General features: G+C 39.3%; 1 pseudogene; it reads left to right on the plus strand.

Moving 5' to 3' along the window:
* Positions 1-11061: 11061 nt before the first annotated feature.
* On the plus strand, positions 11062-37628 carry LOC101142685 (neuroblastoma breakpoint family member 6-like; annotated as a pseudogene).
* Positions 37629-72089: the final 34461 nt, after the last annotated feature.

A 72089-nucleotide genomic window follows, 5' to 3' on the forward strand; every position in this document is an offset into this window, starting at 1 on the left:
GTGTGTGTGTGTGTGTGTGTGTGTGTGTGTCTGTGTGTGTGTGTGTGTGTGTGTCTGTGTGTGTGTGTGTGTCTGTGTGTGTGTCCAGGATGAGGTTAGTGGAGTTCCAGAGAGACAGGGTTGCCTTCTGGAGCTGAGAATACAGATTCCTTGGTATTCAGGCTCTGGTCCTCTTCCTCTCCTGGTCCTACTCATCCTGCCTCCCACTCCTCCCTTCCTCCTCATTCTGTCCTTCAGCCTTTTTGTCACCACTCCTCCTTCCTCTTTCTGCTCCCACTCCCCCATGTCCTGTCACCTCCTTTTCCTTTCACACACAGAGGATGCAGGTCAACACTGGAAAGGGTTGCTGCAGTCTGAGAAGCTGAAGGAATGTTTTACACCAGCAGGAGAAGCTATACAGCTATGGAAATAAAGATCATGTGTATTGTTGAAAAAAATAGAACATATATCAATGGAAGAGAAGAGAGAATTCAGAAATAGATCCTTACATATATGTTTAACTAACGATTCTTAGACATGAATATAGTTATATGTATATATATAATCACCTTTTTGATGATTATCTATCTTTACCTCCAAAATAGGGAACATTAAGAGAACTTAAAAAGAAGCCACAATATAGAAAATACTATATTTATATCCAAAAAAAGGATTTTTTAACAGTATGTATATAATGCAGTCTGATAATATAAACAGCACAATGAAACGATTTGGCAAAAGACTTGAATAGATACTTCAGAAAAGAAGATACGTGAATGGTCAATTAGCACATGCAAAGATGCTCAACTCTTTAGTCATCTGGGAGATCAGTCAATACAATGATGAGATACCATTACATATCCATGAGAACAATAAAGTTAAAAAGGCTGAAAATACCACATGTTGGTAAGGATATAAAGCACTTGGAAGTCTTACACTTGTGGGAATGAAAAATGGTCCGACTTCTTTGAAAATCTGGATAACAGTTTCTTCTAAGTTTAAACACATACAAATCAGATGGGCAGTCTTTCTGTTATGGGGGGCGGGGCGGGGCAGGGAGTGGGGGGGGGGGGGGTCCTTGCTCCCAGAGCTCCCAAGATGGTGGTGGGCCGCTTCCAAGACGGTGGCAAGCCTTGTGTTCTCTGACCTGGGGTTCTTGGCCTCATGGATTCCAAGGAATGGAATCTTGGGCCATGCAGTGAGTGTTATAGCTCTATTAGAAGCTGTGGGTCATGGAAGAGAACCATGGAACCCAGTGACTAGTGTTCAGCTCGATTAGGATGAACCCAGGCACTTAGCCATGCAGGAACAATGGCAAGCCTTTAGCCCATTAGGGAGTGGCAATGGGTGCCTCGCTGGATCAGGAGCAAAGCAGACTCCCTGCCGGATCCGGAGGGATGGAAGTCAGCAGTGGGTCTGCGATGGTGGCAAACATCAGTGGTGGACAGTGAGTGAAAGCTCAGCTTGAGCTGTAACAAACACGGACTAGAAGAGTGTGCAGTTGCAAGATTTAATAGAGTGAAAACAGAGCTCCCTACAAAGGGAGGGGATCCAAAGAGGGTAGCTGTTGCTGGCTCGAATGCCTGGGTTTATATCCCGATCATTGTCCCACCCACTGTGCTCTCAGACAATAGATGATTGCTTATTTCTTTACCTCCTGTTTTTGCCTAATTAGCATTTTAGTGAGCTCTCTTTACTACCTGATTGGCCGGGTGTGAGCTAAGTTGCCAGCCCCTTGTTTAAAGGTAGATGCGGTCAGCTTCACAACTAGGCTTAGGGATTCTTAGTCAGCCTAGGAAACAAGCATGGTGTAGCCACACAAAAGAATACTACTCAGCAATTACAGCGTATTAACTGTTGATGAAAATACTCATACAGATGGATTAATATGATGCATGAAAGAAGGCAGACACAAAAGAACACAGGTCTAATTTCATTTACAGAAAATGGTTAAAAACGCAAACTGACCTAACGTGACACTTGCTCCCTGGGGTGGAGGGTTGAAAGAGTGATGAACTGCAAAGCCTTACAAGAAACTTTGGGCTTATGGAAATTCCCATGTCTTGATTATAGCAGTTGTTCCATTTGTAAATATGCATTTAATTATATATTTTAAAGTGCTGCAGTCTATTGTACTTAATTTATACCTTTATAACATTGACTTAATAATCTTAATATCTCCATACTAGCAATTACCAGATAGAAAATGAAATTCAATAAAACATAATAGAGATTAATATCGAAAATCATTGCATGCTTAAGAATACATATAATGAAGCAGATACAAAGCCCCTGAAAGCTATTGGTGGGAGAAATTAAAGAAGAGTAAATAGAGAAATGTATATCATGTTCATGGATTGGAAGACTCAATTTTGTGAGGATATCACATCAACATAATTCTGATTAATAATTCTAGTAGGAGTTTTAAAGAAATGTAAATGCTAATTTAAAAATGTATTTGAAAATCAAATAATCTAGAATAGGCAAGTTGGTCTTGAAAAAGTTGGAAGACTTACTCTGCTAGATTTCAAAACTCATTTTAGAGCTACAATAATTTAAAAGCTATGGTACGGGTGTAAGTATACATAAATAAAGTAAAAGAATACAGATTCAAAAAATACACCCCCTATGTACAGTTATTTAAATTTTTTAGAAACAAAGACACCAATGCCCTTCATTGGGGAAATGAGAGACTTTTCAATAGAAAGTTTCTGAGTGAAATAATATTTGTTGTTTTAAAAAGTTAATAGTAACAGCCACTTTCTACCATACATTGAAATTAACTTAAGATGTGAAAGTTAGAATTAGAAACCTTCTAAAGGAAAAAATACAAACTATTTTCATGAACTTGACATAGGAAAATATTTCTTAGACCAGAAAATATTTCTTAGACTGTAGCACTGACCACAATAAGAAATCAGTTAAATTGTACTTCATTTTTAAAAAGCTTCTGCTTATTATAGGTTAGTGTTTAACAAGGCAAAACCTATCTGGAGACCAAGAATAATTATTTGCAACATATATGCATGTTGCAAATAAATATATTTATATATATTAACATAAATATATATATAAATATATATATATTAGTCTTGAGTGGGTCCAACCTCTATGGTCCCCTCTGTTTGGCATGGGGTGAGGAAGTCCACTCTGGCCTTAGAACAGCATGGACTGCCAGGCATTCTCAGAGAGGGTCTCAACTTCAACGCTTCACATGTACATATATGAAACAATGGACTCATTCAAAATATATAAATAACTCCAATAGATCACAAAGAAAATGATAAACAACCCAGTATATCAATGAGTGGAAAAATTTGAAAAGGTGCTTTACATAAGAAGATATCCAAATGACCAATAAGCATGTGAAAACCAAAATATCCCTACACATCTGGTAGAATGGCTAAAATTTAAAAGACTGAAAATATTAAGTGTGTGGGAATGTAGAACGACTGGAAATAGCCTACATTTTTCATAGAAATGTAAAATAATATAATCATTTTGCAAAACTCTGTGTCTGTTTTCAGCCTTTCACCAAGAAATTCCATCCCTAGCTATCGATACCGAGGAGAAATGAGTATGTATATTCACAGAAAGTAGTGTATAAGAATATTCAGTTACTTATGCATAAGAGCCAACAAGTAAACCTGTCTACCATCACAAAAATGGATATCAAATTGTGTGATAATTATGCAACAAACAGGATATTACTAGGCCAAAACAAAATGAAATGAAAGAAAAACACAAACAAATTGGTAGCATACTGATATATCCAACTGATTAAGAGAAGTCAAAACAAGAGAAGATACTGAATGATTTCATTGTTATGAAGCACAAAAATAAGCAAAATTAATCAGTTGTGGCTGCTATAGTTTAGATATTTGTCCCTTCCCAATCTCATGTTTAAATTTGATCCCCAATGTTGGAGGTGGGGCTTAATGGGAGGTGTTTGGGTTATGGGAGTGGATCCCCCATGAATAGATTAATCCCCTCCCCGGGAGAAGGTAGTGAGTGAATTCTCATTCTATGAGTTCCTGCAAGAGCTGGTTATTAAAAAGAGCCTTGAGCTTTTCCTCTCTCTTTTGCTTCCTCTTTCACCATATGATCTTTGCACACACTGGTTCCCTTTCATCTTCTTCAGGGTGGGGAAGCAGCCTCAGGCCCTCATTAAGAGCAGTTGTTGGTGCCATTCTTCTTCTGCAGCCTACAGAACTATGAGCGAAATTCATCTCTTTTCTTTATAAATGACCCAGCCTCTCGTATTCCTTTACAGCAATGCAAAGGGACAAAAGGACTAAGATAGTGACAAAATTTAGAATATATTCTTCATTTGGGGGATGAGTATTGACTGGCAAGGAGCACGTCAGAACTTTTTGGCATAGAGGAAAATGTTCCCTCTCTTGACGTGGGTGTTATTATATAAGGTATAATTATATTAAAAGTCATAAGTCTGTACCCTTAGGTTTTTTGTAGTTTACTCCATGCAAATTATATCTTAGTGAATAGCTGGTAGCATAAAACAAAGTGACAGATGACAAACACTCAAAAAATAAAAATTGACAGAAGATAGGTAACAAATATTCTGCAGATAAATAATAGGGATCACTTGAGAAAAAAAGAAAAACAAAAACAATGGAATAGAACAAACACAAAAAAGTTTTATTTAAAAAAAGTTTGACATTTAAAAGTTTGAAATAATATTAAAGCGACACACTGTTTCCTTGGAAACACAATGCAGAACCACAAACTCTGAGACTTATTATAGCGAAAGTATTGTCATTCAGTTCAATCTAATGGTATAAGGTTAGCTTTGAAGGCCAAAAGAAATTAGTTTCTAATTCTTATTCTTCTCCCCACTAGACTTGTGGCCTAGGGTAATTTTGTAATCTTTCTGAGTCTGTTTTCTCATCAGCAGCAGGACAATTCCTAAGTAATAGATTGTATATAGAAGTAAATATGATCTCATGTCAGTGGACATCAACCATAGTTAATTATTAAGAATATATTTACATTGAGCTATCCTTTATCTACTTTAAAATTGCAGACAAACAACAATTGACAAAGAATAGATAAAATGTTCTAACATAAACATTCTTCCATTCTTTCTAGGAAGAAGTCACACATACAGTAAAAATAATTAGAGAGGACCCAGTTCATATCGAACAACCTTCCCCAAACCCTGAAACAGGTCTGCTTTCTAACATCAGAGATGAAAGCAGTCTATTCCAGACAGAGGGGCTTGTAGGGGTTGGACCCCCTGCAGGCCTGTCTACCTGGAATAGACTAAGAAAGTCTGCTCCAGCCTTAGAACAGCATGGACTGCCAAGCGTTTCCACAGAGGCTCTCGACTTCAGCTCTAGATGTGCTGAGGAATACCTGCACATGGGTCGGGTTAAGGCCAGCTGAATCACACGATCAGGGCTGTCATCAGCATCAAAGTCAGTGGAAGGATGCCAGTCCCCAGAGCTCTGTTCCAGGCCACGGGATGCTCCCTGGAGGGGTGGTGGGCATATCAGTACCAATCAGGGGAAATATCAGTAATAGACAAGAGGCATAAATAAACAATGTCTGTCCTCCACTAAAACCCAGGAAAGTTCTCATTCCAAAAGCGATGTATTGAAGAAAACATAGGTATACATCTTTGTGATTCTGGATTAGACACTTCTTAAGTAGGCACAAGCAACACCAAAATAGAAAGATAAATGGACTTCATTAAAATAAAAAATCTTTCATGCTTCCAAGGACTCTGTCAAGGAAGTGAAAAGATAATCCATGTAATGGGAGAACTATTTGCAAATCATATACCTAACAAGGGTCTAGTATCTACAGTATATAAAGAATTCATGTAAGTGAGCAAAAAAGACAATTTAAAAATGGGAAAAAAGTTTGAATAGACATTTCTGTAAATGATACATACAAATGGCCAACAAGCACATACAGAGAGGTTCAATGTTTTTCCTCATTAGGAAAATGTAAACTTAAATCAAAATGAAATACCACTTCAGACCCACAAGGGTGACTAAAAAAAACACAACATATGTTTGGAAAGTTATGGAGAAAATGGAATTCTCATATATTACTAGTGGGAATGTAAAATGCTGTAGCCACTGAGATTGGAAAACAGTCTGTCAGTTCCTCAAAAACTTAAACATAAAGTCATATATGATGCAGCAATTGCACTCCTAGGTATATAACCAAGAAAATTAAAATCAAATATTCACTCAAAAACATGTACAAAAATGTTCATAGCAGCATTATTCATAATAGTGAAAAAGTGGAAACATCCCAAACCACCATCAGTTGATGAACAGGTAAACAAAATGTGGTATAACTATAAAATGGAATATCATTTGGCCACAAAAAGGATTGAAGTACTGCTGCATGCTACAACAAGGATGAACCTTGAGAACATTGTGCTAAGTAAGAGATGCAGATGCAAAAGGCAATGTTGCATTATTCCATATACAGGAAATGCCCAGATCAAATATATCTATATATAGAGAAGGTAGATTAGTGTTTGTCAGGGACTGCAAAAACGGGGTAATTGGAGAGTGACTGCCAGTAAGTATAGGAATGCTTTCCAGCATTGCCGAAGTATTCTGAAATTAGGTAGTGGTGATGGTTGCAAAACCTTTGGAATATAGTAAAAGACACTGAATGGTATGCATAAAAATGGTGACTTTTGTGATATATGAATTATACTTTAGAAGTAATAATAGCAACAGTAATAAAGAGAGGTATCTTTCCACACCTCCATGTCCTGTATTTTTATTAAGAAAGAAAAAAAAAAGGCTTTTTAAGGCCAGGTTCAGTGGCTCACTCCTGTAATCCCAGCAATTTTGGAGGCCTAGGTGGGAGGATGGTTTGAGGCCAGAAGTTTGAGAGCAGCCTGAAAAACATAGCACCACCTCATCTCTACAAAACATTAAAAAACTTAGCCAAGATGGTGATGTGTGCATAGAGTTCCAGCTACTTCTGAAGTTCGGACAGGAGGATCGCATGAGCCTGGAAGTTTCAGGTAGCAGTGAGCAGTAATCACTACTGCACTTCAGCCTGAGTAACAGAATGAGACCCTGTCTCACAAAGAGCCATGTCACATAGTAAGTGGCCAGAATAGGTTGCTGACAGCATGTCTAGAGGAAATGTATTAGATGAAACAAATTAAATTCAAAAAATTTTTGAGGCGGGGGGCAGAAATGAGGTACAGGGGAGAGAAACACCTACTTGGAAAGAACCACACAACTGAATTGGAAAACTTGGAATGGGGCTTGTGGGAGGGGGACTCTACCTGAGATCTGGCTCCAGTACTTACAGCAAAGGGAACTTGGGTGGGTTACAGACTCTCTGTGCCTTGGTTTCTTCATCAGCAGAACAGAATCATCCCATAAACTGTAAGGTCCGTGGTATCAGAGGGTCCCCAATCTGACTGCACATCTGAGTCATGTTAACAAACACATTCCAGGCCCCACCTGAGCACGCTGAATCAGAATCCCTGCAAGGAGGACACTGAACCTGTATTTGCACTGACCTTCCAGGTGTTTCTTACTCTGATCAACTTGGGGTTAGGAACCATTGAGCTGCATCACATCATTCCAAAGCCGAAACACAAAAGCAGAACAAGAATATATTCAATGCAGTCTCTAAAGCAGAGAAATCTCTTGGGGGAACCTAGAAGTGAAGGAGACCTGGCTTGATGGGCTCCATCTTAACTTTATCCTGACTACGGCAGTGACACGAGCCCTTCGGGACACACGCCTGAGGCAGTGACAGTCCAACTTTCGAACAGTGGAAGCCCTAGTTTCAAATTCAAGCTTGCTTTGAGTAGAAATTAAGTTTACATCTTTTTGTACAGCAACAAGGCCAGCCTTCTGCAAGCTGCTTACCTTACAAGGAAAAAAAACAAAATCCTACTACTAAGAATTCAAACTTCAGCAGACATGGTTAAGGAAGTCTTATAAATCTGTTCTAGCCCCCTAAAAATAAACCAGAAATTTAGCAAGTTCTTTCACATTCAGGACAGTTGTGTTCACTAGATCAGAGGCACTGAGACATGAAGAAAAGACCCGCTAAAAAGGGAAAGCCTTCCTTCCTGCCCTAGGACATCCCTGCCAACTTCAGGGAGGTGAGAACCCAGCTGCGCTCTCTACAGTATGGGTTACTTTTGTGTCTGGAAGGTGTCTGACATCCTGAGACCTGGACCCATTTCAAGGAGCTTTGGGAAGAGCCCAGATCACTGATGGAATTGGACAGTGCGTGGAAATGGTTCAGCAGGACGAGGGTAAGTGCAGGATCATGGCCAGGTCATTCTGAGAGACAATGAGTGGCACTGATGGGGTCAGACAAAGATTAAAAACAAAAGTTTGTGCTTCGACTTCAGAAACTCAAATCAATAACTAATTTGCTCTTGTAAGTAATAAGAAGCATTTTTCTATCTACATGAGAATTTAATCTCAAAACAGAAATCAGAAAAAATATCAAGTCCAGGGCATAAAACCTAAACCGGTGCTTAGATTTATTCATTCTAAATAGAGCTAAGAGTAAAATCTTCTCCATAAAATATATATTGTATCTATACATAAAATATATATTGTATCTGAGTTCAGGGTGTGATGAGTGTGACCATGGACTACCCAGCATTCATGTGGAAGTGAAGGAAGAGGACTGGATCAATCCCAGTGGAAAGCATGCCTCTCAGCAGCCTGCACCATCCTCCACCTACACTGTGTAATGACAGTGCTTTGAGATGTAGCAAAGGCTATAAATTTATCTATTCTCTGGTGTCTCAGAGACCTGACATTCTGTGTCAGAATGAAAAGTTATAAAAAGGCAAAAGTCTTAATGAGAATCATTGGTACTCAATAGAATAGTGAATTAAATACAGCCAAGGGAAGACCCAAGTCTCATATTTCTCTTGTATATTCCAAAGTTCCAGTGAAATTCCAGGTAATAGAGGTTATTTCCCACACTGTTAAAGCAAGGTTGCAGACACTTCTGAATTTCGGTCCCAGTGCTGAAGGAGGGCACACCTCTGTCCTGGAAAATGACACAGGAATGAATGCTCTTCCCATGACTCATTCTGATCATTCTTCCAGCATCACAGAAACCAAAAAATAGAAATATAGCCAAATACATGATTTGCTATCGCTCTTCTTCAGGTTTCTTACCTGTTTCTTATGGATAATAACATTGCCTTAAGGATTATGATGAAAATATGATATCCAAGTATGTGTACAGTTTTGAACAAAATGCCTAGTATGAATTGGTCAATAAATAATTATGTGACTATTTACTGAATTACATGGATTCTATAAATAATTACTGAATAATTATTGTGATTCCTTTTATTGGCAGTGCTCAAAATGCATCCCTGTGTGACCTCAAGTAAACCAGTAACTTTGTGAATCTGCAGTTTTATCATTTTTAAAATGAAGAAACTAGACAGATTTTCATTCTGACACAGAATGTCAGGTCTCTGAGACACCAGAGAATAGATAAATTTATAGCCTTTGCTACATCTCAAAGCACTGTCATTACACAGTGTAGGTGGAGGATGGTGCGGGCTGCTGAGAGGTGCGCTTTCCACTGGGATTGATCCAGTCCTCCTCCTTCACTTCCACATGAATGCTGCGTAGCTCGTGGTCACACTCATCACACCCTCAACTCAGGCAAGTCCAGCAGCCACACTTAGGAGACCTGGGCTACAGGACAATCTCCCAAGTCCTAGCCTCACAAAACCTAGTTGAAGATGGAAGCTGCGAAAGTGAGGAGGTGGTTTGGGGGAGCACGGCTCCCCTACTCATCCCTCTCATCTCAAACTCACCTTCTACTGCACAGGAACACTGAGGATCACCAACCACCCCTGACCACGAGCTTGATCTTGCCAGGTTCTGTTAGTGGAATGCAATCACACATCAACAGTGTTAGAGCAACTCTCTCTCTGTCTCTCTCTCTCTCTCTCTATGTATATTCCCTCCAACAATATTCCCTGAGAAGCGTTCAATGCCCTGTTCTTTTCAATATACGGGAAAACTAAAAACAACAAAATACCATCAGGTTTACAAGACTTCCCAAGATACATGGTCACACATGTTTTCAGGGGATATATACAAATGATTTTGATCACTTGATACCTTGAAAAGAGCTATTTTGGGACCAGAATGATATTCGTAAGTGACAAGTATGAAACGAGTGTTCAGTGACATTAAAAAAGCAAACCAACCCACACATAGAGGAAGAGCTTTGGACGTAGGGATGTGAAACTGGTCTTAAGTGTAATGAAAAGCCAAGATGCTGCCCCAGTAAGAGAAAAGAAATCAACATAACAATGGGATGCAGCAAGAATACTGAGACAGGGTAGAAAATATTTTTTAAAAGTGAATTATTCCTTCATTTTCAGTCGATACAGAAAAAAACTGCAGAAGACCCAGAGGGATATCATAGCAGACTAAAAGTTTGCTATCTTTCACTTGTGGAAAAGCATTAAGATCATTTTACCTTAAAAAGAAGGTGAGGTGACTTCATGACTACCACTAAGAAAATATAACCTTCTGGAAAACTATCCCTACCTTGATGATTTTATACACACAAGAGATGAACAATGAGGAATATGCTTATACGTATTGAGAAAGAGGTGGGCCTGTAGCATTGTCACAAGGGTGCACAAATACTGAGAGTGACTGCTGAAGAAATGGTCCCCATCAGTGACCCTCAGGTGAGACCAGGGGGCCTAGTGTTTCAGCACAGCCTGGGCAATTGGAATGCAGGGATCCTAAGATTCCATGACCCCCCCACCTTCTAATTCAGTTATTGCAACTGCAGACCGTTACCTGGCACGCTGGCTGCTACCTCCCTCACTCTTGTCAGAGTCGGAGCTACAGGCAGTGCCTTCAGCTCTGAGCTCAGGCATCCTGGTCCCTGTTTTTGCAGTTAAGGACTCTAAAGTGTTGTGACGTGTTCATCAAGTTTTTCTCAACCGTAAGTTAACAATTCCAGTAATTGTCATCTCTCAGTCCTGGTTAAACCTAATTGATTTCACTAGTTTTTGACCCATCACGTGTTTGGGTTTCTTCTCCCCAGTCCCTGGCTCTACCTCTTCTGCCACAAACGTCAGCATGGTGGTATCTGCCGACCCTTTGTCCAGCGAGAGGGTAGAAATGAACATCCTAGAAATCAACCAGGAATTGCGCTCCCAGCTGGCAGAGAGCAATCAGCAGATCCGAGACCTCAAAGACAAATTCCTTATATCTCAAGCTACTGCCTACTCCCTGGCCAACCAGCTGAAGAAATACAGTAAGTTCTATAGATTCACAATGATGAACGTGATGAATGATCACCTGTGTTCTGAGAAGCTGAACGGTCTTTTCATCGAAATTAATTTCTTCCTTCCCATACTTCTAGGAAAATAGAAGTGGATATTTTAACCTCATTTTGTTAAACATGGAAAACAGAGGCACAAAGTATTTAGCAACTTTTCCGCACTGGCAGTCTGGTGTGAGGTGGGACTAGAGTTAAAATCCTACTGATTGTCTTCTGACACAGGCACAGAACCACCTGTTTTCCTCAGTAAGAGGCTAAATCATGTGTATGAGAATCCTTTCTGTACCATATAAGATTCTACAGACAAGTAACATCTAGTCTGTTGGTGTAAATGTCTGGGACTAATGAACTTCCATTCAGTTCAAGCTTCTTTGAGGCCCAATAGGCAAAGCTCCATCCAGGGCACCCTGGGGGAAACATGGCAACTGTACAGAGTGCCCACTCTAAGGAGCTTAAAGAGGAGACTGCTCCTAACAGAAACTGTGATGTCTGTGACACCCTTCAAAGCATGGAGTGTCCCGGTGAGAGGGAAGTGCTGCTTCCTGGGGCACAGGCTCTTATTCCTGAAGAGGAAGAAAGATGGCACATAAGACATTGTGGAGGTAGCAGTGTAGTGTGCAGAGCAGGGACCCTGGGCCAGTCTCCTGGGCTCCATCCAAGTTGCCTATCTTCTCTGTGCCTCAGTTTCCTCATCTGCTCATTGAGTACTATAATAATACCTACCTCTGTAAATTACTGCAATGAATTACATGACCTATTTCTTGTAAATTTCCTAGAACAGTTCTTGGAACAGAGTAAACACTATCTATTAGTTCTTCATTCTACTATTTCTAACTTAATTCAAACTTTATTAGTATTTGGGCATATTTCTATTATAGCCTCATGGTCTTGTGCCTCATATTTTATGCAATTATATCCAGATATGATTTTTTAAATGTTTGACATATTCGCACTTGAAATTCCCAGTACAAGGGAAACTTTGGGTCCCATAGTCCTAGGGCCTTCCTGACTGTATAGAAAATCACTACTTCATGCACCAGTGCAGTGTTTTACAGGAGAGGCTGCAAGGCTTGGGAAAGTGGCCCAGGATTCAGAGTCAGACCTCAGGGGCTGTGAATTCTGACTCCGCCTTCTTCCAGGTGAATCATCTTGTCAAGTTACTTGATGTGCCCTTGTGTTTCTTTCTCCCCATCCCTGAGTTGGGGAGTATCAGATGCCAGAAAGTTGGGAGGTTGATAAATAAAGATGTGGAAATGCCTGCCTGGAGCCTGGTACTGGAGCTGCTTTCATCCTTGGGATGGATGATGCCTCCTGCCCTATAGGCAGTGACCCCAGCAGCACATCCCACCTTCCACTGAGGCAGGTGTGTCTGTCTTTTCTCAGAGTGTGAAGAGTACAAAGACATCATAGACTCTGTGCTGAGGGATGAACTGTAGTTCATGGAGAAGCTGGCAGAGAAGCTCAGGCAAGCTGAGGAGCTCAGGTGAGCGGGCCTCATTGGGGGCAGGCAGATGTGCAGGGGTGTGAATCTCTGAAGTGCAGCAACTCAGCTGGGAGAACTAAGAGCTGAGCTGGGCCAGGACAACGGCAGGCATTTACATGGCAGGCACGTGTCACACAAATATTTATAAAACAGAGAACAGTCATCTTAGTAAGTTATGGGTTGTAGTTGTTTCTTAAGCCTTGTTTTCTCTTCTTAAAACCACTAATTGTTGAGGTAAAATTTGCATAACACAAAATAAACCAAAAAAAGTGAACCACTCAGAAGTATTTAGGATACTCAGAATGGTGTGCGATCACCACCACCTTTACTCTTAGTCAGAATCACCTCTTGACTGACTGTGGCGTTTCATTTGTTCAATCAATATTGCCTTCTTAACCTTGTCATTCTTTTCTTCTTTCACCTTTCCAATTCACCCCATCTGCACCTGGCCACATTTCTGTGCATGGCTTTGTATCTAGTCACTGCAAGATGCGCTATGTGAATTTTCATGTAGAGATGCCCATGGCCAAAGTGAGGAACTGAAAGGACATCCTTGTGGAACTGATTTAGGAAGACACTAACTTTTGTTTACAGAAGGAAAAGATGAATGGAACATCTGCGAGGATCTTACAGAAGCACTCTCATATATCAGAAGGCTGTGTGTGTGTGTGTGTGTGTATATGTGTGTGTGTGTATGTTTGTATATATGTATGTGTGTGTGTGTGTGTGTGTGTGTGTATATATATATATATATATATATATATATATATTCTTCTTTCTCCTGGCCACAGACATTTCCCCAAACATGTTCTGACCTTCTGCTTGGAGGTCTCCTTGAGGACATTCTCACAGAAACCTCTGTTGCAGTATTAGAACTGATCACTCATCCCTTTCCATTATTAAATGTTCTCTACTTTCTCACCTTAGGCAGTATAAAGCCCTGGTTCACTCTCAGGCAAAAGAGCTGACCCAGTTAAGGGAGAAGTTACGGGAAGGGAGAGATGCCTCCCGCTGGCTGAACAAGCATCTCAAAACCCTCCTCACTCCTGACGACCCTGACAAGTCCCAGGGTCAGGACCTCTGAGAGCAGCTGGCTGAGGGGCACAGGCTGGCAGAGCACCTTGTTCACAAGCTGAGCCCAGGTAAGGTGGCCATGGGCCCTGATGACACACAGCTTCAGGCTTATGAAAGTCCCCAGACCTCCACACCTCCACAATGACAATTTTATGGGTAGTGTTTCTTTCCAGTAAACTTTTGTGGCCATGACATGATCAGAATTTCTTGGGTGGGAGCAGAGATGGGAAACCCATGGGGTGGAGGTTACAGAATGGCAAATGTCTCCTCCTTTCTTGATGGAATGTGGTCTTTAGAGCAAGAGGCAGCATCCATCCAGTTTTAAAGAACAGGAAGGAGGCTGTGACAGGAAGCAGCTTTTAGAGTGAAAGGAGCCCTGGACTAAGAATGAATGTTCCCAGGATCTATCTTCAGCAATGTCTTTAGCAACTGTGGGCAACTGATTAATTTATCCTTCCTGGGTTTCTGTCTCTAAATCTGTAAAAGCAAACAAATTGTCTCTTGCATTCAAACGTGGGAACACTTATGACTATATTTCACAATGAGATAAAGCCCCTTGCTGTGTGGTGTTGGAGAAGGCACTTGATGTGGTGGCATTTGGTGGTAGGAAGTGGTTTAGACTGGAGCACTCCCCATGGAGAGATTGTCCCTGGTTAACACAGTGGAAGCCACTTGGAGGGCCCATGAAGTCCCTAATGTATGGAATAGTGTGGGACAAGGCTGTTTGTCCTGTTCGAAGAGAAAGATATAGGTTCTAAATGCGAACTGTGACAGGATACAGAGCCTGTGTGTGGGAATCAGATCTGTGGCAGGATTGGGGAGACAGCTGCTGAAGTTCAGAGAGAGGCTGGGCAAGCCTCCAGTGATATGAAGAGGAAAAGGTCTTTTCAATATTTGGCCACATCTTGATGGTGACCCTCCAGATCAGAAACGCATTGCCTCATGGATCAGGAAAACATGCCAGGGCATTTTTTTAGAGATAAAACACGAGAGCTTTCAGTACAGTGTGGACTTATACATATAGATGTTTATGTCCCTGTGCACATAGGGCTCACTGTGCTTGCAGTGGGTGAAATGGGAAATATTTCAATGGACACATCTGTATTTGCAGAAAATGATGAAGATGAAGATGAGGATGAAGATGACAAAGACGAGGAGGCTGAGAAAGTACAGGAATCATCTGCCCCCAGGTAACACTGAATAATCAGGAGCGGGTAATGGCTGGTAAAATATGAAAAAGGTCTCAGAAAGAATAAAAGGGAGGTGAAGGTAGTCACAGATTCCAGATGCAGGATAAAGAAAGCTGCAGAGTGCACTGATTTCATGTGCTCACCCAACAAGGAAATAGCCCCATTAACGTGCTTGTCCATTGTCTTCCTGGTGCCTGTAAGCATGACCCTAGATGAACTCACCATCCCTAGGGACTTCCTGCACACACAGAGGAGACCTGTTCTCCCCTGTAGTGAAAGCCAGGATGAGATGTAAAGCTGCTTTCTACACTGTTGTCTTTAGGTTCCTTTTAGGAAAGATAAATAGCAGAGAGGCAACAAGCAGAGGAAATAGGAAGCACCTAGCAAAGTTGAACACAAAGTATAGTACCTAGACAAAAAAATTTACATTTCATGTCACAATATTAAAATTTTAAAAAAATGTAGAAGGCACACCATCTCTGAAGTCTACAATGGCTCAAACGCCTGTAAAGCCGTGGCCACAGTATGTTAACTACAACCGAGCTTAGACACACCATGTGGCAGCTGTTTTTGGTTCTGTGTGTGTGCTGTCAAGACTGTACCATACAGAGACATCTGAGTCTTCGTCCTCCTCAGCTCCTATCTGCCCAGTGCAATGATCACTAGCTGCTGTCTTCCTCTCTGGTTCCCATGGCAGCCACGCTCTGTTGCAGACAGAAAAGGATTGCCTGTTCCCTCTTAAAAGGAACCTCTCCTTTGCATTCTGGGACCACTCTCTTAAGCCTTCTTTCAAAACCACCTAGGACTTCTTGGGGTGCAATGCCTTTTGGATTAATTTTCTGTCATCTCTATCCCACTGGGCTCATCAGGGAGGTGCAGAAGACTGAAAAAAAGGAAGTCCCTCAGGACTCACTGGAGGAATGTGCTGTCACTTGTTCAAATAGTCACAACCCTTCTAACTCCAATCAGCCTCACAGGAGCACCAAAATCATATTTGAGGAATACGAAGTTGACTCTGCTCTGGTTGTAGAGAGTGAACACCCTCATGATGAAGAGGAGGAAGCTCTAAACATTCTCCCAGGTAGCCTCTCTATTCTTTGTCCCTCCTAGCTCTGTCTAGGCTGAGGAAGATCAATTCTGAGGACAGACTGTATACATACATATTGGTTTGAATCACAAAGTATAATGGAGCCGGGGGCGGTGGCTCACACCTATAATCCCAGCACTTTGGGAGGCCCAGGCGGGTGAATCACTTGAGTTCAGGAGTTCAAGACCAGCTTGGGAAATGTGATGAAACCCATCTTTACAAAAAACACGAAAAACTAGCCAGGCATGGTGGTGCATGCCTGTCATCCCAACTACCCAGGCAGCAGAGGCAGGAGAATCACCTGAGCCCAGGAAGTAGAGGCTGCAGTGAGCCACAATTGCACTCCAGCCTGAGTGACAGAGTGAGGCTGTGTCTCAAAAAAAGAAAAAGAAAGAAACAGAGAGAGAGAGAGAGAGGGGAGAGAGAGAGAGAAAGAGAGGAAAGAAAGAAAAAGAAAGAAAGGAAAGAAAGAAAGAAAGAAAGAAAGAAAGAAAGAAAGAAAGAAAGAAAGGGAGAGAAGGAAAAGAAAAGAAAGAAAGAAAGAGAGAAACTATGATGGAATATTAAACACAGTTATTTGAGGGTCAGAGAACATTCCTCTCCTCCTAGGCCCATGGCATGGACTTTGTCTTCCTGGCCCCAATATTAGCATACTGGACCACAGGCAGGTGTGACAAACTCATAGCCACCTGTGTACAGGAGGTATCTGTCAGGCCTCCTGGCTCGGTTCCTATGTCTCTTGTCACATGCAATAATGATTTGTGTCCCTGAACAATGTCCATGGAGTTTCTATGCCTGTCACAGGCCACTGAGAGTCTTGCCTATGTATTTGGAGATGTTTCTCTGGATTCACTGTTCTCAGCCCCAGGCTTGGTCTCCTTTAGGTCAGCTTGTCCCAGCTAAGCAGTCACCTTGAAAGCAGGACATAAACACTTCTACCTTTATCTTGCTTATAAGTTTCCCAAAACGAGGCTGGGCCCTGAGTTCTTCACCCCATGAGTGGTCAATATTTCTGTGTAGCACCGCAGACTCTTTTTTATGCAAAGATTGTTAGAATTTATCCATCAGTTCAGTCTCCTATACAAATTTCTCTAACCATTCGTTGACCATGATATATGATGAGATAAATCAGTATCGCAACAACACTTCTGGAGAGTGGTTACGGCAATTTTTGAAAATCTTGGGGGGGATTGGAGGAGCCAAGATGGCCGAATAGGAACAGCTCCGGTCTACAGCTCCCAGCATGAGTGACGCAGAAGATGGGTGATTTCTGCATTTCCACCTGAGGTACCGGGTTCAACTCACTAGGGAGTGCCAGACAGTGGGCGCAGGCCAGTGGGTGCGCACACCGTGCGCGAGCCGAAGCAGGGCGAGGCATTGCCTCACCTGGGAAGCGCAAGGGGTCAGGGAGTTCCCTTTCCGAGTCAAAGAAAGGGGTGACGGACGCACCTGGAAAATCGGGTCACTCCCACCCGAATATTGCGCTTTTCAGACTGGCTTAAAAAACGGCGCACCATGAGACTATATCCCACACCTGGCTCGGAGAGTCCTACACCCACGGAGTCTCGCTGATTGCTAGCACAGCAGTCTGAGATCAAACTGCAAGGCGGCAGCGAGGCTGGGGGAGGGGCGCCCTCCATTGCCCAGGTTTGCTTAGTTAAACAAAGCAGCCAGGAAGCTCTAACTGGGTGGAGCCCACCACAGCTCCAGGAGGCCTGCCTGCCTCTGTAGGCTCCACCTCTGGGGGCAGGGCACAGACAAACAAAAAGACAGCAGTAACCTCTGCAGACTTAAATATCCCTGCCTGACAGCTTGGAAGAGAGCAGTGGTTCTCCCAGCACGCAGCTGGAGATCTGAGAACCGGCAGACTGCCTCCTCAAGTGGGTCCCTGACCCCTGACCCCCGAGCAGCCTAACTGGGAGGCACCCCCCAGCAGGGGCACACTGACACCTCACACAGCAGGGTATTCCAACAGACCTGCAGCTGAGGGTCCTCTCTGTTAGAAGGAAAACTAACAAACAGAAAGGACATCCACACCAAAAACCCATCTGTACATCACCATCATCAAAGACCAAAAGTAGATAAAACCACAAAGATGGGGAAAAAACAGAACAGAAAAACTGGAAACTATAAAACGCAGAGCGTCTCTCCTCCTCCAAAGGAACGCAGTTCCTCACCAGCAACAGAACAAAGCTGGATGGAGAATGACTTTGACGAGCTGAGAGAAGAAGGCTTCAGACAATCAAATTACTCTGAGCTACGGGAGGACATTCAAACCAAAGGCAAAGAAGTTGAAAACTTTGAAAAAAATTTGGAAGAATGTATAACTAGAATAACCAATACAGAAAAGTGCTTAAAGGAGCTGATGGAGCTGAAAACCAAGGCTCGAGAACTGCATGAAGAATGCAGAAGCCTCAGGAGCCGATGCGATCAGCTGGAAGAAAGGGTATCAGCAATGGAAGATGAAATGAATGAAATGAAGCGAGAAGGGAAGTTTAGAGAAAAAAGAATTAAAAGAAATGAGCAAAGCCTCCAAGAAATATGGGACTATGTGAAAAGACCAAATCTACGTCTGATTGGTGTACCTGAAAGTGACGGGGAGAATGGAACCAAGTTGGAAAACACTCTGCAGGATATTATCCAGGAGAACTTCCCCAATCTAGCAAGGCAGGCCAACGTTCAGATTCAGGAAATACAGAGAACGCCACAAAGATACTCCTCGAGAAGAGCAACTCCAAGACACATAATTGTCAGAGTCACCAAAGTTGAAATGAAGGAAAAAATGTTAAGGGCAGACAGAGAGAAAGGTCGGGTTACCCTCAAAGGGAAGCCCATCAGACTAACAGCGGATCTCTCGGCAGAAACCCTACAAGCCAGAAGAGAGTGGGGGCCAATATTCAACATTCTTAAAGAAAATAATTTTCAACCCAGAATTTCATATCCAGCCAAACTAAGCTTCATAAGTGAAGGAGAAATAAAATCCTTTACAGACAAGCAAATGCTGAGAGATTTTGTCACCACCAGGACTGCCCTAAAAGAGCTCCTGAAGGAAGCGCTAAACATGGAAAGGAACAACCGGTACCAGCCGCTGCAAAATCATGCCAAAATGTAAAGACCGTCGAGACTAGAAAGAAACTGCATCAACTAACGAGCAAAATCACCAGCTAACATCATAATGACAGGATCAAATTCACACATAACAATATTAACTTTAAATGTAAATGGACTAAATTCTCCAATTAAAAGACACAGACTGGCAAGTTGGATAAAGAGTAAAGACCGATCGGTGTGCTGTATTCAGGAAATCCATCTCACGTGCAGAGACACACATAGGCTCAAAATAAAAGGATGGAGGAAGATCTACCAAGCTAATGGAAAACAAAAAAAGGCAGGGGTTGCAATCCTAGTCTCTGATAAAACAGACTTTAAACCAACAAAGATCAAAAGAGACCAAGAAGGCCATTACATAATGGTAAAGGGATCAATTCAACAAGAAGAGCTAACTATCCTAAATATATATGCACCCAATACAGGAGCACCCAGATTCATAAAGCAAGTCCTGAGTGACCTACAAAGAGACTTAGACTCCCACACATTAATAATGGGAGACTTTAACACCCCACTGTCAACATTAGACAGATCAACGAGACAGAAAGTCAACAAGGATACCCAGGAATTGAACTCAGCTCTGCACCAAGCAGACCTAATAGACATCTGCAGAACTCTCCACCCCAAATCAACAGAATATACATTTTTTTCAGCACCACACCACACCTATTCCAAAATTGACCACATAGTTGGAAGTAAAGCTCTCCTCAGCAAATGTAAAAGAACAGAAATTATAACAAACTATCTCTCAGACCACAGTGCAATCAAACTAGAACTCAGGATTAAGAATCTCACTCAAAGCCACTCAACTACATGGAAACTGAACAACCTGCTCCTGAATGACTACTGGGTACATAATGAAATGAAGGCAGAAATAAAGATGTTCTTTGAAACCAACGAGAACAAAGACACAACATACCAGAATCTCTGGGATGCATTTAAAGCAGTGTGTAGAGGGAAATTTATAGCACTAAATGCCCACAAGAGAAAGCAGGAAAGATCCAAAACTGACACCCTAACATCACAATTAAAAGAACTAGAAAAGCAAGAGCAAACACATTCAAAAGCTAGCAGAAGGCAAGAAATAACTAAAATCAGAGCAGAACTGAAGGAAATAGAGACACAAAAAACCCTTCAAAAAATCAATGAATCCAGGAGCTGGTTTTTTCTAAAGGATCAACAAAATTGATAGACCGCTAGCAAGACTAATAAAGAAAAAAAGAGAGAAGAATCAAATAGACACAATAAAAAATGATAAAGGGGATATCACCACCGATCCCACAGAAATAAAAACTACCATCAGAGAATACTACAAACACCTCTACGCAAATAAACTGGAAAATCTAGAAGAAATGGATAAATTCCTGGACACATACACTCTCCCAAGACTAAACCAGGAAGAAGTTGAATCTCTGAATAGACCAATAACAGGAGCTGAAATTGTGGCAATAATCAATAGTTTACCAACCAAAAAGAGTCCAGGACCAGATGGATTCACAGCTGAATTCTACCAGAGGTACAAGGAGGAACTGGTACCATTCTTTCTGAAACTATTCCAATCAATAGAAAAAGAGGGAATCCTCCCTAACTCATTTTATGAGGCCAGCATCATTCTGATAACAAAGCCGGGCAGAGCGACAACCAAAAAAGAGAATTTTAGACCAATATCCTTGATGAACATTGATGCAAAAATCCTCAATAAATTACTGGCAAACCGAATCCAGCAGCACATCAAAAAGCTTATCCACCATGATCAAGTGGGCTTCATCCCTGGGATGCAAGGCTGGTTCAATATACGCAAATCAATAAATGTAATCCAGCATATAAACAGAGCCAAAGACAAAAACCACATGATTATCTCAATAGATGCAGAAAAAGCCTTTGAGAAAATTCAACAACCCTTCATGCTAAAAACTCTCAATAAATTAGGTATTGATGGGACGTATTTCAAAATAATAAGAGCTATCTATGACAAACCCACAGCCAATATCATACTGAATGGGCAAAAACTGGAAGCATCCCTTTTGAAAACTGGCACAAGACAGGGATGCCCTCTCTCACCACTCCTATTCAACATAGTGTTGGAAGTTCTGGCCAGGGCAATTAGGCAGGAGAAGGAAATAAAGGGTATTCAATTAGGAAAAGAGGAAGTCAAATTGTCCCTGTTTGCAGACGACATGATTGTATATCTAGAAAACCCCACTGTCTCAGCCCAAAATCTCCTTAAGCTGATAAGCAACTTCAGCAAAGTCTCAGGATACAAAATCAATGTACAAAAATCACAAGCATTCTTATATACCAACAACAGACAAACAGAGAGTCAAATCATGAGTGAACTCCCATTCACAATTGCTTCAAAGAGAATAAAATACCTAGGAATCCAACTTACAAGGGATGTGAAGGACCTCTTCAAGGAGAACTACAAACCACTGCTCAAGGAAATAAAAGAGGACACAAACAAATGGAAGAACATTCCATGCTCATGGGTAGGAAGAATCAATATCATGAAAATGGCCATACTGCCCAAGGTAATTTATAGATTCAATGCCATCCCCATCAAGCTACCAATGTCTTTCTTCACAGAATTGGAAAAAACTACTTTAAAGTTTATATGGAACCAAAAAAGAGCCCGCATCGCCAAGTCAATCCTAAGCCAAAAGAACAAAGCTGGAGGCATCACACTACCTGACTTCAAACTATAGTACAAGGCTACAGTAACCAAAACAGCATGGTACTGGTACCAAAACAGAGATATAGATCAATGGAACAGAACAGAGCCCTCAGAAATAACGCCGCATACCTACAACTATCTGATCTTTGACAAACCTGAGAAAAACAAGCAATGGGGAAAGGATTCCCTATTTAATAAATGGTGCTGGGAAAACTGGCTAGCCATATGTAGAAAGCTGAAACTGGATCCCTTCCTTACACCTTATACAAAAATCAATTCAAGATGGATTAAAGATTTAAACATTAGACCTAAAACCATAAAAACCCTAGAAGAAAACCTAGGCATTACCATTCAGGACATAGGCATGGGCAAGGACTTCATGTCCAAAACACCAAAAGCAATGGCAACAAAAGACAAAATTGACAAATGGGATCTAATTAAACTAAAGAGCTTCTGCACAGCAAAAGAAACTACCATCAGAGTGAACAGGCAACCTACAAAATGGGAGAAAATTTTTGCAACCTACTCATCTGACAAAGGGCTAATATCCAGAATCTACAATGAACTCAAACAAATTTACAAGAAAAAAACAAACAACCCCATTAAAAAGTGGGCAAAGGACATGAACAGACACTTCTCAAAAGAAGACATTTATGCAGCCAAAAAACACATGAAAAAATGCTCATCATCACTGGCCATCAGAGAAATGCAAATCAAAACCACTATGAGATACCATCTCACACCAGTTAGAATGGCAATCATTAAAAAGTCAGGAAACAACAGGTACTGGAGAGGATGTGGAGAAATAGGAACACTTTTACACTGTTGGTGGGACTGTAAACTAGTTCAACCATTGTGGAAGTCAGTGTGGCGATTCCTCAGGGATCTAGAACTAGAAATACCATTTGACCCAGCCATCCCATTACTGGGTATATACCCAAATGACTACAAATCATGCTGCTATAAAGACACATGCACATGTATGTTTATTGCGGCATTATTCACAATAGCAAAGACTTGGAACCAACCCAAATGTCCAACAATGATAGACTGGATTAAGAAAATGTGGCACATATACACCATGGAATACTATGCAGCCATAAAAAATGATGAGTTCATGTCCTTTGTAGGGACATGAATGAAATTGGAAATCATCATTCTCAGTAAACTATCGCAAGAACAAAAAACCAAACACCGCATATTCTCACTCATAGGTGGGAATTGAACAATGAGATCACATGGACACAGGAAGGGGAATATCACACTCTGGGGACTGTGGTGGGGTGGGGGGAGGGGAGAGGGATAGCATTGGGAGATATACCTAATGCTAGATGACGAGTTAGTGGGTGCAGCGCACCAGCATGGCACATGTATACATATGTAACTAACCTGCACAATGTGCACATGTACCCTAAAACTTAAAGTATAATAAAAAAAAAAAAAAAAGAAAATCTTGGGGAAAAAGTTTTGTTTAATTGTTCGCAAGACTTAGGTCAGAGGATAGGTGATTATGATCTACCAGATGAGGGAGATTTTGTCCTATGGGTCTGGAAAGCAGGCACATCTACTTCTGAAAATAAGTCAGAATGATCCTGTCAAAATGTCACATTCTTACACTGAGGATATTTATGTTCTTGTGCTATGACTGGACACTTATTTGCTCTTGTGTGATTTCCTTACTGTGACCTGCTCTTCCGAATTTGTTTACAGAAAATCAAAATGATCATGAGGAAGAGGAGGGGAAAGCGCCAGTGCCCCCCAGGTAACTGTGGATTTGTGGGCTGTTAGTTCAATAGTGACATCTGGACACCACGGATCAAGGGAAAATAGGAAGTGACGAATAGAACTGTCTCATCCATTCATCCAAGGGCAAATTACCCCTTTAACAATGTTGTCTTCTTTATTGTGGTACTTGAATAGGTTTCAATTTCTTAATCCCTCTCAAGCATAGGAACCGACAATCACTTGAACCAGGTGAACTGACCAACCTCAGGGATTTCCTGATCTCACCTGTGGTCTCCCATGTGGCTAATCCAGGGTGAGATGCATATATGCTTTCTATATGTTTTGTGACAGCATGTTGGCAAGTATTTGAATGCAATCGAGAAAATTAAAAATAAAAATTTCATATTATGTCAAAATACTGAAAAAAAAAGGGGACCTTAAAAACACAGGATGTGTGTGTTGGGAATGCCTAAAGAGCTGTGTTCACTTGGATGCTGCATGTAATGTCAACCCAATTTGTGTAAAGGAAGTGAAGTCCCAGGTTAGTTCTCAGTGCTGCAAGTCATGATGCTTGATGCTAGTTTACAGGGAGAGTCTGGGTCCTCCTGCAGCCGCTTATTTGCGGCAAGTGCACTGAGCACCTGCTGCTCATGTTTGCTCTGTCTCCAGGACAGTCACACTCCACCCCACATTTAGAAGGATAGATTTTTCTCTCTTGGAGGAGACCCCCCTTTGCTTTCTGTGACCACTCCCTTTGTGTCCTATCAAATCACCTGAGATACTATGGTGTTGAATCTGTCTTGGTCTAACCTTCTGTCGTTCTATCCTACCTGGCTCATCAGAAAGCTGCAGGATTCTGAAGAGAAGGGAGTCCTGCAGGACTTGCAAGAGAAATGTGTTTTGTCTCATTCTAGATACCATGACAAGTCCAACTCTTACATGCATCGTGAAGTCTCTTTCTTCGCATTGGATGAACAGAAAGTTTGCTCCGCTCAGGATGTTGCCAGGGATTACTCCAATTCCAAATGGGATGAAACCCCACTTGGCTTCCTCGGTAGGCTCCCTATTCTTTGCTCCCTATTCTCCCCACAATTTGTCCATAATGATGGATGTCATACCTTCAGGAAGACTCTATGCTTATATACTGGTTAGAACCAGGCTCTAGGATTGAGTTTGAAGGAAGGCATCCTATAAGTCAGAGTTTTGCTCCATTCTAGTCCAAAACCACACATTGTCTTTCATCGTTGCCCCATTGGCAAATCACTGTACCCAAGGTTGACCTGACAAATTCATATACACCTCTGCAGCCTGGGTGCAGGATGTATCCACCAGTCCTCCTGATTTAGATTTAATCTGTCATCTCACATGAAATCTAATTTTCCCTCCCAAACAACCTGAGTTTCTCTGCCTGTCCAAGGCCACTGGCAGCCTTATCTATATTCTTGGAGCTGTCATTTCCCTCGTTCACTTCTCTCAGGCTAGACTCCCTCCCCTTTTAGTAGGCTTGTCTTAGCTAAGAAGTCTCTGAGGACCAGAACATGAACACCACTATTAAATTTTGTATGTTTCTCTGAAAGGAGGCGGGGCCCTGGAACTCCCTGCCATATGAAAGGCCAATGTTTCCATGTAGCATTAGAGATTCTTTTGATTTAATCTGTCCCTCTAAATGCAAATTCTACAAAAACACTGACAACAGCTTATCAGAAGGAAACATGCTGAATACTGCAGTAACCTGCTAGGAAGCATTAAAGTAGATCCCCAGGATCTGTTAGTAAACAGGATATGGTTAACAGTTTGCTGTGACTCAAGACAGAAGGGACTGTGATGATGACCTGTCAGATCAGGGAGATTTGCTCCATGACTCAGGAAAGCAAACCTAGTGACTTCTCACAAGGCTCACCCTGAGACCTCCTGGAAAGTTTCTCTCACAATAGCCTGTTATCGCACTGTGTATATTTATGCCCCTATGTAGATTTGGACACAAGGTTGTGCATGTGTGAATGTGATCAAGTTCATCTGGCTGGTCTTCTCTTAATTTATTTACAGAAAAGCAAAATGATCTTGAAGAGGTGAAAGGACAAGAAACAGTTGCTCCCAGGTAATTGAGAAAAATCAGGGGCTGTCTATTCAGGGGTGATATCTGTGAAACTCATCTCCACAGAAAACCAGAAAGTCCTGAATATACCTAATTCATCCCTTCAGCCAACCAGAAATGATCCTTTTTAACCATGTTTTACATTTTCATTGTGAAACTTTTAATGTTTGCCATTTCTTATTAACTTCTCAAGTTCAGTACATAAAACTACTTGACCTTGTGAACAACTAATCAGTCACACAGATTTCCTTAAAGTAAGTATCTTCTTCTTATGGTGTCAACCAGCCTGAGATGCATATCTGCTTTCTGCTGGTTTTGCATTAGCACAGTGGTGAGCATTTCAAGGCAAGGAAATTAGGTAGAAAAAATTATTGTTATACCGTGCACAATATTCAGAGAAAGAGAACTTGATGACATGCAATTTTGGGGATATGATTATGCCTCAAAACCTATGTTTACTTAGCCACTACACATAAAATTTAACATCATTTAAAAGAAAGGAATGAAACCACTGTTATGGGACATGATATTCAGTAAGTCACGACTCTACCATACAGAGAGACTCAGTCTCCTTCCTCAGAAAATCATAATCTGGCTACTTTGCTGAGCACCTGATGCTTCTCTCTCTCTCATCTCTCTCTTTCCCTCTCTCTGTATTGCAACCTACCCATGGCAACCACACTGTGCCCACCAAGAAGAGGAGAATATTTAACTCTTTAATGGGTTGACCCATTTGTTTTCTGCGATCACTCCCTCATGCCTCACGTGAAATCCAGCTAGGGCTCTGAAACTCCTTGGATTAATCTTTAGTCCTTCTTACCCTACAGGCTCAGCAGGGGACCGCTGAGAGTGGACAAGCATGAAATCCCCCAGGAGTCACTGGATGGATGTTGCTTGACTCCTTCCATCCTTCCTGACCTGACTCCCTCCTACCACCCTTATTGGAGCACTTTGTACTCTTTTGAAGACAAGCAAGTCAGCTTGGCTTTTGTAGACAGTGAGTACTCCATTGTGAACATAATAAATCTCCAATTGGTGTCCCAGGTAGACTCGGTAATCCTTGCACTTCACATCCCTGGCTGGACTGAGATGTGTCATTGGTGTGGGCATGACTCACAGACACAGGATGATTTGCATCAGCCTCAAAAATCAAGTTGGAAGCACAGACAGGGGTGGGTCAGTGAGCTTTGCTCTCTTCCTCATCTCAGACCATGCCTGTGTCACCCTGCGCCCACTGTCACAACATTGACAAATTCACACCAACCTATGCAGCACGTGTCCAACAGGTGTCTGTCAGGCCTCTTAATATGAATAATATTTGTCTTGCCAGCTATTGTGTTCCTTACAAGTTCCTTTCCCCAACCATGTCCTATGAGATTCTATGCCTGCCCAACGCCTGTGGCATTTTTGTCTACTTTTCATTAAAGATATTACCCAGGTTTCAAAGAACCTAGCCTCATTCTCTATGTCTTTGATGTTATCCTGTTTTAGCTGAGCAGTCCATTACCTTTTGTTATGTTTCTAGAAACGAGATTGGGCCTTATCACTCCTGGATGTCACAAATAGCCAATGTCTCTTTGTATCACCAAAGATTCATTTTCATTCAAGGGTCTGTAGATTCCCTCCTACATTCTAGTTTCAGTGTCTAAAATCCTTGTAACCATGAACAACGTGAGTATTTGATGATTGAAAGCTGAATATTGCAGTTTTCCTTCTAGAAAGCAGCTGGGGTATTTGCCTTCAACTGGTGTGAAAAATTTGCATAACTGTTTGCACAAAATCAGGACAGATGATGTTGGGATAATGATCTACCAGAACAGGGAGATTGCATTCCTAGGCTCAGGGAAGAAAACCAAGGCATCTCTCTCATGACAGGACCTCAGGCCTCCTGGAATATTTCTCTCACAGTGTCCCGTTCTCCCACTGAGGAAACTGACATTTCTATGTTAGGATTGCACAATGGATTGGTTATGTGTGTAGGAGAACCTGCTTAATCTGTCTGTCCCTTTGTGAATTTATTTACAGAAATTAAAAAGGATCAAGAGGAGGTAGAAGACTAAGGCCCACCATGCCCCAGGTAACTCTAAGGAATCATGGACAGTTAATTCAGTGTTGATATCTGGAGTCTCAGATGCAGGGAAAATCAGAGTGTGCTGAATATACCTGTTCCATCTGTTCAGCCAACCATGAAATGCCATATTCATAAGGTTGACTCTTTTCATTGTACACCTGTATTTCTAGTTCCTCCTTATTAATTCCTTTCAATTCGTCTAATCTGCATTCAGTTGACTCTGTTGAACTGATCACTCACAGACATTTTCTGCAGTCCCCTTTTCTGTCCTTTTTGCTTAAAGTGAAGTTGAGTTGCACATCTGATGTCTGCCTCTTTGGCATTACCATGTTTGCAAGTATTCGATAGCAGGGAAGTGAATGAAAATAAATCATGCCATGCTACAATGTTGAGAACAAGAGCTGTTGAGGATACAGGAACTCTGTGAAGACTCAAGAGCCTGTATTCATTTGGCCACTGACGCTAATTTCAACAAAATGTATGCAAAAGTGCCGAATGCACTGTGTCCTGGCAGTTCCCCACAGGGATCACTCCATCTGCTTCCTCCCCAGCTCATTGCCTGCCCAGTGCACTGAGAGCCTGTCGTGCTCTGTCTCCTACTCGAGACAGGGAAGGATGGTTGTATCTCTCTCAGGGGAATGTACTTTGCTTCCTCTGGGCCTTCCTAAGGGCCTCCCTATAGAACCAGCTGGGTGTTGGTTCTCTCTGGTGTTTATCTTCTGTCTTCTTTATCCCAGGCTCAGCCAGGAGCTGCCAGACGTGAAGGAGCAGGAAGTCCCAGAGGACTCCGTGAATGAAGTTTACTTGACTCCCTCAGTTCACCATGATGTGTCTGACTGCCACCAGCCTTATAGCAGCACCTTGTCCTCATTGGAGGATCAGCTTGCCTGCTCTGCTCTGGATGTAGCCTGTGAGTACTTCACCCTGGAGGTCACAAAGCTCTACTGTCCTCCCAGGCAGCCTCTGTATGTTTTGTTTCCTGCAACGTGTGCAGCTGAGACAGACCATCTCTGCAGCAGGCTCTATACACTGAGCTTGTTTTGAATCTAGCTCTTGGATCCAGTTTTAAGCACAGACATCCACTGGGTAGAACTTCCTCTTCTCCTCTTCCAAGTGCCTCCTCTGTCACCTGGCTCCTTCTCACAGGAGCAGGCTTTGGCTATCAAAACAGGCCAGAGAAGGGAGTGGTGAGGGCTTATGGCAAATTCTTGGCCACAGTAGCTCAGCTGGAGAAATTTATGTAACAGACCTCCTTCTTTAAGATAGGGCATCTCTCTTTTCTGAAATTATCTTGCTAATTCCATGTCTTTATCTCTTCTCTGGCCATCCACACATGTTGGGAGTTTTGCCCAATTATTTGGAGGCCTGTTTCATGATTCCTGTGTCCCAAGCTAGATTCTCTTCTTCAGGGATCCCCAGCCCTGGGGCCATGGGCCATTATGGGTCCATGACCTGTTAGGAACTGGGCCGCAGAGCAGGAGGTGAGTGGTGGGAGAGCATTTCAGCCTGGATTCCACCTCCTGTCAGATCAGCAGTGGCATTAGATTCTCACAGGAGCTCGAACTCTATTGTGAATTGTGCATGCCAGCAATCTAGATTGTGTTTTCCTTACGAGAATCTAATGCCTGATGATCTGTCACTGTCTCCCAGTAACTGTCACCCCCAGGTGAGACCATCTAGTTGCAGGAAAACAATCTTAGGGCTCCCACTGATTCTACATTCTGGTGAGTTGTATAATTATTTCATTATATATTCCAATATAATATTTATAGAAATGAAGTGCACAGTAAATGTAATGTGCTTGAATCATCCCAAAACCACCCCCCCTAACCTGGTGCCTGAAAAATGGTCTTCCATGAAACCAGTCCCTGGTGCCAAAAAAGGTTTGGGACTGTGGCTCTACTTCCTCTGAGGTGTCTTCCCTCCACTGACGCAGTCCAGCGACCCTTCCTTTATGTGTGGCCGGGCTTGCATCCTCTGCAGAGCTCCAGTGGTTTTCTCCATGTGTGGGTTTGTAGTGTCAATCAAGTTTTGGTCTCAGTGCTCTATTCTCATGAAAACCATTGACAACTAGTGTCCCTCATGAGGCTCTGGCCTAACCGATGAGCAAAGCAGAGTGGTTCCTGTCCCCATGATGTCCAGAAAACCCTTCCTCTGAGCAATCGCCCCTTGAGATAGCAGCTTCACAGGATGTGTAAAAAGAAAATCCAATTTTCATTTCTTCTTGCTCATTCTCTTTTTTTTTTTACGTCAATTCTGAGAATTTCATGTGGATTGTTGGGGGTTTTACCCATTACATTATCTTCTAGTAAGAGCAAGTAACTCTGTGATGTCCCCCAGTATATTGGATTATGTTGTAATGAGATTAGCAAAAATGCCAGGTGTGTTGATTCATGCCTATAATTCCAGCACTTTGGGAGGCTAAGGAGGTGGATCGCATGAGCTCAGGAGTTTGAGACCAGTGTGGGTAACATGGTGAAACCGTATCTGTAAAAAAAAAATTAGCAGAGTATGGGGGTACACACCTGTAGTCCCAGCTTTTTGGGAGGCTGAGGTGGAAGGATCACCTGAGCCTGGTTAGTTGAGGCTGCAGTGAGCCACGATTGCACCACTGCACTCCAGCCTGAGCAACAAAGTGAGACCCTGTGTCACACACACACAAAGAAAGAAACTAGCAACAAAAATGTTGGCCTCTATTCTATTTTGGTCAGTAAGTGCCTTTCATACTGGGACCAGCCCCTTTCCCATTTTGCATTCCTCCCTGAGTTTCAAAAAAGCAAATGCTTTTCTAGCATCACAGTGATTCATGAAACAATTAAAATACACACTGACCTTGCACCTGCTGTATGCCCTGCCCCTTTGCAAGCAAGCTCTGTCCTGCTATAAACCATTCAGGGATCAAGGGACAGTCCCAAGTGGGCAGTGGCATCTCCATGTTGGAGCTGAGAACAATGAGGCATTTTTAAGAAAACTTAGAAAACCTTGGAGCGATGAAGATGTGGAGAGGGGAGGAGAGAGAGGAGCCCCACGGCAACGTGGATCCGGTCTGCAGGCCCCGTCCCCATCCTGAGCCCGACCTGGACTGGCGTGAGGTCATTGGAAGTCTTTTCTTAGTCCACTCAGAATGTGTATTCCTCTCCCTGTGGAAATGGAAATAATTTGTTTAAGGGGTGCCACCCGAACCCCACTGGAGGAGTGGGTAATGTGAGGATCATGTCCTGTGTTGCCTTCCTAAGGAACCGCACATGCTGATCTGTAGCACTTGTGGCCCCTGAATTTGCAGGAAGGGACTGGTCCCTCTCCTACATTGCCTATGTCTGCTGACACCCACTATATGGCAAGAGGATGGATATGTGTGGGTAGGGGGTCAAACCATTATAGTCAATGGGAAATTCAAAATGTCCCCAAACCCAGAAAAGTTTGCCTCACTTAGCATTTGGTCTGTAGCATCCCAGCCCCCGTTTTCGTGGTTCTTTCTCAAAGCCTCGCAGCTCTAACTCTTGACCCGTTCTTACACCCCTGTGTGTGGAGAAAAATAACCACTCCTCTCCTGTGCTCTGAGGCCTCTCTAGAACTTTCCCTCTGGGCACAGGAAAGAGATGAATAATAACAGAATAATCGGGATGGTCTTGTTAGACAATCCAAAGCCCTCTGGGCTGAAGCAGAGGTTTTCACCTCAGGGACACCCCAGCCTGGGCCCCTACCGTGTCAGCGTCCCCAGGCACAGGCAGGAGAGGTGACGTCGCCAGCATTTACATGATGTCTGTCTGTGTGGCGTGGGTCACTGGGTGGCTTTACTGAGAGCAGGGACATCAGGGATGGGTGTTCTGGGATTACTTAACAAAGGGAAAACTGAGATTGTTCCTACTGAAGCCCCTTCTCCTTTCAGCCCCCACCGAGGCGGCCTCTCCCCAAGGGACTTGGAGTGGAGACTTGAGCCACCACCGGTCAGAGGTGCAAGTTTCACAGGCACAGCTGGAACCAAGCACCCTGGTGCCCAATTGTCTGCGACTACAGCTGGATCAAGGGTTCCACTGTGGGAATGGCTTGCCCCAGCGGGGCCTTTCCTCCACCACCTGCAGCTTCTCAGCCAATGCTGATTCTGGGAACCAATGGCCCTTCCAAGGTAGGGAAGGAAACGGCGTCATGAAGCTCTAATCCAGGTGTTGGTGGTCACGACAGTGCTGTGGGTGGAGGAGAGAATAGGGCCTCCCATGCTTCCTCAGGGTCAAGTTGAAATCCATGGTGCTCCAACCCAGTGAGGTGACCAAAGGCCTGGAGCTTAGGACCAAATCTGCTCTCAGGACCTGGGTTTGCCACTTTCTGCTTGTTGACTTTGGCCAAGGTTTTTGTCTTTTTGCTATTTATATCTCTGTTCCCTCATCTAAGATACCTGAAGAATAATATCTACCTGCAATCATAATTTCCAAAGGGCCTGATTCCATAAGAATTGCCCAATAAACCTATGAGTAGGTGTTATCTAATCCTTTTATCTTTCTGCTAAATTTACACTTAGCAAGTGACTTCACGGACGATGTCTCCTCCGAGGTAGAGCAGTTATGAAGATCTCTGCTTTCTAGGGCCCCTCTTCCTTTCCTTTCTCACACAGACTCCTCTGCCAGTTTTCTTCCTCTCCTTCCCCATCCCTCATGAAGCCAATTTTCCCCTGTCAGGCACTTTCAATAACAACCTATGAGGCACATTGAGTAACAGTGTAAATCCTGGGCCCACACTCAGTCTCCTGACATGTCCAGCTTCTTCTGCTGTTTTTTCTGCTTTTTTTGAAATAAAATGGCAACTTTCACATGGAAAGTGTCCACATCAGTCTCTTTTATGAAATTCCATTTAGTTCACATTCTCCACTCATGTCCGTGGCCATGTCCTCAGTTTCCATCTCACAGGGATCCATTTCTGCTCAGATTACCTTAAAATCCTGGGTCGTGTTCATTCTCACTCTCCATCCCACTCAATATCTCCTCCTGGAGCCCCTGGGGCTGCCTGGTGCTCATCTGTCAGGCGATGCCCCCAGCTGAGGAATGAGGGAACCCCTGTCCTCAGGGGGAGGGAGGGTTGTGTGAGATAATGAGCACCATCTGGGCCAGTGGAGAGGACATATGGAAGGTGCTCAGGGAGTGTCGGGGGATGCGCAGTCCCTGACACGTGCCATGATAACTTATTTAGACTGATTTCTTAGCACTGAACTCTCTTTTGCTTCTCTGTGGATTCTCACACCCCCAGCCAAGACTCACCCCACTGGCTCAGACACACTCCCTCTTGCTCACTTTCCCTGGAGTCCAGAGCCTGAACCAGGCTCCAGGTAAGAGGACAGAGTGAACGCCTTTCGTTTCATTAACACTTTCCTTCACCTGATGATTTCTCCCTGCTGTCTACCAGGTCATTTGTTTCTCCCATACCTATTATTTCTCATTCTTCTTATGTCTCCAATTATTTTTCCAATTTCGATGGACCAGAATAGTGACTCTACTGTTACATTCAATCCCTCCCAAATCCCTATTTTTTTCTTTAAATTAATGTGTACAGATATATGCATTTGTATCATTTGTCCTATTATGTGTGACTATGTATATCTGGTGTGTATGCTACATAGGGTGTATATATATATATATGCAGTAGATCATATAATGATGCAACTTTTGTAAATTCTCTAGGTTTAGTCTTCCTGGTTCTTTTCTCTCATCAGTTGCTGTCACCTATGTCTGGTCTCACCTCTGTGTCACATGGGCTGCCACCCTGCCAGACCCTTCCATTCCCATCTCCTATTTGAACCCAGTTCTGATTTAACTTTGATTTTTGTAATTTCTTCTCTCCCCAAAGCATAGCCTACATACAGTGTTATTTCCTTGCCTTTGCCTTATCTACCTGGAAGCTATTTGTGTTTCTGAATCCTATGTTTCTTGAATATTTTTGTGAATTGGCAGTGCCTTTGGCTGCTGGCAATCTTGTCGTTACTGAGTAATGTAGGAAAGATCAACAAAAAAGAAAGTATTAAAGTGACTCTATCGGCTTCCCCTCGCCCTTTGGACTTTCTTGTCCAAGGCCACTTTCCTGATTTGATGTCCTCTGGGTGGAAGAGAAAGTTACGGTAAGATCATGGATGGCAGCGGATCCCATTGGCTGTGGTTTTCTTTTCACAGCTGGTTTTAGAGCCCTCTCTGGGGATGAAGAACCCTCCCCAGCTGGAAGATGATGCACTTGAAGGCTCAGCAAGCAACACACAAGGGCGTCAAGTCATTGGCCAGATTCATGCCTCCCTTGTCCTGATACTGAAGATCATCAAAAGAAGACTCCCATTCAGCAAGTGGAGACTGGCATTCAGATTCGCTGGCCCGCATGCTTAGAGTGCAGAGGTAATCACATCTATGGCTGATAGCTGCACTCACTTCTTATTTCTCTGTCTATGGTGACAGCTCATTCTCCCACTGCTTTTTCTCTCCCATTTGTTCTCTCCAACAGCTGCTCTAACCTCTGTCTGGTCTTAGCTCTGTGTCCCATGGGCTCCCACCCTGACTGGCCCTTTCTGTACCCATCTCCTCTTTACTCTCTGAACTCTGCTCTATTCCCTTTTCTACTGTCTTGAGAGTCCCTCTCATGGCCACAGGAGAGCCAGGCCTCCTTGTCCCCATCCAAGTGCATAGTTTAAGCTGCTGAACACAGGGTTGTTTGCCCGGAATCACACACTCCTTTGGGAAATTTACCTTTCCTTGCTGCATCCCCAACTCCATTGCCTCTTTCTGCAGAAATCATTGCTTTAATACATCATTTACACGAAGATTTTCCTCTTGAGTCTTCTTTTGAGCAACACAGCTAATTCAACTCTTAATCATCACTTGTTCCTCTGAATGAGAAGTGTTAAAACTAAGCACTAAGAGCCCCCCTAGGAAACTAAACTAGAACCAGGGTCACAGGTGGGAGTTCCCCACTGGCCTGGAGTCAGGTTTGTCTTTAGCCCCAGATGTGCAGCCTAGTGCCAACGTGGATGGAGTTTCCAGGGTCTCAGTGTTCTCACCTCATGGACTCACTTGAGCTGATGTTAACTGCGGAACATTTATGACATTCTAAAGGGACATCACTCCAAAAGTACATGCAGAGGGCAGGACTTGAAAACTGCATACATCATGAGGTACATCATTCTAACCTCTCTCCTTTTTATTCTCATTTCCACTTTTCAAGTCCAGTTAAGGGTCTAAAATGCAAGTCAGATGAATCTTGAGGCCATTGTATATGAGAGAGCATTTTATGAATTAACTTTGAGAAAAGTGACTCCAGGACCAGCTTTATGCATACACTAGATGACAAGAATCTGTCTACAGGACAGTCTTTGCTTTGGTGCAGCCCAATTGATAAGACAGAGATTTAACTGAAATTGTCAGAGAGAAGGCTAAAATCCATGGAACCACTGGGAACAAAGCCAGTCATGAGATAAATGGGGAAAGGAAAGAAAATGATGGGAAATTGGGCTGGTCCATTTAGTATCTCTAAATCCTGCTGCCATGTAATAAGAACCTGGTGAGATTTCAATTAAGACGAATGCCTTCAACTTACACTTACAGATTCTCACTTACATGGCCTGGGGTGTGGTCTGAGCATCTGTAGTTTCAAAATGCTCCCATGTGATTCTAATATGTGGCTAAAGATGAGAAGGACCCCTGGTCTACTATGACCTCAGGTTACCAACATGGAAGTGCCACATATGTGTGGCTACTCCACAGAAAAGGCTGAGCCTCTATCAGACTTTGATGGGATCTGTATTCCCCTCTCAATAGTACTCTTCGTACAGCATAGAAAAAAATCAAGAAGAAAAACAAGAAAATTAATCGATTAGACTTTTAGCCTCCGCTTGAGGCACACTTGCTGAATTTTGAATACAAGATAAGTAAGAAATAGTCATGATATTAACACCTAATGTAAGGAAATAATACCTGCCATATTACATATAGTGGAATTTAGTATTTTCTTTTGCATTTTAAAATAAAACTTCCAGTTTACATTTCCCCACACCCATTTTATAGCCCACCAATGGTCTCACCACTGCAATGTGAAAATTTTACTTTTGGTCAATCATTGTCCTTCTGCAAAATCCCCAAAGAGAACTCATTGGTCCCCCTGTCCTGAAGAGCATACAATAACAAATTAAGACTGAAATGCTGCAAGAGATTGTATATGAATACTTCTTCATGCCTCTCTTCACACTGGCATAAAATATTAAAAAGAAACCTTTCTCATAATGTACTTGGGGAAAACAATAAGTGGGACGGGAGACTGTAGTAAAACACAAACTAATCCTTTTCACTTTGTACTTCAGAGTTTTCTTGGTCTAGATATTGAGAATATTTCTAGAAATGCCTTAAGGTGGAACCGGATGTGGAATCAACTTCAGGGCATTAGGGAAAATAAGTTGGGCCATGGTTACAGTCCCTGTTCTCACTTTGCTAACTCCATTTTGAGTCTCTTTTTTTAAACTCCCTTTCTTTCCTGATGACCTTTGGACAAAAACTTATAATTATATATATTTTTTATTTTTTTTAACCAACCAAAGAAACAGCAGCAACATCATATTTATCTGTAAAACCTTATTCCTGTCCTAGCCAAGGTGACCCAACCACCACTCATGACTGTTGAGACCTCCAGATTGGAGCCTTTCCTCTTGCTTTCTCTAATCTTTATTGAAAGGCCTTAGTGGGTGGATTCTAATTCCTGGGTTGTCAATAGTAAGTCATGTGGCCTTAGTTCAATCTTACCCCTGTGGCATCACTACTCCTCTGTTGTAAAATGTGGACCTGGATGTGGATGTTGTCTGAGGTTTCTGCTGCTTCTCATATCCAGGGTTCTTCCCATGGCCCTCCCGCTCCTCCCTAGAAGACTAGGACATGGAGTTGTAAGGGGGTGGGTTTCTCTGCAGAGGCTCCTGTCCTTCTGCTCCCCTCCGTTTCTTGGCATGCATGATTGATGCTGAGTACATGCTCACTGGGAGGAAAAGCCATCACTCTGCTCCAGACAGAGGGGATCAGGAGGAAAGGGGATGATGTTGCCCACTGCTGGTTGGGCATAGGTGGGGTCCTTATATCCTGCACCCCAGGCTGACTGGAAGTTCAGGAGTGTTTTCTTCTCACTTGTGGATGGTGCTTCCCCCTTCCGACAGCCCAGGACTCACCCTTCAGCTCATCCTCCCAGCAGGAGATCCCAGTGAGATATCACTGCTTAGCAATCCCTCCAGACTCAGCCATCAGGTGGACCTGACAAAAATGCTCATTTGATTTTTTTCTCTCTCTCCCCTACAGATACCAAATACTGCTGGAAGGATGCAAAGGATGATAGGATGAAAGAATGTCACAAAAAGCAGCTTTTCCACTTGATAAAAACAACTAAAACAGCAAAGCAAGTTCAAGTCCAAACACAATACTGCAGGGGTCCTTCACTGAGGATTGAATTTCAGACACAGAATACTCTTGATGACTTCAAGCCACTATGCTCCTTTGATTTGAGAAGCCACATTCCATCCCCCTCCAATTGTGATCAATACCTAGGGAGACCAATGCCCAGATGGACAAATAGCATTGACAGGCGTTAGCCCTGTTTCTCAATTCCCATCGTGTAGAGAACAGGAGTCCGCAGCTGCTGGCAGGAGACAGCATGTCAGCCGGGACTCTGCCAGGGCAGAGTATGAGCAATGCCATGTTCTTGCTGAAAACGCTTAGCCTGAGTTTCATAGGAGGTAACCCTCAGATAACTGCAGAATGTAGAACATTGAACAGGACAACTGACCTGTCTCCTTCAAACAGTCCATGTCACCACCAAGAACACAACAAAAAGGAGAAGAGACATTTTGAGTTCAAAAAGAGTAAAAAGCCTATGCAGCTTATGCTTTTTTAGTCATTTTGAACCCAAAACATCTCCTCATCTTTTTGTTGTTGTCATTGATGGTGGTGACATGGACTTGTTTGTAGAGGACAGGTCAGCTGTCTGGCTCAATGGTCTACATTCTGAAGTTATCTGAAAATGTCGTCATGATTAAATTCAGCCTAAACATTTTGCCAGGAACTCTGCAGAGTCCATGCTGTAGCTTCCTACCTCAGTCCATCTGCAGGCAGAGAAGGCCCAGTGTGTCCATCCCCAATGCGGTGATACTAGGATGGTCACTTGGCTAAGGAGGGGTCTAGGAGCTCTGTCCCTTGTAAAGACATCTTATTTGTAAGTAATTTGGAAAGTGGTGTGAAATAGTATAAATATCCTGTATTCTAATGATCTTCTTCAGAACATTTTATCACCAATTAATCACCCCGCCTGTGTCAGTTATTATATTTATGTTTGTACATTGAAAATTTTCTATCTCAAAATCTTACCTTATACTTGCTTTTGCTGGCATTCTTCGTAAAAAAGAGTATTCCCTGCCCAAATTTTAACTTTCATCTAAAATTAATTTTAATTTCTTTTTGCTGGCATTCTGTTGTGAAAAAGAATATTCTCTGCCCCAATTATAACTTTCATCCAAAATTAATTTTAGTCCATCAGTTAAAATTTTAAGTTTTAAATCTGTTTAATTAAAACATTTCTTGCCTCTCACTCTGGACTATTGGATTTTTTACATATAATGTTTTAAGCTTTTATTATTATGATTGATTTTGGCAGATAAGAATTTAGATTAATAAAAGCATTCTTATTTCCTTGTTTATATTCAAAACTCTTCCATGTTCTAGTCTATGTTTACCGTATGTGGTAGATTGTATTTCCTGTATTTCTTTGTTGATGTTATTTGTTTTCTTTTTGTGTTTGTGTAAGTGTGTGTGCTTTTTGTTTGTTATTTAGGAAGAGTTGTATAGCTCCCATTTAACATTGCACTGAAAAGGTTTTAACGTCACTAATCCCCTTTTAACTTGACACATTTCTACTGTTTGGTTTATACATTTTAAATTATTTCTTTGAATGTCAAATTTTTACCACTATGACAATCAAAGACATCATTTTCCTCTTCTCTAACCTCATTATCTACCATTTCTTATTTTTTATTTTAACCCAAACATAAAGTGACAGCCTATGTGACACCTTGGTTTTTGGTTGAGATCTACATTTAAATATGTTGATGCACATGAGCTGTTCAAAAGTGTGTCCTAAGCATCACTTGTTGAGTGGAATTTATCCTTAACAGAGTCCTCATGAGGGAATCAGGTCTCGCTGAGTTTTACATACTTAATCATAAACTTTTCCCAATGTCTTGATACATGGATTGCATCACTGGATATAAGGTACTTGCCAAAAATGACTTTTGCTTGGGATTTTAGGAAATATTGTCTGGCTTTGGGGGACAGGCCTGTGTGCTCTCAGTCTGGGATTCTATTTTGTTCAACCAGGACCTTTAATTTCTGCCAGTTACTTCATTCATTCTCTTCACCACAAGTCTCCAGAGGATGCTCCCTTTGTCCAGGCCTCTCCGTCTCCCAGCGATTCTGCCCTTTGAAGATTGGCCCCTCTGGTCCTCTGCACTGTGAAGCCCCTGCCTTTCAATTCCCCAGTAGCAGGGTTCTGACCCACCAGGTCTCAGGCCTGATCTGTGTTTCTCCACACTCGCTTTCTGAGAAAGGTTTTACCTGTGTTTTGTCATTAACAGGCCCTCGCTGCTGTGCTGGCCTCTATTTGTATGGTGTTTCCTGCTCCCTGTGCTGTTATGTGGCTCCCAGACCTGGCTAAATAAAATCACTTGGGGTCCCCAGTGTTCCCTAGCCCTGGTTGGGGGCAGGATTATGGGTGGTATTTTCGACTCTGTGTTAATCCCTAGGGCTTTGAAGTGTATGTGGAGAAATTCAGCTATTATTCTATCCTACTTCTTCAAATGCAGAACCTCAGCAGTATAAAAAAGGAGACAGAATCCTATACTAGAACATCCCCATAATCACTGGCCAGCTTCAACAATTATCATCGAATGGCTGAGCTTTACAAAATCCAATCCTTCCTGCCTACCTATGAAGTGTGTGTGTGTGTGTCTATACATATATATTAATATATATGTATGTATATGTATATGGCATATGTGTGTGTGTGTGTGTGTGTGTGTGTGTGTGTGTGTGTGTGTATACACACAGTTTAGACATGAGATTGTGGAGGCTGAAATTCCCAAGATGGAAAGGGGGATACCAAGGAAATTATTTCCTTCTTATTAGGCCTTTTATTTCTCCTCTGGCCTTTGGTTGATTGGTTGGGGCCCACTCACCTTAGGGAGGGTAATCTGCTTCACGTAGACTGCCTATTCCTGTGTTAATGTCATCCAGAACCCTCCTCCAGTACAAACACAGAATAACATAGGAACGAATGTCCTGGCACCCTGGGGCTCGGTCACAGTGACACACAACCATCACACAAGTTCTTTGTCATATTACTGATTTTCACATTCTTCTCTCAATCTGTAGGATGTCTTTTTATTCTATGAATAGTGTCCTGTGCTAAGAATTTTTAATTTGTATAAAGTTGAATTTACCAATGTTTTCTTTAATAGTTTTGTTGATGTGATAACTAAGAATACTTAGCCTAACTCCACATCATGAAGAATTTCTCTTATGTTTTCTACTGTAAGTTCTCTAGTTTTGCAGTTTACATTTAGTTCTGTAATTAATTTTGATTTAATTGTTGTGCATGTATGGAGGTTTAAGTGGATTTTTAAAATCGTTGTTTAGTTTTTTCCTTCAACTTTTAAGTTCAGGGGTAGATGTGGAGGATGTGCAGGTGTGTTACATAGATGAACATGTGCCATGTGGTTTGCTGCACAGATCATCTCATCACTTAGGTGTTAAGCCCAACATCTATTAGCTACTATTCCCAATGCTCTCCCTCCCCCTCCCCCATCCCTCACTTCTGACAGGCCCCAGTGTGTGTTGTTCCTCCCATGTGTCCATGTGATATCATCATTCAGCTACCACTTATAAGTGAGAACATGTGATTTTCGGTTTCCTGTTCCTGCATTAGTTTGCTGAGGATAATGGCTTCTAACTTCAACTGTGTCCCTGCAAAAAACATGATCTCATTCCTTTTTATGGCTGCATAGTATTCCATGGTGTATATGTACCACATTTTCTTTATCCAGTCTATCATTGATGGGCAATGAAAACCATAAACCCCAAATATCCCAGAAAAATAGTGTATCCTAAGGACAAGAAACATGAAGAAAACTACACCAAGGAACACCATACTCAAATTGATCAAAACCAGTGATGAACAGAAAATCCTAAGAGGAATAAAAGGAGAAAAAACACATTGCATACAGAGGAGTAAATGTAAGGATGACATTCAATTTCTTATCAGAACCATTACAAACTAGAAATTTGCAATAGTTTTTAATACTGAAAAAAAACACAAGCAATCAAAACTGACATCTGAATAGAGTTCTAAAACTAAAGAGATTGAATTAGCAATCAAAAAAACTATATGCCAACAAAAGCCTGGGCCCAGACGGATTCACTGCTAAATCCTACCAAATATCTAAAGAAGAGTTGATAACAACTTTTCACAAACTCTTCCAAAAATACAGGAGAGAATACTTCCCAGCTTATTCTATGAGGCCAGTATTACTCCAACACTGAAACCAAAGACATCACAAGAAAACTACAAATGAGTATCGTCTTTAAATACGGACACAAAATCCTCAACAAAATATTAGCAAGCTGAATCCGGTAACATCTGCAAAAATTATACATCATGACCAAGTGGGATTTATCCCAGGGATAGAAGTTTAGTTTAACATCTGAAAACCAATTAAGGTAGCATCAGTAGAAAATAAACCAAAACTAATGTGATCATCTCAATAGACATGGGAAAGGCATATGGCAAAATTCAGTATTCTTTCAACAAACAAGGAATAGAAGGGAACTTCCTCAACCTGATAGAGGACATCTGTGAGAAAACTTCAGCTAACATCATGTTTAGTGGTGACAGACTGAATGCTTTCACCTTTAGATTAGGAATAATACAAAGATGTCCACTCTCACCACTTGTATTCAATGTTGTACTGGAGATAGTAGCCAGGACAATTAGGTAAGAGAATGAAATAAAAGGTATCCAGATTGGAACAGAAGAAGTTAAACTACCTTTATTTGCAGATGTTATGTTCTTATATGTAGAAAACCTCAAGGAACGTAGTAAAATACTACTAGAATTAATAACTTCATCAGGGTTACAGGACATGAGGTCAGTACTTAACAATAAATTGTATTTCAGATTTTCAGATTAGGGATACTCAACTTATACACTTAAGTCTCTGGACAGTCAAATCATGAGTATTTTTTCTTCTGTGATCTCCTACATTTTCTATATGGTAAATACGTGCCAGTTTCATAATCAGAAATGAAATTACAAAGATCATTTAAAAATAGCAAAAGAAATTGGTATGAAGGAGATAAATTTAAGGTCGCTGAAAAAAATCATTCTAAGATAACCCAGTTAGCTAATGTAGTTTCTTTGTTTTTAAGATTAATTGCTTAGACAGCATGTAATCAGAATAAAACAGGTGTATTTTAATCTATTTTTAAAATTTAGTAATTTTATAATAGTTGATTTTCTTAGTCACCACTACTTTCATAAATAACCTTTGTTCTTCAAGGTGGAGCATGGTAATATTTCCATGCAAGCAAAATGTTGTTTATAATGCTGTTCATTGATGCATCCTGTCGGGTCGCAAAAGGCTACCTGGAAGTTTGTGAAAGATGTTTGGTGGGTAGCAGGAAGTTGTGAGGTTTAACAAATAAATTTGGCTAAATAAAATTCTGATGGGTGCACCTAGTAGCCAGTACTCCAATTCATTCATGCGCATTCTGGATTACTGCAGCCACGTCATGATTAGGGTGGTAATGACTTAATAAACCAAATAATTGAATGGGCTGGTGGCTCACACCTGTAATCCCAGCATTTTGGGAAGCCAAGGCAGGCGGATCACTTCAGGACAGGAGTTCGAGACCAGCCTGGCCAACATAGTGAAACCCAGTCTCTACTAAAAATACAAAAATTAACTGGGCGCGGTGACGCATACCTGTAATTCTCACTACTTGGGAGGCTGAGGCATGAGAATCACTTGAGTCCAGGAGGCAGAGGTGGCAATGTGCCAAGATTGCTCCATCGCACTCCAGCCTGGGCTACAGAGCAAGAGTCTGTCTTGAAAAAAATAATACTGATAATCCAAATTGTTTTTTAGATTCAGCGATACAAATGAAGAACAATGGTCTTCATTTCTCTACTTCTATTTTTGGTAGCACTGTTACTGTTTTTAGACCAATATACCTTTTTTTAAATTAAAAAAGATTGTTTTAGAGTCGGTGTCTCACTCTGTCACCCAGCCTGGAATGCAGAGATGTGATCGTGACTCACTGCAGCCTCAAACTCCTGGGCTCAAATGATCCTGTCACCTCAGCCTCCTGAGTAGCTGGGACTACCAGGCATATGCCACCAAATCTGGCCAGCTTATGCTTATTTTTAAACATTTTTTCTTAAGAGAAGACATAATGGCATTTAGTGTGATAGTATATTCTAAACAATTTACGATGATGATTTTTGGTCCTCAAACACATGTTATTACTTCCAGTATAATTCTTCTGTCTGCAGAAGAGTGAGGACAAAAGGTATTGCTTTCTTCCGCCAATAATAGTATTCTTGAGTTAATGGAGTGCTTTAGAGTGTAGTATGTGTATCTCATGATTCTTTCAATATTCTTTGGAGGATGGCAGAGCAGGCATTATGAATTTGGTCTTGTACATAAGGAAATTGGAACTTAGAGATTTTCAGTTAATTTGCTAGAAGATGAAGATGTCTAAGAGAAGGAAATGTGAACTAAGATGATATTTAGAAAGGACAAGGTGGTTGGAACCAGACAAACATGGATATGAGTCATGATTCTGTCATTCGGGAAAGTCACTCAATCTCACTGATAATCACTTTTCACATACGTAAAAAAAGGTATTAAGTCCAACTTTGAGGAAATGTTATAAGACTTAAATAAGAATAATACATGTTAAGCATCTAGAATTTAGGATGTTTCTTTAACAGTTATCTCCGTTCATTTCTCTTAAATATCTTTATGTTTAGGAGACAGTTGTAGCTGAATATTTTAAGTCTGGAAACAAGCATGACTGGCAGATGCAATTATAGACAATTTTAACTGTGATTCCCTGGGTCACTTTGAATTTCTTCTGTGGGATAAATTCTTCCCTTGCTCTAGATGAAAGGGCAACTCCTACAACTTACCACTTCCAGTTAATGAAAGCTTCTTCCAAAAAGGAATTCATATGTTAGACCCAGGATGGTCATCAAAACTTTAACCTCAACTTCAAGCTAAAACTTCTTCTCCCTGCACTCAGGCCAGCTCAGACCAAAAGTCTGCAGTGGAGAAAGTGGATGTGTTTGCCTTTTTCTTTTTTCTCCGTCTAGGATTCTTCCTTCTCTAGCTCGCTAACCACATCAGAGTCACAATAGGATAGCAAGGAGAGGAAGCAGGCAGTTAGCAGGTTCTTACTTGACAATAATACTGTTGTGAGTAGCCCTATGTTCTCTGCCCTGAGAGCTTTTAAAGCCCTCTCTTTCTCTTATGGGTCTGTTTTGTGAGTTATGTGGAGACTCCCTACCCCACCTGTTACTATGGATCTCTCATGTAGTTGCTTAGTGGGGATCATGTACTCTCCCCCCGGCTGGTCACTTATGTCTCCTTTTTCAGGTGCTAGACATCTGATGGTGCCTCAACATTTTTTCCCCTGCTGAAATCTGTATTTCTTCCAGAAATCCCTTTCAGAAAAAAATCTAAGACAACCCCACCCTGGCTGTCTTGCACAGCTCGCATCTGGTACAGGAGAAAAATTCACATATTCTTTGTTTCAACAAACTCTGAGCAAGTAACTTGCCCAAGGCAGCAACTTCTCTTTCACTTTATTGTGAGAACTGTTAGCTGACATTTCTTAATTATATTTGCTGTGTCCTCAAAACCCATGACACTTGCATCAAACTTTGTGTCTGTCATGAAGAGGGGATAAGAAATGCGGTGTATACATGCAATAGAATATGATTCCGCTTTTAAAAAGAAAGGAATTCTGACATGTTACAAATGAATGAAACTTGAGGACATTATGCTAAATAAAATATGCCTGTCACAAAATGACCAGTGTATGATTTACTTATATGAGGTACTTAGAGTAGTGAAATTCATAAATAGAGTAGAATGGTGGTTGCCAGGGGCTTCCAGGAGGGAGGAATAAGAAGTTACTCTTAATGGGTACAAAGTTTCCATTTTGTAAGATGAAGAGTTCTGGAGTTTGGTTGCACTAGTTTGAATATACTTTATGCCACTGAACTGTACACTTAAAAACGGTTAAGACGGTAAATGTTATGTTATGTGCATTTTACCACAATTAAGAAATAAGGCCAGGAATGGTGGCTCATGCCTGTAATCCAGGCAGTTTGGAAACCCAAGGAGGGAGGATTCCTTGAACCCAGGAGTTTGAGATCAGACGGGGCAAAATAGTGAGACCCAGTGTTTACAAAAAAAAATTAAAAATTAGTTGAGCATCGTGGTGTACGTCTGTAGTCCCAGCTACTCGAGAGGCTGAGGCAGGAGGATCACTTGAGCCCAGGAGTTTGAGGCTGCAGTGAGCCATGATTACGCCATTGCACTTCAACCTGGGCAACCCCGTCTCAATAAAATAAAGCAAGAAAAGAAAAGAAAACTAACTTTAACCATCTCAGTCCATTTTTGCAGCTTAAAGTCACATTATTCACTTCAGGCTTAAATAGATGACTGAGTCATGGATAAATCATTCACTGGAATCATAAAAGTCCTGACTCAATATGAACCTTTAATTTTATTATTGGTGGAAGGATGCTGATGTAATCGATTTTGCAATATATAATATAATTTTAAAAGATAAATGTATTACATTTCTTTCGTTGTTGTTTTTTCGTTATATTGTAGTGCATGCACAGTGAGTGAATATGGACAGAGAATATTTTTTAAAACAAAAAAAGTGTTACAGTCAGGTTTTAAATCATATTTTAGTTCTGTATCATTTGTTGGTGTATTTCAAGGATCTATAACTGTAGTGATGTACTTTCAAAAAGTAAAGATCCACTTATTTTTCTTTCCTCTTACCTCCTCCTGCCTGCATTCACCTTTCAGCTTTCATAATCTTCCGAGAGCCATTCTTCAGCTTTAAATTACAGCACCCTCTACTGAGCTGTTAGCAACATTACATTGTGGCCGTTTTTTTGACACAATAAATTTTATTGTTTCCATAATAATAGGCTCTGGACAAAGACAATGGAGACAATGACAACACATTTAAACTCCTATAACAAATTAATCTGTTACAAATTTCCAGTGGCTCAACATATTAAAATGCAAAATATATAAAGAGAAAAACAAGAAATATAAATATTGAGATTTTTGCAGTACAATGAAATGTCCTTTAAATAAAGTTTGTTCTAATTGTGTATGTAATTCTGACAGTAATTCAAAACACAAAATCACACATTTTCCCTAACTTCCCACGATCTGGATCTGGGGATTGCAATATTACAGAAATATGCAAAAGTAAGTTTAGTGCTCAGAGATAAATAATTTTCCTTATTTCAGTGCATCAATGTGCAAAAATTTCAATTCAAAAAAGCCAGTCACTGCTATATACAGATAAATAAAACAGATTTGACAACATTTTTATAATCAAACCCAACACTATAAAAAATAATGTGTGCGCGTGCATGTACATGTGTGTGCATGTGTGTATACAATTCCCATTTTAGAAAAAAGGTGTCTTGATGAAAATGATTTTGAAAATAGTCACTGATACACATTATATACATAACCTTTTATATAAAAAATTAAACTATTTTCAATGAAATTCCATGTTCACATCCTATCTGAAAACTAATAGAATCATAAATAGGTCTACTAATGGTTTCTCTCTGAAATCATGGCTAAGGCACTTCTCTTTCCAAGGGTTTTCTTTTATATCCACCTGATGTCACTAATACTAATGTAGTCAAGTATACAGATGCAACCTGACATGCCTATGCATTATTACCTGGAGCTCCGTTCACTGTTATAATGGGAGAATTTACAGTTTCTACAAAGAATATTTTTCTTTTTAAAATTATACTGGTTTCTGTATTCCAAATTAAGCACTTACTTAAGACATTAAGTTTTTCCATTAGTGGTTGCCTTTCTTTCAGAAGCAAAATATAATTTTCAAAATAATATTTTGAAAATGCACTACAGAGATGAACTCTCTGCAAATCCAATTGCTCTCAAACTATTTGAAACTTATTACAATTATACATTTACAGCCACATTACTGCAAAGATACAAGTAGTCATGAGTTTGAAGATACAATCAAACTTTAATGTAAAGGACATTCAGTTTTTGGGTATATTTAGCAGAAAAGCATGAAAGAAAATAGCAAAAAGTTCTACATTAAAAATGAGTAATAGACACTTTAAAATAAGAAATGTGCATTTAAAATTTTTCTCTGCAGAGTGTGTTAGCTGTTAAAATGAATGTTAGGGGAGCAACTTTTATAGATTCTTAGGTTAATTTTTATTGATATGACCCAAATTTCTTCTAGCTATAAAACCCTTTAAGTGTGATAAAATTATTTCCTGTATCCCCTGACTAGATGATACGCTGTAGGAAGACTGAGAATTTTGTTGGTTTTCTTTACTGCTGCATCCCCTATATGAAGATCTGTGTACGGCACATAGCAGACACTCAATAAATATTTAATAGTTGAATGAACAAAGTATGTGGGAAGAAATGTCTATTCACACCTGCTTTGCACTTTAAAAGCACAAAAGACTTTATTATGGAACCACTTGTGATTAGTCCTTTTATTTCCATCTTACTTACAGCCCTTTTCTTCTTAGAACTTTGATCACCATTATTATAATATGGTACCGAACTCTTCAGTGTTTGGATCTCTTCTTGTAAAACTTTATACATGTAAGATGAGTGGGGGGAAGTAGCTTACATAAGATAATTCATGTAACTGGCCTTGTCTTTAAATAATTCTATGTAAACTTTTTATTTTTATTATTCTGGTTTATAAATGGTGGCTTTTTGCCATGTTCTCACATGGTAGAAGGGGCTAGGGCATTAATCCCAATCATGAGGGATTCACCCTCATAGTCTATCACCCTCAAAGCCCTCACTCCTAATACTATCACCTTGGGGGCTAGAATTTCAACATATGAATTTGAGGGAGACACAAACATTCAAACCATAGCTATATTATAATAAATGATTTAATATTTCTCAGTCTCCCTATCTGGAAACTGAGATTAGAAGTTCAATGTAATACATTTCTACCATTATACTGTTGCTTTACTCCCTCCTCTCCACTTGAATTTACTCTACAAACTCCTTTACTATTGTTTTGCCACTTCTCTTTGGCTGTGAAAATTCCAAATAGGAAATATTCTCTCTCATCTTTTAATGACAATTGTCCGTTAGAGTTGTTAGTAGCTTTGCTCTAACAGATCACCTATCAGCTGCAGGGGCTTTGACTCATGAATGGTTAGTGCCATAGAGATTAGCAATAAAGGTGGAATAGGAAATAAAGGTGACAATGAATACAGGTTGATAAGCCCACATCTCCAGTGATTTGTAATTTATTGGCTAGGACCCAGAATTTAAAATATCCGATAGAGAGAAGTGCCAGTTCAGAATGTCAGCAGTCAGATAAATGTGGTCTCTTTAACTGACAAGATTTAAAACAAAAACATGTAATGTAATATACTTTCACATATTATACAAAAATTTAATGGTATAATGCAATAAAACATTTGTTTTGTATTATTTGTACAAACAATCCATGATTATTATTAGTTTCATCTTCCTTACCTACTGCCACCATTTACTCAGTTTCAGTTAATATAAGATGATATTTTCTCACTTTGGGAGGCCGAGGCGGGCGGATCACGAGGTCAGGAGATCGAGACCATCCTGGCTAACACAGTGAAACCCCGTCTCTACTAAAAAATACAAAAAATTAGCCGGGCGTGGTGGCGGGCGCCTGTAGTCCCAGCTACGCGGGAGGCTGAGGCAGGAGAATGGTGTGAACCCGGGAGGCGGAGCTTGCAGTGAGCCGAGATCGCGCCACTGCACTCCAGCCTGGGCGACAGAGCGAGACTCCGTCTCAAAAAAAAAAAAAAAAAAAAAAAGATGATATTTTCTAAAAGACAAAATTCTGAATTGAAATGCAAGATGATTACCTATTAGAGACTTAAAGAACTATCAGATTATCCACAAACAATTTTGTCATTTTGTTTTTAAAAAGTTAATTGTTGAGCTCTGCCTTCAATTACATTGTCAAATACATAGGCAGTGAGTAGAAGTCATACAAAAATAAATCAAAATGTGTTTTTCTCCTTGCTTTAATGAAGAGCAGTGACAGTTACATAATCCTAATCTATGAAGAATTTATCTACATAAGCCAAATATGAACCATACATAGGCACAGAGAGAGAGAGAGAATGACAAGAGAGAGTCAATTTTTATAATGATATAGCACTAGTAAGCTTGAAGAATTTACTTATTTCACCAAGGAAAACTTGTGGGGTTTTTTCCTCCAAAATTAACAAAAAGAAACACTGATAGGGAGAAATACAGCATTTATGTTGCGTGTATCTTGGGGAACACTGCAGTTTTAGTAACTGGATGTTGTCTTCAGTTTATCATCTTCAAAGCATTTTAACTTTCCTTAAATAGGATTTTCTATAAAGAATTCTACTTCAAATGTACGCTTAGCTTGATTTATTCTATATAGCTTAGAGTTTTCCAAGCAATGCTTGAATATAAATTCAATCAAATTCCCAATAGAATGTAAGAATGCACAAATGAAATACAATTCAAATGATATGACTCAAATATTGGGGCCCAAGATTAACATAATTTTTACTATATAGTTGCATCTATATCCCTAATAAAGTATATATAAACATATTTGATCTGGCCAGGTGCAGTGGCTCACGCCTGTAATCTCAGCACTTTGGGAGGCAAAGGCAGGTGGATCACGAGGTCAGGAGATCCAGACCATTCTGCCTAACACGGTAAAACCCTGTCTCTACTAAAAATACAAAAAATTAGCCAGACGTGGTGGCACACGCCTGTAGTCCCAGCTACTCGGGAGGCTGAGGCAGTAGAATCGCTTGAATCCGGGACGTGGAGGTTGCAGTGAACAGAGATCGCGTCACTGCACTCCAGCCTGGGCGACAGAATGAGACTCCGCCCCCCCCAAAAAAATCTATAATTCAAATACCTAATATTTGAAGATAAAATATTTGGAAAATATTAGGAAAAATTCATTCAGGTTTTCCAGAATGAACTCGAATTATCAAAAGTGCCAATAGATGTTAGAAATTACTGTTATCTTTATAAGCAGAATACAAAACATAAGCATTACATGTAGTTCTGTGAATTTAAAGCAAAATATACAGCATATAGATTGATTCCGTACCTAGAATACAATTTCAATAGAAACATTTCTAACATTTTCCCTAATAACTTGGACAGAGTGTTTGACTTTTTTTGTTGTTTTTGTTTTCAGTAATGAATGAATGAAAAGAAAAGCACATGAAAATATGCTGAAAAATATATATAGCAAATTCTAATAATCTTATTAGACAGAAATTTTATGATATCCTGGTCTATGTGTGTTATTCCTCTATGTTTCTGCAGCTGGTACAGTGCTTTGAACATAAAAAATAATTTAATATATATTTATGAAGTGAATGAACAATTATGTTTTAGTATCCACTGTATATTCAATACTGTAATAAATGACATGAAGGCTACAGAAACATGTGGTCTTCAGAGTGTCCAAATCCTTCTAAAAGTTGTGAAATGAAGCAAATGTGGGGTGGGGGAGGTGCTTTTAAGTCGATATTTCTAAATCCACAGAACCAAAGTAATCTGCTTTTTTAAAATGTTGAGAATTTTATGTCATAAAGGGACAAATTGAATATCAGACCTGAAAAAGGAAAAGGTAGAACTTGACAGTAACCTAATCAAATGGAAAGAAATACCTAGGGGCTTTAATCATAAGGTAGCCGGGACAGGATTTTGGTGAATCATGGCAAACCAGTCACAGAAGGAAGTGTTGACAGTACCCATTCTCTGAGCTTTCTAGTGGGAGGTGGCTCTTCTAAGAAACCTCCAATATCCTGACCTGATTTTTAAGATAAGTTTTCATGTGAAGAAACATAGATTATAAACATGGAGGATTTGGTGTCCCATTGGTAAGACCATTCATACAGTAAAATGGATGAATCAGGCTATTTTAGCATTTTGTCTTTTTAAATATCTAATTTTTCTCTCAGTTTTCTAATATTATGCTCAAAATCCCCTGATTATTGCATAGCTCCTCATATAGATTTTCTATAGGAGAATAATATATTTGTCATAATTTATGTAGACCCAGAGTATGCCTGTTATTTAGTAGTAATTTCTCACTGGAAATTAATAAGTAATTTGATGATTATTTTATTTCCTCATGGAAAGAAAATGAGCTAACAAGAAGATAGGGCTATTCCCTATCTTCTATGAAAGTCTATGAAAGATACATATGTCATTATTAATTTTACAAAGCAATTTCATAACCTAGGTCATTACGAGTTTACCTCTAAGAAATAGATTTTGTTGATATGTACTGAGAAGTCAAGGATCTGAACCTGCAATATGGAAAGACTGCCCTTGGACCTTGGAAAATGCACCAGATACTAAATGCCACTCACTAGACTATTGGGAAATAGATTTTCCCAGGGGTACTTGACATTACTGCATAATGTTCCTTTTAAACAAGAACTAAGAAATCTGGAACTGAAGCCAAATTATGGTGAAAACAAGAATCAAAATTATTTGCCATTAGTAGCCTGTACTATCACTGTTGCTTCTTCTTGTTTTGTAACATTGGCTTCTTACATAAAGAATTCATCAGCAGCAACTTTTAAATCTGATGATCTAATGAAGTGAGAAAAGACAACGGCCTATAAAGAGCAAATGGCACCTGGAGGTAATAGAGGGTGCTGTCTCCCTCTCTCCTCTACATGCTGCCACTGCACTAGAATTGGCAGAGGCTAGACATGTTATGATGTCTGCATAGACTGGTTCACAGTAATATTTATCCTCTTTTGCCTCACTTAACCATGCCTTTTCAAACAAGTGTTACTTTTACTTTTCCTCTCAGAAAAATCCGCATTATGTTATTTTTAAATGTGTATTCTACAATTGGCATTAAAATCAGACAGACTGGATGGGTGTGGTCGCTCATGCCTGTAATCTCATCACTTTGGGAGGCTGAGGCAGGTGGATCACTTGAGTCCAGGAGTTTGAGACCAGCCTGGCCAACATAGCCAGACCACATGTCTACAGAAAACACAAAAATTAGCCGAGTGTGTTGGTGTGTGCCTGTAGTTCCAGCTACTCAGGAGGCTGAGGCACAAGAACTGCTTGAGCCCAGGAGGCAGAAACTGCAGTGAGCTGAGACTGGGCCACTGCACTCCAGCCTGGACAGTAGAGTGAGACCTTGTCTCAAAAAACGTAAAAAAAAAAAAAAAAAAAAAAAAAAGATAGGCAGATGTTAATTCCAATATCATTTTGGCCATAATTTAGTGTGTAACCAGAGGAAAGCTGAGGATCCTAATAGCCTTCACTCTACTGAATGAAAACAGTATGTGCTATGCCAGTGAGGGATCACCAGGCTTTTTTGAAGGTCCTCTTAGTGATTGGCTAGGTTCTTTCTGTGGTTACCACTACATATGGAACAGGAACATCTTTCTAGATAGAGATATTTAGTCAAATTCAAAAGTATAAATTATAATAGAACTTATATTTTGAGTGGAAAAATTGTTTAAAATTATGAATTATAACCTTTAAAGTTGAGGAAATACTTTCCCTACTCTAGACAATTTCTAGTTTGAAGCAGTTTCTTTTTTATTTTTAAATAATATAAGTCCTCTTATATCCATGTGCTTAATAAGGTATTTGGGTTTCTCTGCTACATAGTGACCAGAAAGTTTTCTAAGCATGGTTAGGGAAGTTATTGTTTTTCCTTTTTGTTTTGTTTTTTACAATATTTTTAAATAAGCAGTTTGCAAATTTGCCTCTAGATTCTTCACATCTATAAAACTTAATGAGTCTCTCATAAATTACAGACCTCATGACTCACAAAAGGTATAATTAATAATTTTATTTGTTGAGTGGAACATGTGAACATAACTTTTCAATTTAAAAATAATTCTATATAATATAGCCCTGGGGTTTAAATTCACCACTTATTTTTCATGAATTACTTTAGTAAAACATTCTTTTCCTAGAGTTGATTTCAAAATATTATTCGTCCACTCTATGTTAGGACCATATTGATGTACTAGTAGATGGAAATGGTATTGGGAAAGTCGCCAGTGAAATAAATGACTAAAGACAGAGCTTAAAAGTATGACATACACAAATTGAAGGCTAGATTGATGTTCTTTTTAGTCCACAAATCAATTCAATATAATCGCTTGCCTAAGAAAATATTTCATTTGACTAAGTTTGCAGTGATATTTTTAACCCAACTTTTCTCGAAGACACAGCTTATGTGGCCTAAAGAATTGCCAGCACATAAAAAAATCTCCAACATAAAACGACAGTCAGAGGGGAAGGTCAGTTGGAATGGAATGAAGAGTGTCTGTCCACTTGAAATGGCAGTCTTTTATTGCTATCTGCTGCAGATAGGCTTAAAGATTTTACAAGATCAGATCCGTGAAAGTGATCAATCTCTAAGAAGTAGAGCCATTAAAGGGTGTTAAGATAGCAAAATCAAAGCAAACACAAGTACATTTCTTGCTTCTTTGTACCTTGAACCCTGGATGGGACTGCTTCAAAAAAGCAGGTCTTAGAAAACAGATCCACAGTGAAGTAGCTCAGTGTTAAATTCTGAACATTGTCCTGACATATTTGGTAAAGATAATAAAATCATAATAATTAGTATCAGTAGCTAACATCTTCTTCAGCTGCTGATATTGTTTGGCTGTGTCCCCACCCAAATCTCAACTTGAATTTTATCTCCCAGAATTCCCACGTGTTGTGGGAGGGTCCCAGGGGCAGGTAATTGAATCATGGAGGCTGTCTTTCCTATGCTTTTCTCATGACAGTGAATAAGTATCATGAGATATGATGGGTTTATCATGGGTTTCCGCTTTTCTTTTTCCTCATTTTCTCTTGCCACTGCCACGTAAGAAGTGCATTTTGCCTCCCACCATGATTCTGAGTCCTCCCTAGCCATGTGGAACTGTAAGTCCAATTAAACCTCTTTTTCTTCCCAGTCTCAGGCATATCTTTATCAGCAGCACGAAAATGGGCTAATACAGTAAATTGGTACCAGTAGAGTGGGCATTGCTGAAAAGATATCCAAAAATGTGGAAGCAACTTTGGAACTGGGTAACAGGCAGAGGTTGTTACAGTTTGAAGGGCTGAGAAGAAGACAGGAAAATGTGGGAAAGTTTGGAACTTCCTAGAGGTTTGTTGAACGGCTTTGCCCAAAATGCTGATAGTGATATGGACAATAAGGTCTAGACTGAGGTGGTCTCAGATGGTGATGAGGAACTTGTTGGGAACTGGAGCAAAGGTGACTCTTGTTATATTTTAGCAGAGACTGGTGGCATTTTGCCCCCGTCTTAGAGATTTGTGGAACATTAAACTTCAGAGGGATGATTTAGGGTATCTGACAGAAGAAAGTTCTAAGCAGCAAAGCATTCAATAGATGACTTGGGTGCTGTTAAAGGTATTCAGTGTTATAAAGGAAGCAGAGCATAAACGTTTGGAAAATTTGCAGTCTGACTATGCAATAGAAAAGAAAAATCCATTTTCTGGGAAGAAATTCAAACCGGCTGCAGAAATTTGTATAAGTAGCAATGAGCCTAATGTTAATCCCCAAGACCATGGGGAAAATCTCTCCAGGCCATGTCAGAGACCTTCACTGCAGCATCTCCCATCACAGGCCTGGAGGCCCAGGAGGAAAAAGTGTTTTTGCGAGCCAGGCCCAGGGTCCCCATGCTGTGTGCAGCCTAGGGACTTGGTGCCCTGTGTCCTAACTGCAGCAGCCATGGCTGAAAGGGGCCAACATACAGCTTGGGCTGTGGCTTCAGAGGGTGGAAGCACTAAGCCTTGGTAGCCTCCAGCTGGTGTTGAGTCTGCAGGTGCACAGAAGCCAAGAATTGAGGCTCGGGAACCTCCGCCTAGATTTCAGGAGATGTATGGAAATGCCTGGGTGACCGGGAAAAAGTCTGCTGCAGGGGTGGAGCCCTCATGGAGAACCTCTGCTAAGGCAGTGTGGAAGGGAAATGTGGTGTCAGAGATCCCACACAGAGTCCCTACTGGGGCACTGCCTAGTGGATCTGTGAGAAGAGGGCCATCCTCCTCCAGACCCCAGAATGGGGTCTACCAGCTTATACCATATCCCTGGAAAAGCTGCAGACTCCTCCAGCCCATGAAATCAGCTTGGAGGGAGGCTATTCCCTGCAAAGTCACAGAGGCAGAGCTGCCCAAGACCATGGAAATCCACCTCTTGCATCAGACTGACCTGGATGTGAGACCTGGAGTCAAAGGAGATCATTCTGGAACTTTAAAATATGACTGCTCTGCTGGATTTTGGACTTGACTGGGCCCTGTAACCCTTTCATTTTGGTCAATTTCTTCCATTTGGGATGGCTGTATTTACCCAATACCTGTACCCCTATCGTATCTAGGAAGTAACTAGTTTGCTTTTGATTTTACAGGCTCATAGGCAGAAGGGACTTATTTTGTCTCAGATGAGACTTTGGAATGTGGACTTTGGGTTAATGCTGAAATTACTTAAGACTTTGGGGGACTGTTGGGAAGGTATGATTGGTTTTGAAATGTGAGGATATGAAATTTGGTGTGGCCAGGGGCAGAATGATATGATTTGTCAGAGTCCCCACCCAAGTCTCAACTTGAATTGTATCTCCCAGAATTCCCACATGTTGTGGGAGGGACCCCAGGGGAGGTAATTGAATCATGGAGACCAGTCTTTCCGGTGGTATTCTTAGGATAGTGAATAAGTCTTATGAAACCTGATGGGCTTATCAGGGGTTTCTGCTTTTGCTTCTTCCTCATTTTCCCTTGCAGCTGCCATGTAAGAAGTGCCTTTCACCTCCTGCCATGATTCTGAGGCCTCTCCAGCCATGTGGAACTGTTAAGTCCAATAAACCTCTTTTTCTTGTCACTCTCAGGTATTTCTTTATCAGCAGCGTGAAAACAGACTAATATAGATAGATTTTAAAAATCTCAAGGCTTTCTTAATGGACACAAAAGTTATGCTATTGATACAAAAAGCAATAACTGAGAATGCAACTTTCTTGGTTCCTTTTACTTCTTGGTTCTCACTGCTGTTCCTGACAACAAATTTCAAGATAACATGATGTAATGGCAATTCTAAAAAACTGAGATTTCCCAAGTGGTTTTACTGAAAACCTGCCCAGAAGAAGTTTAAAAAAAAAAGTCTTGAATAAATTTCTTCACAACTTATTGCAAAGAAAATCCTCAAGATTTACAACATTAACATATTAAGTCTCAGAGTGTGTTATTTTGTTTTTTTAATTTTTCAAATATGTTTTATTTTAGAACCATAATTTTCATGAACACATATTGGCCTCCATTGGCATTATGATATCTAGAAATGTCAAAGCTACAGCAATGAGCATGCAATAGAATAATGCCCCAAAGCCAAGGGAAGAGAACATTCAGGTTTACTTCTTGAGATCCTCAGCTTCAATCCCTCTCTCACCCACAAAATAATATATAGCAATATAACATACTGAATCTGAAGAATTAGGTTATATATGAGAAACTGAAATGTACTAATCTAAACTAAACGTAAGCTAATCTAAATTAGTAAAAAACATTACTCAGAGAAAATTAAAGTTTTTTAAATGTAAAATATATGTCCAGTGTATGTTTTATCACTAGATATGATGAAGGAATAATTGAAATTTTAGTATCTCATATTTTATGTACAATATCAATAGAACACACTGGGAAAATTATCTGTGTTATGAAAGTTAAACCTGCTATTTGGACTATTTGCCAAGACACCACCTCTGATTTTATATTCAGGGACGGAAACAGACAACAGGCATTTTATTTAATTATTCCCATTGTACTGTGCATTGGAGGAAAAATCAAATGCATTAGCTTTGTAATATCTCACAAGGACAAGGCAAGGCAAGAAACACCTGTTTTTATATGCATATTTCATGGTTGCTGAAAGTTGAAATTTACTTTTTGAAGTATGTACAAAGATAGGAGTAGGAAATGCATTTTTAAATGGCACAGTCAGCATTCAATATCTTAAAACCATTACAGCCTAGAGATTTAATATTGCTGGCAAAATTAGTCCAGATAAGAAGTATCAGTTTTATTTGTATATAAAGAAGACGTATTTAAATAATGCTAGTAAACCAGGATGAATCACGAACATTTTTCTGTAACATTTTAAGTAGTAAAGAGTAGTGAAGAGTATGCAGAACTACAAATTCATTGTATTTCAGGGATCATTTTTTATCTAAAGAAACCATGAAGGGACTATCAAGATTACACTTGTTGATACTACCAAAGTGGAATTTAGTAGAAAACAAGAAAATGTCATAGTATATTTCTGCTAGGCTTATTAAAAATTGAAACAATCTTGTCTGTACTATATTCCTATTCTTTTTATTTTGTATAAAGTATTTATTTTAAGAATTGTTTCAAGAGATGACCATCAATAATCAATGAGCAATAGCTCTATGTAAGGTATTAACCAGGACCTGGATTTTCAGCATTTCTGTCAAAGGCTTGAACTTAAAAATAAAATAAAATATATTTTATCATTTAATTGATTTCCCATGTAAACATCAACAATCTCTAGGAAAAAATAATAAAGTTAAGTAGTTAATTTTAAAATAAAGAATTAAAAAACTAGAATACAAAAAATAACTTAATGGGCCAAGCACGGTGGCTTATACCTGTAATCCCAGTACTTTGGGAGGGCAAGGCAGGAAGATTGCTTGAGCCCAGGAGTTCAACACCAGCCTGAACAACATGGTGAAACCCCATCTCAACTAAACATACAAAAAAAAAAAAATTACCTGAGCAGAGTCATATGCCCCTGTAGTCCCAGCTACTAGGGAGGCTGAGGTGGGAGAATTACCTGAGTCCAGGAAGTCAAGGCTACAGTGAGCTATGATGGCACCATTGCACCCAGCTTGAATGACAGAGTGAGACCATGTCTCAAAAAAACCCAAACAAACATATGAATTCAATAAATTAATAAACTATTAACTTACAGCTTTGCCAAATGTGATAGTCTCACAGCTTTCCCAAATGTGATAGTCTCAAAGCCCAGATAAATGGTATTAATAAGTTATAAAGATAAACATTCCATGATCGTCTAGTTGCTTGTAATAGCTATTAGTATCATACAGCATAGATGAAATAGTATATTTTTATTTGAGTAACAATATCTAACAGATATTAGAAAAAGTTTAATTAATTACATCATAAACTTCTGATAGAAATAAAAAAAAGATTACCTTGTGTGAGAGCTTCATCACAAAGGTAAGTGAATGAGGTCAGAGCTATTAGCTCTTTGCAGAATAAATAATAAGAAGAGTAGTTTAATACATAAGTCCAGTTAATATTGAATATTATCAGTCTTTTGAGATTTTATGAATGGATGGTAAATTTTCACTTTACTTGTTACCTAATTCTCTAAGAAATCTCATGTAAAGAATCAATGTTGATGTAATTATGTTAGTCCTCAGTATTAATAATATATTCTTATTCAAATAATTAAATGTTAGTGTATAGTTAGTGACCTTTATATTGCACAGGATTGGTTTAAGAAAAATCAATATCGTGAAAGTTTTATGTATCTGACTTCAAACTAGCATCTCTTTGCCCACTTAGATAATACGATATTTTCATAATATCATTTTGCAGATAAAATCTGACTTGCTAAGAATAATTGCATCAATTAGTCCCCTTTTCACCTTTCTGGAAGGGCCATTGCTTCACCTGCTTTTTCAATTATCTGATAGCTCTTTGTAATGCATGAAAAGCAATTGAAGCTGATCAATGCCAGAACTAATCATATACAAGACCATGAATAGAGAAGATTGTTAAAGAGGAAAAATCTATTGAATCATTTTAGAAAATATGAAAAAGGCTCAATTACATACCTAATTTTATTCCCATGTCTATTTCTTTCAAGTGGTTCAATAGATGCATGGAGTACTGCAGATTTTGAGGGTTTCTTTGCTTTCTTTCTATCTTTTTTTTTTTTCTGAGACAGAGTCTCACTCTGCTGCCCAGGCAGAGTGCAGTGGCACCATCTCGGCTCACTGCATCCTCTGCCTCCCAGGTTCAAGCGATTCTCCTGCCTCGGCCTCCTGAGTAGCTGGATTACAGGCGCATGACACCATGCCCAGTTAATTTTTTTTGTTTGCTTTTTTAGTAGAGATGTGGTTTCACCATGTTGGTTAGGATGAGCTCGAACTCCTGACCTTGTCATCCACCCGCCTCAGCCTCCCAAAGTGCTGGGATTACAGGTGTGAGCCACCGCGCCTGGCCAGGTTTCTTTAAATGACCATCATCCACTCATCTACTTATATATCTTTTCAAACTTGTACTTTTCATTCAAGAAAGATGATGTGCTAACATTGATGCTTCATAACTAGACGATTAACATTTCAATATTTTAAAATTGAGACATTCTCTGATATTCTTTTCATTTTAGTTATTCAGTGTAATAGACATGTTCCCAGAGAATGAAGATTGATGAAGTATTCATAACTTTCAGAACTTTTCAAATTCTATCTATGCTTTGTACATTCCCTTAACAGTTGAAGAAGTGTTAAGCAATTAGCTAACACTTCTTGAATTTTGAAAAAAAATATTCAATGTCCATGCTCATGTCAGTGTATCATAAATACCAACAATTAGCAGAATCATGGATTTTTTGCCAATATCTTATAATTACAGTTGTTCTACATCAAATTCTCTGCTTAGCTAATATATTCAGATTATTCTTTAAATATAGAAGAATTTCATTTTTATATTGTTAGTCTATGAATTTATCTTCATACCTCCATATCCCTCTGAATGATCACAATTAAAAACTTTTGCTATAAAATGATAGCATTAAGAAAATGAAATGAGCAGTCACAGACTAGAAACAGACGCAAACTTACTGATAAAAGTCTTATACCCAGAATATATGGTAATGTGATTTGAATATTTGTCCCTTCCAAATCTCATCTTGAAATGTGATCCTCAATGTTGGAGGTGGGGCCTGGTAGAAGGTATTTCATTCATGGTGTCAGATACCTCATGAATTGATTACTGCCCTCTTCATGGTAATGAGTAATTACTCACTGAGTTCACACAATATCTGGTCATTTAAAATGTCTGGCTCCTCCTCCTTCCTCTCCTTCCTCTCCTTCCTCCTCCTCCTCCTCACCCTTCTCCTCCTCCTCCGCCTTCTTCTTCCTCTTCTTCTTCTTCCTCTTCTTCTTCTTTTTTCTCTCTCTCTCCATGTGATATGCCTGTTCTTGCTTCACTTTATGCCATGAGTAAAAGCTCCCTGAGTCCTCAACAGAAGCAGAGCAGATGCTGGTGCCATGCTTCCTATACAGCCTACAGATCTGTGAGCCAATTAAACCACTTCCTTATACATTACCCAGCCTCAGATACTTCTTTATAGTGTCTAGTAATACAAAAATGGCCTCACACAGAAAATTGGTATTGAGGAGTGTGGCGTTGCTATAAAGATATCTAAAAATGTAGAAGCAGCTTTAGAATGAGTAATGGGCAGAGGTTGGATGAGCTCCTCATGCTATATTACTGATGTTAATTTCTGCAACAAAATACTACTAAATGCAATGACATGAACACACCTCAAAAACATAATGCTAAGTGAAAGAAATTAAATTCAAAAGACTGCATATTATATGATTATAAATCTATTACATTTATTGAATAGGCAAAACCATACAGATAGAAAGCACATCAGTAGTTCACTGGGACCAAGAATGTGGGCAGGATAGGCTGAAGATGAGCATGAGGGGCATTGTTTGCATAAAAGAAATGCTTGTGGTTGCTCATACCTATAATCCCAGCTACTTGGCAGGCTGACAGGGAGAATCACTTGAGGCTAGGAATTTGAGACTAGCCTGGGCAACATAGTAAGACCCTGTATCTAAAAAAAAAAAGCACTAAAATTGGATTACAGTGTTGATTGTGCAACTGTATAAATTTACTAAACTGTATAAGTTTAATAAAATATAAAATGGGTAAATTTTGTAGCACATAAATTATACCTGATTAAAACTTATTTCTTTTAAAGTCCTATTGAAATAATATAACAACTATTAATATAATTAAACACAACACTTTTCTGAAAAAATCTAAGATTGAAGAGAATTCTGACCTAAATTTCAATAATATTTTAGTTAGAAAAGCAAATGAGAGCCAGTGTGTGTAATGATTAAATACATAAATTCTATAGCCTGCTTACCTGATTTCAGATAAAGGTTGATCATCCTTAAACCAAAAATCCAAAATCATAAATGCTTTAAAATCTGAAACTTTTTCTGTGCCAGTATGATGCCACAAGTGGAAAATTCCAACACCTGACCTCATATGAGGTGTCACAGTTAAAATGCAGTCAAATTCATTCCAAGTATATTTTCTAACCACATGGAATGGAACTAGAAATCAGTAACAGGAAGAAAATGGGAAAATACACAAATCCATGGAAACTAAAAAAAATCTCTTGAAGAACCACTGAATCACTGTGGGAATCAAAAAAGAATTTAGAGTATCTTAAGAGAAACAAAAATAAAAACAGCAACCCAAATCTATGGAAAGCAGCAAAAGCAGTAATCAGAGAGAAGTTTATAGCAATAAGTGGCTATATTTAAAAGAGAGATTCCAATTAAGCAAACTAAACTTGATTTAACTTTAAGGAACTAGAAAAAGAACAAACTAAGTCCAAAGTGAATAGAAGAGATAATGACCATCAGAGCAAAAATAGATCAAATAGAGAAAAAAGTTTTTTAAAAAAGCACAGAAAAAAAACACAACTGGGTGTGTTTTTTTAAGATAAACAAAATAAACAAATACTTACCCAGATTAAATTTTAAAACAAGGAAGATGACACTCAAATACATAAAATAAAAAACGTATTACAGTGGACATCTCAGAAAGAAAAAGTAATAAGGGACTATTATGAACAATTATATGCCAAAAAGTTTGATAACATAGAATAAATGGATAAAATTCTAAAATCATACAAACTATCAAAACTGAATCAGGGAGAAATAGAAAGCCTGAATAGAAAAATAACAAATTAGGAGGTTGAATAAGCATTCATTCAAAATATCCTGAAAACAACAAAAAGCCTGGGACCTAACAGCCTCACAGCAAAAATTCAAAAAATGAATATCAAGTCTCCTTAACTCTTCTAAAAAGTAAAATAAGAGGTAATACAAACACATTTTATGAGGCCAACATCACCCTGATACCAAAGTCAGTCAAGACACCACAAGAAAAGAAACTATAGGCTAATATTTGTGAGAAATATTGTTGCAAATATTTCATGTAAAATTGATAACATTCAAAGGATTATACATCATGATCAAGTAAGATGCAAGGATGCAAATCAATCAACATGATACAACACATTAATGAAATGAAAGAAAAGCCACATGGTCACCTTAATTGATGCAGGAAAAGTATTGGACAAATTTCAACACCCGTTTGTGATTTAAAATATCAACAAAATAAGTATAAAAGAATCTTATTTCAACACAAAGGCTACGTATGAAAAGCCCATAGTTAACATTATAACCAATGGGAGAGAACTGAAAGCTTTCCCTGGAAGATTGGTACAATGCAAGGATGCCCACTCTCACCACTTCCTTTCAACATAGTATTAGAAATCCTAGCCCAAACAATTATGAAAGTGAAAGAAATAAAAAGCATTCAAATCAGAAAGTAAGATGTAAAAATGTCTCTGTTTGATGATAACATGATCATATATAAAGAAAACCATAAAGACTCCAAAAATAAAACAAAAGAAAAACCTGTTAGAATTTAAAAATGAATTTAGTAAAGTCACAAGATACAAAATCAACACACAAAAATTAGTGGTGATTCTATACACAAACAACAAACTTTCCCAAAATCAAATTAAGAAAATAACTCTGTTCACAGTAGTAACAGAAGTAATGAAATACCTAGGAATAAGCTCAACCAAAAAGGTGAAAGACTTGTACACTGAAAAATATAAAACATTGATATAAAGGAAATTAAAGAAAACACAAATAAATCAAAAGACATCCCATGTTCAGGGACTGCAAGAATTAAGATTGTTAAAATGTCCATACTGCCCAAAGTAATCAACAAATTTAGTTCAATCCCTATCAAAACCCACATGGTATTCTTTTGAGAAATAACAACAACAACAAAAAAAAAACTAAAATTCATATGGAATCATAAAAGACTTCAAATAGCAAAAGTAACCTTGAGCAAGAACAACAAAGCTGAAGGCATCATACTTTCTGATTTCAAGCTGTATTACCAAACTATAGCAATAAAAGTGTTTTAGCATTTAGACCAATGTTTTGACACTTAGACTGATGTAATAAAATAGAAAGCCCAGAAATAAACTCCAGCATATACAGCCCAATAATGTTTTATAACAGTGCCAAGAACACAAGTAAGAAAGGAGAGTCTATTCAATAAATTGTGTTAGAAAAACAGGATATCTACATGCAGAAAAATGAAACTAGATCCTTACACCATATACAAAAATCAACTCAAAATGGATTAAAAACCTAAACATAAGACCAGAAAAGGTAAAACTACCAGAAGAAATCATAGATGCAAAGCTCCATGACATTGGTCTGGCAATGATTTTTTGGATATGACCCCAAAGCACAGGCAACAGAAGCAAAAGTGGACAAATAAGATTATATCAAACTACAAAGCTTCTGCACAGCAAACATCCAACAAAGTGAAGAGAAATGGGAGAATATATGTGCAAACCGTACATCTAGTAAAAGTTACTATCCAAAATATTTAAAGAACTCAAACAACTCATTAGGAAGAAAACATACCCCAATTTAAAAATGGACAAAAAACCTTAATAGACATTTCTCTAAAGAAGACATAAAATGGTCAAAAATTATAGGAAAAAATGCTCAACCTCACTAATCATTAGGGAAATGAAAATTAAAGTAACATGAGATACCTCCTCACACCTGTTAGAATGTCTATCAAAAAGCTGATAGATAACACATGCTGTCGAGGATGTGGAGAAAAGGGAAAACTCTTATACTATGTTGGTGGGAATGTAAATTATTGTAGTCATTACGAAAATTAGTATGGAGGTTCCTCAGAAAATGAAAAATAGAATTACCGTATAACTCAGCAATCCCACTACTAGGTATGTATCCAAGGGAATTGAAATCAATATATCAAAGAGCTATCTGCACTCACATGTTCACTGCAGCATTATCATGATAACCAAGATATGGAATCAACCTGTGTTCATCAACAGATGAATAGATAAAGAAAATGTGGTACATGTACAAAATGAAATACTATTCAGCCTTAAAACAGAAATAAATTATTTTATTTGCAACAACAAGGATGAACCTGTAGGACACCATGTTACATGAAATAAGCCAGGAGCAGAACGATAAACACCACGTGATCTTACGTATGTGGAATCTAAAAAAGTTGAACTCAGAAAAGTGGAGAGTAGAATGGCAGTTATCAGGGTCTAGGGTAAAGGTGGAGCGGGCAGGGTTGGGAAGGTGTTTATCAAAGGATACAAGATATCAGTTAGAGAGCAGAAGTAAGTTCAAGAGATCTATTGTACAACATGGTTACTATAGTCAATAACTAAGTACTGTATTCTTGAAAATTGCTGAGTAGATTTTAAGCGTTCTCGTTACAATAAATGACAAATGTGTGATGTAAAACATATGTTAATTAGCTCAATTGAGCCATTTCATAATGTCTACAGATTTCAATACATGTTGTACATGATAAATATATACATTTTATTTGTCAATTAAAATATTTTAAAAAGTAAATTATATTTTGTTACACATGCATATAAACATATAAAAGTGCAGATTGGCAATATCATTATGGTTGTCTCTAGATGTTAATTTTTTTCCTCACTTTAAAAAATTTTTTTCCACAAATATGTTGTACCTGCTTAAATATAAATTAAATTAAAACTGGCAATATTAATATTTTAAATATATTATGCCAAACACTGAAAATATAACAAACATTCATCCTGATCTTTTGTCAAAAATAAATCTAATTAAAAAAATAAGCTGCACCCCTCACATTTGGTGTTATAAATCAAAAAATCATAATGGCAGATACTTTTCTTTCTTTTCCATTGTCTCTTTTGCTTTGCAAAGACTGAAGGTTTAGTATTCTCTCTAAAAATCAATACATAAACTCTTTTCTTCCATTATTTACACATGGTAATTCTTCAACAAATTAACCGTTTCCAAGTAATTTCTGCTGCTTAAAAATTGCAGTTGAGTTTAAATGTGTTTTGAGAAATATGTGTTCTATTTATTAGTCAAGAAGAAAATATAATAAATCTTTGCTTGAAACTTTTATGCATTTCTGAAACACTTGCAAATATTATTTCTTCTTTTCCTTTTTAGTGTCAGAAACTGTATTTTTTTAAAGAATGCATTATTCACATTACCATTCATTCCTCAAATCCACTCGGTCAACCAGAGGAAAAATACATTAAACAAATTATTATTTTCGCTGTGGGAGAAGGAAATGTTCTTTAGTTCTAATAACTCTGGCTAAATCAAAAATGGCAAAGTATGTTTCTCAGTTTTCATGATGGAGAACTATGGGGTTGAAAACTAAATTTTGGCTGGCAGTATATCCTCTTTCCTGTCACATTTGTAACCAACAGGACTATAGTTACTCACTATGAGTCTGAACTTTATAGCATTTTTCTTATTTCCTATATATGGTACATGCATTTTACAGTCTGTCTCATTCTATACACTACGAATTTAAAGTAGAAATTTCAATCTCAAAAGTTGAATTGTTCATTACCTTAAGCTTTTATTCAGGATATTTTTAGAATATTTAATTTTCTTACTAATTACAAGATTGGTATTACTATAAATCTCACTCCTTACACATAAAAAAGGCAAAGAAAGCCTGTCTCATTATCTGTGTGTGTTTTTTTTTCAAACTCAAACATTGGTTAATAAAGATAAAAATTTGAGGCTGTCTCAAAAATAATTAATATTTGCTTCTATGCAAAAGCAGCAAGAATTGTCTTTATTTCATCTTCCCAAAGGCAGTTTGTGCACATGTGTGTACAGAAAAACAAATAAACAAACAAACAAACAACAAAAAAAAAAACCTGACCTAGAGAAAGGTTTGGCTTTTGTCCTCATCTCCTGGAACTCATCTCTAGGCCTTTGGAATGCTCCACCTGTTAGAGTGTTTTGCTTTACCTGAAAGCCTTGGGCCACAGCAAGAGTCTAACAATGTGACTTACAGTGGAACTTTGGCCCATATTGTATCTGCTCTACCTCCAGAGGGTCTGGAGGCTAAAGGTCAGCCACAGAGTCAGTCAACTATATCTGTGTAATTGAGCCTCAATAGGCCTCTGTGCACCAAGGCTTTGTTAAGCTTCTTTGGCTGCAAGTACTTCATGCATATTGTCACACTTTACTATCAGGAATGTTAGGATTGTCCCTGACCCCACTGGAAAAAGACAACTAAAAGCAAAACTTTCATGGACACTGTTCCATGCATCTCTAACCTTGGTTGATTTTAATCTGTATGTTTCCACTGTGATAAACTGTAACCATGAATAAAACAGCCTTCACTGAGTTCTATTAGTCCTTCTTGTGAATTATTGCAACTAAAGGTGGTCTCAGGAATCGCTAAACTTGCAGGTAGTATCAGAAGTGAGAGTGATCTTCTGGACTGCTCACTAACTTTACAGTGTGATAAGATGAAGATTGTGTACACATCATCCAATGAAATAATAGTGTGATTTATTTTAATCTACAAAGAAAGAACTAATTTATCAATTCCGGAAATTTTTATCTCTGCGGTTCTGTTTTTTGTGCTATATAGACACACCTGAAATCATATGATATGGTAAATACCTTCTAAATACATATGATCCTTCCTGTTGAGGAATGAATAGTAAACAGTTTTCTAAAAATGATGTTTTAGAATGCTTAGACAAAGAATTAGGTATGTGGGTAATTAATACATAATATCAGAGAAATTTTAAAAAGAAAAAAGAAATGACACAAATCTATATCAATACCTCTATAATAAAACTTATAATTAATTACAATAACAATATTGTAGTCTTTAAATTTTGGATTTTGAAATTGTCAATAGCAAAAGAAAAAAATGTTATGTTTAAGATTGTGTTTACATGAACAAACAGTGGCTGAAAATGTATTAAGTGGACAATAGCATATTTTCCTGTAAAAATGTGACATTTGGCTTTACTTATATACTCATATTACCACATGTACACATATTATTTAAAATTTGCAATTATCAAACAAATATTTTATCCAATATCTGTGTGCATAATACTTGCTATCTCCCAGGCCCAAAGCTAGTTGTGGAAGGTACAGTTTGGAACAGGACAACTATTCTTGATCTAAGACCTTTATTCCAATGCAGCCTAGTAAATTGAACGTTACAATGCAGCATGAAAATTTAACAGTAGGATTATGTAGAGTGGGCACCATAGGAATGCATTGGAAGAACTTAAAATCCAATCTGGAATCCAGTTAGAGAAGTCTTCTGAGAGGATATTCCATTTAAGAGTAGAATGGATTGAGGGTACAGAGGGAGGCAGAGAGAGGAGCTGTTATCATGAGTCTGTGGGTAAGTCATAAACCAGCGTTATGGAAACTGCAGTTATTGAGGCTACAAGTAGTGTGAGAAGGTGAGTAAGCTGAGATAAAGGTGACAGGATTAGCAGAGGCAAAATTTAGGAAGGCTTTGGTTTTGCTTTTTATCCTTGAGGCAAAGGCAATAATTATATGTTTAATTAAGAACTCTCAGCTTCCATAGAAAGAGTGAATTTCGGGGTTGAAAAACTAAAAGGGAGTTAAAGAAGCTGCTGTATTTATTAATCCAGGTAAGAAAGAAAATACTATTTAGGCTTTGATCACTTACAATTTTATTTTGACATATGTTATTATTTTAATTTATATAACCTCTTGGGATCTATTGTGATTAGAAAATATTCATTTTTTTCTTTCAAATTTTAGAGAGTCTAAAAAGTCTAAAAGAGTTCTACACATCAAATCATTTCACTCTTTTTATTAAGTCTAACCAAATCTTCCACCACAATAATAAGATTAAGTGCCCAAACTTAAATTCTGATTAGTAGGGCCCTCATGTTCCTCTCTAAATTCTGAAAAATAGCATGGTTCTTCTGATTTATTCCAATGTCAGAATCTTCCAGAAAATGTGTTACTAGGTAGATTCCACACTGCTAATATATATTTTTCCTTTTGACATCTTACCTTAAAATTTTTATGTGTTTTTCCTAAAATTTTATTTCAAAAATTAAAAAGAAAAACTTCCTTTTTTCTTTGCTACCCACTTATCCATCAGTTTTAAAATTTATCTGAGCACATTCTCTTCTTCTAAAATTTTATTAAAAGCCTCCCTCACAAAACCAAAATACCTTTTTTCCAAAACTGTGTTTTTCTCATTTTCATAAAACTAATGTCATAGCATAGGTTTTTTTTTTCTTAAAAGCTTCTTCTTCTTTTTTTTTTTTTTATTGAGATGGAGTCACAGTCTGTTGCCCAGGTGGTGATCTCGGCTCACTGCAACCTCTGCCTCTCGGGTTCAAGTGATTCTCCTACCTCAGCCTCCAGAGTAGCTGGGATAACAGGTGCCTGCCACCACATCTGGCTAATTTTTGTATTTTTAGTAGAGATGGCGTTTCACCATGTTGGCCAGGCTGGTCTTGAACTCCTGACCTCAAGTGATCCGCCCGCCTCAACCTCCCAAAATGCTGGGATTACAGGTGTGAGCCACTGCTCCTAGCCCTTAAAAGCTTTTAATTTGCTAGTCATTTATTCCTCATGTCATTAATTTATAAAATAGCATTATTACTCATTATTTGCAGGCTATGAGCTAAACACAGTAGAAATTGGAAAAGTATTACTGTAGAGTGGTTTAAAATTAGAAAGTTCTATATAACATAACACAGACATATATGTAGTATAGATGTAAATGATGCATATGCAATACCTACACAAAGATTGACCAAACTATAGTAAATCATGAGGTTCAAATTGGTGGTAAATTCAGAGAAATTCAAAAAACAGCAAGTCTGCTTTTAACTAAAATAATAGTGGAGAAGGTCAGATTTGATATTTCTGGCAAAAATAACATTTTAATTTTTAGGGTAATTTGCAGATTTACTTGGAGCATTGGGCTTTTACTCCAAAAAAACTTCAGTTCCTGAGAAGAAAAAAATGTGCCGTTACACATCAAAATAACACACATAAAACTCTTCCCAATCCTAAATCCATTCAACCAAGTTAATGGAGAATGTATCCTCACACAATGACTGTAAGCATCTTGCTATTTGTGCCTTTAGCACTCTTCTTTAGTCACAACCTGTTTACTTCTTGGTGAAGAATTAATTGCTTGGGTCCCAAAGAAGAGTATATACATGCCCTTAAAAAAAAAAAAAAAAAAACAGGCAGTGATAATTCCATGGTCCATGAAACAACTCCCAATCAAGTTGCTTTTTGCATTGCTCCTGCAAAAAATAACTTTGGTAGGTTTTGTTTTAACTCAGATATAACCACAGCTGTGTTTCCTTCTTCTTGCCCTTACTTGTGCCTTAGTAATTATTCCACCGGGTACCCTGGTGCGTCTCTTGATCATCCCTATGAATTCCCAGAATCTTTCAGGCAGTCTGCATTGAAACCTCCAAATTAACATTTTCTTTCTAATGCATCACTCTCCTAACATTCAATCTGTCTCAAAGTCTTGAAGAGTCTTTCACTGTAGTATGTGTCTCAGCGTCATCATCATCCACTCCCTATTACTTCTGTAATTAAGACAAGTTTTCCTAAATTTAATCACTATTTAATCTTTTTGTCATTCACAGGACATAACAATGTCTTGTATATATGAGATATTGCATAAATATTTTTAAATTTAAATGTTCAAAAGTATTTGTAAATTTACTCTACAAACACAGTTTTGGGTTTTTAACCTCAAATATCCTTATCCTATACCTTAGATAAAATGACATATAGTTTAAAAAGACAAAAAATTTGGAGTGAGAATAGACATAATCTTGATCCAGTACCTTGGAAGTGGCCATCTCTATTTCCTCACTTGGTAAGAAAGTGAGAAAGACAAGAGAAGGAGAAAGGGAAGCAAAGAGAATGGGGAGAAGGAAGGGAGAGAAAGAGAGAAAGAAATCATAGATCGTAGTATTATAAAAAATGACAAAGATTGCAAATTATCTACTCAAATTTCTTTTTTTCTTTCATAACAGGATCTTAGGTAATGTTCCCAGCTGAATAAAATGACATTTCATTTCTCAGCCTGCCTTGCAGTTACTTATGGCCATGTGGCCAATTTCTGCTTAACATTTTTTGTGCGAAAGAAATGTTTGTGTGGAAATCCTGGGAAGTACACTAAAGGGATAAGTCTCATCTCAGCTTCTACTGAGATTTTTCCCTACCTGGCTCCCTCCCCTCCTACTGCCCAGAAGGAGCATGAACATGTGTCAGGCTGGAGCTCAACAGCCCTCTAGACAGTGAGGTAATATACAGCATGAAAGCCTGAAAGCTGCACACACCATGCAGAAAAAAAGATAAAAAGAGATTTGGTCCCAATAACTTTGCAGAGCCACCATGCCAGACCTTACTACTTAATCATTAATTTTTTGATGTAAAGAGTTAATTACTTATGTATTTAACACATTATTTTACTTATTATCTCATTTATTTACTTATGTACTGCTATAGTTTGAGTGTGTCCCCCAAATTTCATGTGTTGAAAATTTAATCCCCAAATTTATGTTTTGATAGTATTTGGAGGTGGTGCCTTTGAGAGGTAATTAGGATTAGATAAGGTCATCAGGTGAGGCCTTCATGATGAGACTAGTGGCTCTATAACAAGAGGAAGAGAGATTTGAGCTGACATGCTCTTGCCTTCCTGTCATGTGATACCCTCTGCCATGTTATGACACAAGGAAAAAGACCCTCACCAGATGCAGCCCCTTAACCTTGGATTTCCCAGCCTCCAGAGCTGTAAAGAAATAAGCTTTTTTTCTTTATAAATTGCCCAGTCTTAGATATTCTGTTATAGCAACAGAAAACCAACCAACACAGAAAATTGAGAGTGAAAAGTTGGGCTACTGCTAATAACAAATACCTAAAAAATGTAACAGTGTCTTTGGAGCTGGATAATGAGTAGAGGCTAGATGAATATAGAGGAGCAGGCCATAAAATGTCTATGTTGCCCTGAATGGAGTGTTAACAGTGATTCTCATGAGGGCTTGGAAGAAGAGAAGACTAAGGAAAGTCTGGAACTTATTAAAGATTATTTAAGTGACTGTGACCATAATACTGGTAGAAATATGGACAGTGAAGGCCATTCTGGTATTATCTCAGATGGAACTGAGGAACAAAATATTGAAACCTGGACTGAAGACCATCCTTATTATAAAGACAAAAAACTTGACTTGATTGTGTCATGCCTGAGAGCTTTATGGAATCCAAAACTTAAGAACAATAAATTTGGATATATGACAGAAGAAATATCTAAGCAGCAAAGCAATCAGGCTGCCACATGGCTTCTTTTAGCTGCTTACATTAAGCAGTTAGAGGTAAAAGAATAACTTTTACCTTGTAGACAGAATTTATAATCAAAAAGGAAGCAAAGCAGAAAGATTGAAAAACTCTTAGTCTGGCCATGTAAAGAGTGAAAAGCATGCTTGGGAGAAAAAACCAAGTGTGTGGCCCAGCAACCTTTCGCTAAAGAGATTAGTATTGTTAGAAGGGGTCAGCAAGACAACTAAAAAAGGACCTCAAAGGCATTTTAGAGATTTTTGAAACTGCCTCTCCCATCAGAGGCCCAGAGGGCCAGAAGTACAGAATGACGTCAGGGGATGGGGGAAGGGCC

This window comes from Gorilla gorilla, chromosome 4, assembly GCF_029281585.2.
Source record: "Gorilla gorilla gorilla isolate KB3781 chromosome 4, NHGRI_mGorGor1-v2.1_pri, whole genome shotgun sequence".
In the NCBI taxonomy this organism is placed as follows: Eukaryota; Metazoa; Chordata; class Mammalia; order Primates; family Hominidae; genus Gorilla; species Gorilla gorilla.